Source organism: Manihot esculenta, chromosome 10 (genome assembly GCF_001659605.2).
Source record: "Manihot esculenta cultivar AM560-2 chromosome 10, M.esculenta_v8, whole genome shotgun sequence".
Taxonomy (NCBI): Eukaryota; Viridiplantae; Streptophyta; class Magnoliopsida; order Malpighiales; family Euphorbiaceae; genus Manihot; species Manihot esculenta.
The window spans coordinates 2819004-2891092 of record NC_035170.2 but is presented as its reverse complement, the minus strand read 5'-3'; the positions used below and the strand labels follow the sequence as shown (position 1 = coordinate 2891092).

At 40.1% G+C, this 72089-nt stretch overlaps 3 protein-coding genes across 3 annotated transcripts in view; 2 read left to right on the top strand and 1 right to left on the bottom strand.

Annotated features, from left to right (window-relative positions):
• Positions 1-6845, top strand: part of LOC122721222 — a 7748-nt gene extending 903 nt beyond the window's left edge. The window contains exons 1-6 of the mRNA XM_043960652.1: positions 1-2232; positions 3211-3705; positions 3898-4635; positions 4786-5601; positions 5700-6427; positions 6543-6845. The exon at positions 1-2232 is cut by the window's left edge and continues 903 nt beyond it. Of these exons, the coding sequence (XP_043816587.1) occupies positions 1-2232; positions 3211-3705; positions 3898-4635; positions 4786-5601; positions 5700-6380 (4962 nt within the window). The 3' untranslated portion in view covers positions 6381-6427; positions 6543-6845. The remainder of the gene's footprint in view (positions 2233-3210; positions 3706-3897; positions 4636-4785; positions 5602-5699; positions 6428-6542) is intronic.
• Positions 6846-49611: 42766 nt separating this feature from the next.
• LOC110624685 (putative disease resistance protein RGA3) lies at positions 49612-57412 on the top strand. Its single transcript, XM_021769925.2, has 5 exons — positions 49612-52755; positions 54646-55140; positions 55336-56073; positions 56224-57039; positions 57138-57412. The coding sequence occupies exons 1-5, from the start codon at positions 49960-49962 to the stop codon at positions 57372-57374; spliced, it is 5082 nt and encodes a 1693-aa protein (XP_021625617.1). The 5' UTR covers positions 49612-49959; the 3' UTR covers positions 57375-57412.
• A 7717-nt stretch (positions 57413-65129) lies between these two features.
• Positions 65130-66732, bottom strand: LOC110623999 (aspartic proteinase PCS1). The gene has a single exon (XM_021769042.2). The coding sequence runs from the start codon at positions 66569-66571 to the stop codon at positions 65258-65260; it is 1314 nt and encodes a 437-aa protein (XP_021624734.1). The 5' UTR covers positions 66572-66732; the 3' UTR covers positions 65130-65257.
• Positions 66733-72089: the final 5357 nt, after the last annotated feature.

The following is a 72089-nucleotide window of genomic DNA, read 5'->3' as shown; positions in this document are numbered from 1 at the left end:
ACCCTAGCGAACGAAGTCCACAGGAAAGCAATAGAAGACAAGTTGTTCGATGTTGTAGTTATGGCTACAGTATCTGAGACACCAGAGCTTAGAAAAATTCAAGGGACCATTGCTGATATGCTGGGTCTGAAATTCGAAGAGGAGACTGAAGAAGGAAGAGCATGTCGACTGCATCAACGGTTAGTAAATGAGAAGAAGATCCTCATTATTTTGGATGATATTTGGGAAAAACTTGAACCGAAGAAAGTAGGCATTCCTTTTGGAAGCGATCACAAAGGATGTAAATTATTACTGACCTCAAGAAGAGAAGATATACTGTCTAGAGAGATGGGCACCCAAGAAAGTTTTGAGCTTCGAGTTCTATCAGAAGCAGAGGCATGGAGTTTATTTCAGACAATGGTGGGTGACATTACAAATCAGGCCTTGCATTCTGTAGCTACTGAAGTAGCTAAAAAATGTGCAGGCTTGCCTGTTTTAATTGTCACAGTTGCAAGAGCTTTGAAGAATAAGGACTTACACGAATGGAAGCTTGCCTTGAAGGAATTATCTAGGGTTGATAATGAAGGAATTCAGGCAAAAGTGTACTCAGCTTTAGAGTTGAGTTATAACCATCTTGCGAGTCATGAGGCCAAGTCATTGTTCCTGCTTTGTGCGCAAATTGCTCAGGGTGATATTCAAATCAGAGACTTGTTGATTTACAGCATGGGTTTGGATTTGCTTAGAAGCAAATATACGGTGGAGGATGCAAGAAACAGAGTAGATAAATTGGTCAGTAACCTGAAAGCCTCTTGCTTGCTACTTGATTGTAACAAGAATGGGTATGTGAAAATGCATGACGTTGTTAGAGATGCTGCTCTCTCAATTGCATCTAAATCTCAACATTTGTTAACGTTCAGAGATATTGAATCAAAGATATGGCCAAACAGAGATCTCAAAAACTGCTCTAGAATTTATTTGCCTTACTGTGAAATTGATGAGCTTCCTGAAAGGTTGGAGTGCCCAGAATTAGAGTTACTTGTACTTGGAAGGGGAAATATTCATTCGAAATTTTTTGAGGGGATTACAAAGCTCAAAGTACTGCGTTTCACTGGGATGTGCTTATGGTCGCTTTCTCCATCTCTTGGTTACTTGACAAACCTTCTTACCTTGTGTTTAGATAGATGCGTATTGCGGGATGCATCTGTTATCGGTGAACTGAAAAGATTAGAGATCCTGAGTTTTCGTGAATCTAAGATAGAACAGCTGCCTAGAGAAATAGCGCAGCTGACAGGGCTGAAATTGTTAGATTTGAGCAACTGTTACAAACTCCAAGTGATTCCAGCAAATGTCATATCAAGGTTGTCCCTATTAGAGGAATTGTACATGCAAAATAGCTTTTGTCAATGGGAGCTTCAAAGTCTCAGCAATTCAAGCAAAGCAAGCCTTGCTGAGTTGAAACACCTGTCTCACTTGACAACATTGGAAATAGACATTCCAGACTCCAAGATGTTACCAAAGGACTTGTTCTCCAGTAAGTTGGAAAGGTATAGAATTGTCATTGGAAAAAGATGGTATTGGGCCGATAAGTATGAATCCTCCAGGATGCTAGAGCTTAATACAAGCGTTTACTTGGATCATGGAGTTGGTATTTTGTTGAAGGAAACGGAAGATTTATCTTTAAATGAAGTGAAGGGGATAAAGAGCATTTTGTATGACCTGAACTGGGAAGGCTTTCCACATTTAAAGCATCTACAAATCCGAAAAGGTTATGACATTCAGTATGTTATTAACTCAACAGCGCGGGTCCTTAATTCTGATGCCTTTCCCATCCTGGAGTCTCTGTATTTGGAGAATTTGGTGAGCCTGGAAATGCTTTTCCATGGCCAACTCACAGCAGGGTCTTTCACTAGATTAAGCATCTTAAAAGTCAATGAATGCAATAGATTGAAGAATCTCTTGTCAATCGCCATGATTAGAAGCCTTTCTCAACTTCGAGAAATGGAAGTAAGCAATTGCAAAAGCATGGAAGAAATTGTGCTTGATGATAGTAGAGTTGGAGATGACAAAATTGAAGTGGCTGAGTTTTCTCAATTACGCTCCCTGACACTATGTGGTCTGCCGATACTCAAAAGCTTTTGGTTCAAAGTGAAGGCAATGCCTGCATTGCAAATGCAAACGACAAATGAACAAGGATTCGAAGGAGTTGCATTACAAGATGAGTTCCACACTCCATTGCCTCTTTTTGACAAAATGGTATTTTTATGTGGCTTTTGGACTTGACTTTATTCATTTCATTGTTTCAATTAACAAAAAATCGACATAATAACATTATCTATTACAAATAAATTTTAAAACAATTGGATCTTATATTTTAGATGGCATAGAAAGCTAAATCTTTACATATTTTAGCAATTTAAATTTTATTAAAATCATCCATAATTTTTAAATTTAATATAATTTTATTTGAAATTAAAATTTACTTTAGGCTATGATATTGGACACCTTTTTATTCTTAACATAACAAAATGAAAAAAAAGTAAATTAACTCTTTGATTAACTAATTAATCAAAGGATAATTTTGTATCTTCACAATCAAAACTTGTAAAAAGTGAAATGTGTAAATTACAATAGTTTTTTAGGTTTAGGGAAATCTATAGTTTAGTTCTGTATTTTTAAAGTCACTTATTGAGTCTTTGAGTCTTTGATATTTTAGTAAAATAATCATGATATATTGAAATTGAAAATTTGTAAACATGTAAAATTTTTAGATATGTTATCATCAATTTATCATCAATTTTACAAAATTAACTATTAGTAAATTTTAATTTGAATTATTTTAAATTATATTTATTATCAATAATATAAAAAAAAGGATATGGGTGTTTGAATTTGAGCACATCAGGATCGTATTATTAAAAAATATTTATCAAAACACTAGCAGAACAGTTTAAAAGTATAGCTAAATTGTATTAAATATAAAGATTAAAGTATAATTTATTTATTTTTTATTTTTGGATTTTGATTGTGAGGTGGTTAATTAGTTTTTTTTTTTTTTTTTTGTAACATATCTATTGTGGCATATGAAACTCAATTTTAAGAATAAAAAAAATCCCAATTGTGATGCCACATGGGATAGGTATGCTCTGTTAAATTCAATTTTTAATTTTTTACATAAAATTCAATCAATTTTAAAATTAGAGTTGTTTATGAAATGAAACATTTTATCTGCAGGTTTCCTTCCCCAAATTAGAGGTCTTGAAAGTAAACTCAGTAGGATGTGAAAACAAGATTGATGAATTATTCTCTGGAGATTCTTCAAACTCAATGAGCTCATCATCTGTCTTGGCCTGCCAGGATTTGAAGTATTTATTTACTACTTCATTTGTCAAAACCCTTTTGCAACTGAAGAAACTTGAGATAGAAGATTGTGAGTTCATAGAAGGGATAATACTCACAGAAGAATTTGTTGAAGAAATGATGAATAAGATACTCTTCCCTAATCTAAATGAGCTGAAGCTCAAGAATCTTCCAAATCTCATAAGATTCTGTGATGGCCATTTAATTGACTTTTGCTGTTTGACCAAAATATCTATAGAGAAATGCCCTGCATTTAAGACTTTTGTCTCGAATCCTCTATGTGCAGATATTATGGTCAGTAAAAAACCCAAAGAAGTGGATTTGGACAGAACCCAAGACATCACATCTCCACCTCTATTTGATGAAAAGGTGAATTTTTCCCTTTATTACCCAATGTCATTGTCAGTATTCAATTATCCTCTTTCTCAAATGGTAAAGAGTAGATATAATATGTTTTATATATATTCTGCCTAAATTCTGTGGTTTTCCCAGTAAATATAATATGTTTTATATTTTACACCCCATAGTTAAGCCCATTATTAACTATTTGTAACATTGCAGGTTGCATTTCCTAGCTTGGAGGAAATGTACATTGTCAGCATGAGTAACTTGGAAAGGACATGGCACACCCAACTCCCTGAAGGTTCCTTTTGCAAACTAAATATATTGAGGATTCAGGATTGTAAAATCTTAAAAACTCTTTTTCCATCGAATAACTTGGCAAGATTCCAAAGATTGGAGCGGTTGGATTTATTTGATTGTCATTCACTGCAAGAGATATATCAACTTCAAGGGTTCAATGCTGAAGAAGCAAGTTCTGTACTGTCATTTGATTTGAAACAACTGTATATATCTGGCTTCCGAGGATTGAAGCACATATGGAGTAAAGATCCACAAGGAATTCTCACCTTCCAAAATCTGGAATCCATACATCTGCTAAATTGTAAGATTCTTAAAAATCTCTTTCCCTCCTCCATAGCTAAAGAACTTTTGAAACTTGGAAGTCTTGAATTGGATTCTTGTGGGATAGAGGAGATAGTTACAAAGGCAGATGGTGTAGAAGCAGCCCCTTGTTTTGTGTTCCCTAGACTAGTCTCCATGAGACTTAAAGGTCTACCGAAAATTAGGAATTTTTATCCAGGGACCTGCCATTTGGAATTCCCAAAATTAAAATATTTGACTCTGCTTCGATGCCGAAAAGGAATACAATTTGCTTCAGATTTCTTTAATCTCCAAGAAAAGTATGGAGAGGATCAATGCAACAACTCAATTCAACAACCCATGTCCTTGGCCGAAAAGGTACACAATTCCCTACATTCTCTGAAAGTTCACAATTCAATTCTTTCTTTTATGCATACTTCTTAGACTTCACCATGAAGTTGTCAGAAGTTTATCGCAAAATAATGATTTCCGTCATAAAACTTTCCCTTTTATTTCAATGTTTTCTAGATTTTCATCAGTTTGGAGCAGTTGTCATTAGATGGTCGAGTCATTGAGGCGATAATCCAATATCAATTCCAAAAGAAGTTCTTCAATGTAAAATCGATTAGCCTCCACCACATTCAAGATAAATCATCTATTGCTCTTTTTGGATTCCTTCAAAGATTATCCAATCTGGAAAGTCTATGTGTGAGGGATTCCTCTCTCGAAGAGTTATTCCGAAATGAAGGACTTGATGATGGCACTACAGTACCACTGATAAGAAAGTTAAATCTGTATCACCTTCGTGATCTGAAACATATGTGGAAGCCACACCCTAAACTGGATCTTGTTCTTGCATATGTGGAAGCTATGACTGTATGGGCTTGTTCTAATTTGATCAATCTAGCACCATCATCTGCATCTTTCCAAGATCTAACGACTTTAGAAGTTAGTTTTTGCAAAGCATTGAAGTATCTGGTAACATCATCAGCTGCCAAAAGTATGGTGCAACTCCTGACGATGAAGATTCGAACTTGCAAGATGTTGACAGAAATAGTAACAGATGAAGGAGATGGAACAGAAGAAATTGTGTTCTGCAAATTGAAAACTTTGGAACTCGTCCATTTGAAAAGCCTAACAGGCTTCTGCTTGGGGGGTCTAACTTTCAAATTCCCATGTTTGGAAGTAATAACCATAAGCGGATGCCCCAATATGAGGATCTTCTGTGGGGGAAGCTTAAGCACACCAAAGCTGCAGTGTGTAGATCTGCATGCAATACATTTTCAAAGTTGGCGTTGGGAGGGCAACCTTAATGCCACAGTACAGCAGTCGTATTTGGAAATGGTATACGTCCATCAAATTCTCTTACCAATTCGTTTTGTGATGCCTGTTTAGATAATGTTTTTTCTTCTTTAACTAATGCAACGTTTTGCCTTTTGCAGGAAGGATTTTATCACATTTGGAATATGAAACTCTCTAAATTTCCCCATTTAAGGGACAAATGGCAAAGCCAACTTCCCTTGAATTTTTTAGTCAACATAAGCAAATTGGCAGTGGACAAGTGTGAATTTTTGTCAAAAGCCTTATCATCAAATCAAATGCAGTTCTTGAAAAGATTGAAGGTGCTCATTGTAGAACAATGTGATTCACTAGAAAAAATATTTGATTTGGAAGGGATGAATGCAGATGAAGGGCATGCTGGGCTGATGCCATGGTTACAGGAATTGCATTTAATTGATCTACCGAAGCTGAGGCATATATGGAGCAAGGATCCTCAAGGGATTTTGACTTTTAAAAACCTGAAACTGCTGAAGTTGTATAACTGCAGCAGCTTGAGAAATATATTTACTCTTCCCATGGCATTGGAGCTTGTGCGATTAGGGAGTATGGAAGTAAAGAGATGTACTATGTTGGAGCAAATCATCAATAAAGAAGGGGAAAGAGAAGATGAAGAAGTGTGGGATAAGACCATATTCCCTTCATTACAATCCATCAGTCTTGAGAGTTTGCCTAGCTTAGCAAGTTTTTATTCTGGAAGTGACGTTTTGAGATGTCTGTCCTTAAAACAAGTTGATATAGTCGACTGCCCGAAGATGATGAATCCCTTTCCACAGTTTCAGTAGAAAATGACCCCAGCAGCCCAGCATGATTGTTAAGGGCGCCTTTCAAGGTCATATCATGAAGCTATATCTATATAAATCTTTTTGTTTCTTGTGATTATCCTTGTTTCTTAAATATAATTTCGTAACATTCCCACTTTAACTGATAATGTTTTCTTCTGACAGGGCAAATTCTGTCAAGATCAGCAATAGCAAAAGGAAAACTGAAGGTATCCTTCATTTGCACTTTTGGGCAAAGCCGGAGTAATGCAGATGTTCCTTAGTAGCACTCCTCAAACACAGGTTTTTTTCGCAGGTGAAGTTATATGGGAGGTCTTTTAGTTCATGATGTCAAGCTTTTTCATTCTCTCTCTTTTTGTTGAATACAACTATTTGGCAAGCTTCTGAATTTGTGCTCAACTTGTATTCTCTGTGTTACCTCTATTTTGAATTTATGGACCTCAATTTGTGCTATATGTAATCATTTATAAGAAAAAATAAAAGCAATTGAATTTTTATATAATGATGAATGGTTTCTATGTCTTTTAAATTGAAATTTTTTAAGCTAAAAATGCTTTAATTATTTCATTGCAAACGAGAGAATTAAATATAAAATAAATCAAATTGAAATGAATTCTTATAAATTTATTTTAAATACAGAGTTGAGAGTTGATGATATTGAAATTTCTTACACAGATAGGACACAAAATAACATAATATTTTTATAAATTATAAAATTAAGATCATCAATCAAGTCTATATCCAATTTATAGATGCATGGTTAGACCGACCTTATTCATCATATGGAATAATGATGCTTTGCGGGACGGAAGAATTATATTCTCAGAAATGAAATTCTGAAAGATTGGATGAATAACTCTATCCATGGGACATTTGTGCATGGAAGCCAATGGCCTTTTTTTTAACACTGTCTCTCTCTTTCTTTGAAAAGAATGGCATAATTGGTCCCACTGCTTTAAACACAATGGCTGGCCTGGAATGCAACCCTTGATTTCGAGGTGTTTTTTTTTTTAGGATACACTATTTATATCTATTGTAACGACCCGAAAATCGGACCGCTACCGGCGCTAGGATCCAGATCGACTTAAGGTCGTCGGGACCCGTAGCAAGCCTGCTATACTCTTTGTGTACCTGTAAAATCCCCATACATGATCAAACATACTCTGTAAAAACTATAAAACTCTGTTTAATACCATGGTTCAACCTGTGCATGCACTAACTCTGTACACAGACCCCTTACCAGAGCACTCATCAAAACTCTAGCTGAGTCCACACAGTATATGTTAAACCTGGTCATCCATGCTCATCAACTAGACATATACATAAACAGACCATGTATATACAAGGGATTTACATTACATATGGGTCAAGCACAATACTATACAAACTATTACATCTCTTTATAACATTACATGTCCACACTATACTATTACACATCTCTTTACTCTTTCTCTTCCTGTACCCTGCTGAATTTCCCGTGTACACTGAGCCTGCAAAATTGGGTTAGGGGAGAGGGGTGAGCTAAAAAGCCCAGTGAGTAGAAACAATGAAAACAGTTCATTAATTACATGCTCTCATGAAATGCGTCACAGCACAAACATTTCACATCACGGATGGACATGACCACCAAAACTCCCTCATAATGCCCGACCCACAGAGAGCTCACACAGGACTTTCACATACAGGTGCCCGGCCCACAAAGGAGCTCACACAGGTCTTTCGCATACAGTTGCCCGGCTCTCAAATGGCTTACACAGGACTTTCAATATGCCCGGCCCGGCCAGGTCTTATAAAATCTCTAGGGCTATTGGAGTCGCCTTGGTCCATCCACATCAACAACATATTATGCAAATGCGCCATATTCGTGGAACTAGTGCAATCAACCTACTACATATCATCATGATGCATGAACATGCTTTAGGCATTTAATTCCTTAAAATAAAAGATTAAGTTTAGTTCTACTCACCTCTGGCTGACTCTGAACTGACTCTGTAAACTCTGAAGCAGTACTCACTGCTGATCTCTGCGGTTCCTCTGGTCCGTACCTACACAGGTGGACTCAAATGAGGGACCAAACTAGCTCAAGAACATCTCTATAAAACTCTCCAAAAGCCCCCCTAAACATCCTAAAACAATCACATAAAGCATGCAAAAGAAGGCTGGACAGGGCACTTTCGGCGGCAGGTTCGGCGACCGAAAGTCCTCTCCAGAGTTGAAACTCATGCACTCTTGACGAAAGTCTCTTCCAGATCCGAAAGTCCAACTTTCGGGGGCAAGGTTCGGGGGCTGGAAGGCACTCCAGAGCCAAAAGTCCGAACCTTCGGTGGCACTTTCGGCGGCCGAAACTCCCCTCCAGAGCCGAAAGTCCAAACTTTCGGGGGTGAGCTTAGGCAGCCGAAACCACCTCCTCAACATGTTCGGCAGCCGAACCCTCTTTCGGCGGCCGAAACTGGGTTCCCCAGTAAGGCAGAACCCTGCTCCAACTCATGCACAACTCCCCCAAACCACTCTCAAACATGCACCTCAACACTCCACAACAAGCATATACTCAAGTACATGCACAAAGGGGTCCAAAACTAACTTAAAACCCCAAGCAACAACATCAACACAACACATAACATGCTTTTGCACCAAAACATACAAAAACCTACTTAACCTAAACATGCATATCTACCCATAAAACCTTCATAAAACCTTTATAAAACATACAAGAAGCTAAGGATCTACACTTACCTCTTGAAGGTCTTGAGGATAAGCGATCCTAACGTGGAGATATGGAGGAACAAGCTCTCAAAGTCTCCAAGCTTCAAAACTTTGCTCTTTTGCACAAAACCTTCAAAACAACATAAAAACCTCTCAAAACCATGAAAGATTTGAAGAAAACATGAAGATCACCCAAGGAAGATCATGATCTCACCTCTGTGAGTGGGAAAGGAAAGAAAATCTTATCTTTCCACCGACCTTTGGCCTTTTATAGGTGGCTGGCCAGACCACCTTCGGCGGCCAAACGTGATCCCGAAAGCAATGCATGTTCGGCGGCCGAACTTCACCTTCGGCGGCCGAACCTGGCTTTTCTCCCTTAAATCTTTTCCTTCAAAAACTCATTTTCCTTTATACTTAAAACATTAAAACATATAAAAATACTTTAGAAAAACATACCCATTACCCTTCTAGAGGGTTCCGACACCCTAAATTCCACTGGACGGTAGGAATTCCGATGCTGGACTCTAGCCGAGTATTACATTCTCTCCCCCTTAAGAACATTCGTCCTCGAATGTTCCTCAAACAAACAAACACATAAAAAGAGGAAGAACTAACCTTAAAACAGATATGGGTATTGCTGGAGCATAGACTCCCGTGTCTCCCAGGTACACTCTTCTATATTATGGTGGTTCCAAAGGACTTTCACCATCAAAATTTTCTTGTTCCTCAGCTTTCTGATCTGTGTGTCTATGATCCGTACTGGTTGCTCCACATAGGTGAGATCTCCTAGGATCTCTACATCAGGCTCACTAAGAACCTTACTCGGATCTGACACGAATTTTCTCAACATAGAAACATGGAATACCGGGTGAATTCTCTCCATAGATGCAGGTAAGTCCAGCTTATACGACACATTCCCGATCTTCTGCAAGATCTCAAAGGGACCAATGTACCGTGGAGCTAGCTTACCCTTCTTTCCAAACCGAACCACCCCTTTCATTGGAGACATCTTCAGCAATATCATATCCCCCTCCTGAAACTCTAGCTGCTTTCTGCGGACATCTGCATAGCTTTTCTGTCTGCTCACAGCAGTTCTGATTCTCTCTCTGATAAGGGGCACTAGCCTGCTGGTAATCTCTACTAACTCAGGCCCTGCAAGAGCCTTTTCCCCTACTTCTTCCCAGCAAACCGGTGATCTGCACTTCCTCCCATATAGAGCTTCATAAGGAGCCATCCTGATGCTAGCATGATGGCTATTGTTGTAGGCAAACTCCACCAAAGGTAGATGCTGCTTCCAAGAACCGCCAAAGTCTAACACACACATTCTGAGCATATCTTCTATAGTCTGGATGGTCCTCTCTGACTGTCCGTCAGTCTGTGGATGGAAAGCAGTGCTAAAATCCAACCTCGTGCCCATAGCATCTTGCAGACTCCGCCAAAACCTGGAGGTGAACTGAGGTCCTCTGTCTGACACTATAGACACGGGAACCCCATGCAACCTTACTATCTCTTCCACATAGACCTGTGCTAACTTGTCCACAGAGTAATTACTCCTGACAGGAATGAAGTGAGTAGATTTAGTCAGTCTGTCCACAATCACCCATATAGAGTCTAGTCTGTTGGACACTGCCGGTAACCCCACCACAAAATCTATAGCTATGTTCTCCCATTTCCACTCTGGAATCGGTAGTGGGTTAAGCATTCCAACCGGCTTCTGATGTTCCAGTTTCACCCTCTGACAAACTTCATAGGCAGACACAAACTGTGCCACTTCTCTCTTCATAGCTGGCCACCAATACACTCTTTTCAGATCCTGATACATCTTGGTGGCTCCAGGGTGAATACTGTACCTAGCATTATGAGCTTCCCTCATAATGTCTTCCTTCAAACTGCTCAAACTCTACAACTTTCATCTCCCTGGAACTGTCAGGAAAATCCCATCCTGCAAACTCATTGGCGAACTCTTCCCAAGACATGCTATCCAACCTGGGGTTCACATAATTCTTATACCACTCTTGAGCTTTCTTACATCTCAGAGTGAACCCTGCCATCTCAATGGCTCTGCTATCATCAGGTCCTAACTCGTCGGTTATCATCTTAACCAACCTGAGGTACTCAAAAGGGTCGTCTCCCGTGTTGAACTTGGGAGCATCCAACTTTAGGTACTTTATCATCTTTACCCTACTTCCCCCAGATGAGCTAGGCTGAGGTACTTAGACAACAGGGACTACTGGTTCTGGTGGTGAAGGTGGAGGTATTGTATCTCTTGATTCAGGGTGTGCTGAAATTGAATGGAAAGGCGTGGGTGGATACATGGGATATGGTGGGTAAAAAGGAGGATAAGGCATATAAGGCATGTAGGTGGGATATGGGATAAAACTAGGGTAATCCGACGTACCTCCCATCGGATACCCCGGGCCCTGTGGAAAGGGTGGGTAACCAAACCCTGAGGCCTGAGCGCCTCCCTGAGACTCTCCCATACCCTGACTGTCTTCTCTTTCTTGATCAACATCCGCAGCCTCCCTCGCTTCCTCTGACCTCCCTCCTCTGTCTGATCCTCTTCTGCTCTCGTTAAAGGACCTTCTAGGGTCCCTTGACGCACCCTCCCTGCTTGATCTCTGAGACATTGCCCTTGGCAACGCAGGAGGACGAGCATCCATACCCTCATTCTCTGGTGGGACTCCAGTCAATCGAGTTGATCGACGAGTTCCTCTCATCTTACTCTGGAAAATAGCACATAACATAGCACATTAGCATACATCACATATCAATAATGCACATGCATAGAAGCATAGCATCTCACATCATCATGTAGACAGGACTCAACATCCTATCCTAGTGGACATGTTTTCCTATTGTGCTTGACCATCTATAATCTCTATGAGCCCGACACTCTCTCTAAAGGTCCGACCATATGAATCTAGGGCTCTGATACCAATCTGTAACGATCCGAAAATTGGACCGCTACCGGCGCTAGGATCCAGATCGACTTAAGGTCGCCGGGACCCGTAGCAAGCCTGCTATACTCTTTGTGTACCTGTAAAATCCCCAAACATGATCAAACATACTCTGTAAAAACTATAAAACTCTACTCAATACCATGGTTCAACCTGTGCATGCACTAACTCTGTACGCAGACCCCTTACCAGAGCACTCATCAAAGCTCTAGCTGAGTCCACACAGTATATGTTAAACCTGGTCATCCATGCTCATCAACTAGACATATACATAAACAGACCATGTATATACAAGGGATTTACATTACATATGGGTCAAGCACAATACTATACAAACTATTACATCTCTTTATAACATTACATGTCCACACTATACTATTACACATCTCTTTACTCTTTCTCTTCCTGTACCCTGCTGAACTTCCCCTGTACACTGAGCCTGCAAAACTGGGTTAGGGGAGAGGGGTGAGCTAAAAAGTGCAGTGAGTAGAAACAATGAAAACAGTTCATTAATTACATGCTCTCATGAAATGCGTCACAGTACAAACATTTCATATCACGGATGGACATGACCACCAAAACTCCCTCATAATGCCCGACCCACAGAGAGCTCACACAGGACTTTCACATACAGGTGCCCGGCCCACAAAGGAGCTCACACAGGTCTTACGCATATAGTTGCCCGGCTCTCAAATGGCTCACACAGGACTTTCAATATGCCTGGCCCGGCCAGGTCTTATAAAATCTCTAGGGCTATTGGGGTCGCCTTGGTCCATCCACATCAACAACATATTATGCAAATGCGCCATATTCGTGGAACTAGTGCAATCAACCTACTACATATCATCATGATGCATGAACATGCTTTAGGCATTTAATTCCTTAAAATAAAAGATTAAGTTTAGTTCTACTCACCTCTGGCTGACTCTAAACTGACTCTGTAAACTCTGAAGCAGTACTCACTGCTGATCTCTGCGGTTCCTCTGGTCCGTACCTACACAGGTGGACTCAAATGAGGGACCAAACTAGCTCAAGAATGTAACAGCCCGGAAATCCGAACCGCTACCGGCGCTAGGATCCAGATCGGCATAAGGCAGCCGGGAACCGTAGCAAGCCTGACATAACCTGTAATCCTGTTTAATCCCATACATGATCAACAATACTCGTAAACCTGTAAACATTCTCATATAACAACCAAGCTCATCCTGTACATAAACATAAACATAACATAAACCTCCACTGGAGCCCTCATCAAATGCTCCAATGGGGTATCTCATCATACATAAGCTTGGTTGAAACATAACCTCATATCTCATATCATAAGGACCATGTACATACAAGTGGGATTAACAATCTGTATTGGTCAAGCACAACTCTATCCTCAATATTCAAATTACATAACATAACTTTAAAACACTTTACATTACATCATAATACAATTGTCATGTCCACAATCTAACTATTACATTAACATAGCTTCCATACTCTGGCTAACCTCCTGATCTACCCTGTACCTGCACATCTGGGGTTAGGGGAGAGGGGTGAGCTATAAAGCCCAGTGAGCAGAATAGAGAAAATATATATTAAATATTTCATGCTTCCATGAAATGCAACACATCACAAACATATCACATAAGGATGGTATTGTCACCTATAGTCCTCAACATAGTCCAATCGTGCCAGGGGCGTAGAATGGGCCTCACTGGTCTTTCTCTTACATACATAACATAACATAACATTCCAATATGCCAGGTGTAACGCCCCGAAAATCGGACCGCTACCGGCGCTAGGATCCGGGTCGACTTAAGGCCGCCGGGACCCGTAGCAAGCCTGACATATAACCTGTAAACCTGTATAATCCCATACATGATCAAGAAATACATAAAAATTTAAAACCTTTCCTTCAAATATCCAACTCAACCTGAACATATACTGTGCATAGTCATAATCATAATCATGATCCCTCTGTGGGATCTCAACAATGCCTAAAAAGGCAATACAACATGAGATGAGTTGGCTTCCATAACATTATAAAACATTTTGATCATGAAATAAAAAGGGATACCTCAAAACATGATGTCAAGCACAATATCTAATCCTCAACATCATTACACATAACATAACTATTGTATACTGAAAACTCTTACATTACATCATAATACAACTGTCATGTCCACAACTAACTATTACATACACTCTTCATATCTCTGGCTAACCTCCTGGTCTACCCTGTACCTGCACATCTGGGGTTAGGGGAGAGGGGTGAGCTACAAAGCCCAGTGAGCAGAATAGTGGAAACAATATATTAAAAATTTCATGCTTTCATGGAATGCAACACATCACAACTAATCACATCTCGGATGGTATTGTCACCAATAGTCCTCTACATAGTCCAACTGTGCCGGGACGTAGAATGGGTACAACCGGTCTTTCCCTTAACATAACATATCATACAGTCCAACTGTGCCAGGGACGTAGAATGGGTACAACCTGGACTTTCTCTTACATCGTGCCAGGGACGTAGAATGGGTACAACCTGGACTTCCATACCATATCATGCCGTAGCATCATCATGCCATATGAGGACTAAAGGATCATCCAATAACCAATCCACATCAACATCATAAATGCAATGCAACATATTCGTGAATACTAATGCAACAACCTATTATAACTCATGGCATTCATGATGCATGGATCATGCTCAAAATTCATATTTCATTTAATTTAAAACTTAAGGTTTATTCCACTCACCTCTGGCTAGCTCTGACAAACTCTGTAGCAGCTGGCTCACTGCTGGGGTCCTCGGTTCCTCGGGTCCGAACCTACACAGGTGGACTCCAATGAGGGACCAAACATGCATAAACATAACTCTAATATATTCCCCAAAAACCCCCTATAACATCACATAAAAACATGCAAGAAAAGGTTGAACAGTGCACTTTCGGCGGCACCTTCGGCGGCCGAAAGTCCTGGACAGAGACGAAACTCAGGTAGGTTCGGCGGCACCTTCGGCGGCCGAAAGTCCCAGACAGAGACGAAAGTCTCTTTTCGGGGGCAACTTCGGCAGCCGAAAGGCCTGCCTCCCCAGCCATGTTCGGCGGCCGAAAGTACCTTCGGCTGCCGAACCTGGTTTCTGCCAAAGGGCAGAAACTTGGCTCCCTTTGCACATTCCGCCTCCAAACCTTCCAAACATGCATATTTCTCAACCAAAGCATGCATACAAGTTCCTAGGGGCCTCAAACATGCATATACCCCATCTACAACACTTTAATCATACACAATCAAGCTACATTATTCAAAAAGTCATCAAAAACCCATAGGTTCAACATATACCCTAACATGCATTCTACCCCTTAAAACTTCATAAAACTTGTTTAAATCATACATTGAGCTTAAGATCGGCTCTTACCTCTTGAAGATCGAGGGTTGAGGAGATCTAAACTTGGAGATGGGAGAAGTTCCAACTTTTGGTCTCCAAGCTCCAAAACTCGTTCTAAGCTCAAAGATCTTCAAAACCAAAGTTATAAACTTGTAAAGATCATGGAAAAAGGAAGGAAAAACTCAAGATTGGGGAAGGATGGCGGAATGCTCACCTTGGCCGAAATGGGGAGAAAAAGCTCGCCCATTTTCGGCTAAGGGACCCTTTTATAGGTGGCTGGCCAGGCCACGTTCGGGGGCCGAATGTGCCTCCGCATCCATGCAAATGTTCGGCGGCCGAACTTGACTTTCGGCGGCCGAACCTGGAATGCCCTCACTCATGCTTTCGGGGGCCTAACGTGCCTCCAAAACGCATGCATGTTCGGCGGCCGAACTTGACTTTCGGCGGCCGAACCTGGGTTTTCCTCCAAAGACTTTTCATGCAAAAACTCATTTAATTTCATACTTAAAACCATAAAAAAACATGAAAACATCTTATGAAAGCATGGTTCCACCCTTCTAGAGGTCTCCGACATCCGGGATTCCACCGGACGGTAGGAATTCCGATACCGGAGTCTAGCCGGGTATTACATTCTCCCCCCCTTAAGAACATGCGTCCCCGAATGTTCCTCACTAGCACACATAGCATGGCAAAGAACATAACACATATACAAGGCACATAAACACATAGGGATCTAACCTTAAAAGAGATGGGGGTACTGCTGGAGCATAGACTCCCGTGTCTCCCAAGTGCATTCCTCTAAATTATGGTGGTTCCACAGGACTTTCACCATCGGGATTTCCTTGTTTCTTAACTTTCTGATCTGGGTGTCTATGATCCGTACTGGCTGTTCAACATAGGTGAGATCCTCTTGGACCTCCACATCAGGCTCACTAAGAACCTTGCTTGGATCTGACACAAACTTCCTCAACATTGAAACATGGAAAACCGGATGGATTCTTTCCATTGAAGCAGGTAAATCCAGCTTGTACGACACATTCCCAATCTTTTGCAAGATTTCAAAGGGTCCGATGTATCGTGGGGCTAGTTTACCTTTCTTCCCGAAGCGAACCACTCCCTTCATTGGAGACACCTTAAGCAATACCAGATCCCCCTCCTGAAACTCTAACTGTCTCCTGCGGACGTCTGCATAGCTCTTCTGTCTGCTTGCAGCAGTCTTGATCCTTTCTCTGATTATGGGTACCACCCTGCTGGTGATCTCTACTAACTCAGGCCCTGCCAAGGCCTTTTCTCCAACTTCCTCCCAGCAAACAGGTGACCTGCACTTCCTCCCATATAAAGCTTCATATGGAGCCATCCCGATGCTAGCATGATGGCTGTTGTTGTAGGCAAACTCCACCAAAGGTAGATGCTACCTCCAAGAACCGCCAAAGTCCAGCACACACATTCTGAGCATATCTTCTATGGTCTGGATGGTCCTTTCTGACTGTCCATCAGTCTGGGGGTGGAAGGCAGTACTGAAATCCAACCTAGTACCCATGGCATTCTGCAGACTCCGCCAAAATCTGGAGGTGAACTGGGGCCCTCTATCTGACACTATCGAAACGGGAACCCCATGCAGCCTGACGATTTCATTCACATATACCTGCGCCAACTTGTCCACAGAATAGCCACTCCTAACAGGGATGAAGTGAGCAGATTTGGTGAGTCTGTCCACAATCACCCATATGGAGTCCACTCTGTTGGACGCCGCCGGTAACCCCACTACAAAGTCCATAGCTATATTTTCCCATTTCCATTCTGGAATAGGTAGCGGGTTAAGCATTCCAGCTGGCTTCTGATGTTCCAGCTTCACCCTCTGACACACTTCGCAGGCTGACACGAACTGTGCCACTTCTTTCTTCATAGCTGGCCACCAATAAACCTTCTGTTGTCCCTTGAGGCAACCCAAGAGGGGGGGTGAATTGGGTTTATAAAAAATTTAATGGCAAAGACAAGAAATTAGAAGAGAATAGGGAAGAGAAAAATCAACACAAAGATTTATAGAGGTTCAGCTATCCAAGCCTACGTCCTCTCCTCAAGCTCCACTTGAGAGTTCAACTCCACTATCAAATCTTCTTTGGGTGAAGATCAAAACCCTTACAATCTTAGAGCAAGCCTTTGCTCTTTACAAATCTCTTTTTCCACTCAAGAGCAATTCTTTGCTCAATGCCACACTCACAACAACAGAATCTCTCAATCAACCTTTACTCACTCAGAAAAGCCAATCAATTACAACTCAAAACAAGCTTTCAAGAAATCAATGCTTTGGCTCAAGGTTTTGAGAGAGAGAGAGAATGAAAAATGCTGTAATCTCAATAAATATTTACTTAGATGGTTGTTGTAACCTCACAACAACAAAAACAAGTTGTATTTATAGTTCATTCATAAATATGGCCGTTGGGGGTGCATTAAATGCAAATAGAGCCGTTTATGTTCAGAAATAACCGTTATACCGTACCCAGAAAAACTCAGGTTCGGCGGCCTAAGCTTAGAGTTCGGCGGCCGAACCATTTGGGGCGAAGAAACTATTCCTTTAAAACTGAACTTTCGGCGGCCTAAACTCAATGTTCGGCGGCCGAACATGGTGGACTTTCGTTTCTGTTCCTCACTTTCGGAAGCCAAACTTTAGGCTTCGGAGGCAGACCCAAAACACACTTTCGGCGGCCGAAGGTTAAATGTTCGGCGGCCGAAGGTGTGGGACTTTCGTCTCTGTCCCTCACTTTCGGAAGCCGAAGGTTACACTTAGGGGGCTGGTTGAAAACCCACCTTCGGCGGCCGAAAGTCAATGTTCGGCGGCCGAACATAGGGGACTTTCGTTTCTGTCCCTCACTTTCGGAAGCCGAAGGTTACACTTAGGGGGCTGGTTGAAAACCCACCTTCGGCGGCCGAAAGTCAATGTTCGGCGGCCGAACATAGGGGACTTTCGTTTCTGTCCCTGACTTTCGGAAGCCGAAAGATGACTTTAGGGGGGCAAAAAAATAATTCTTTAAATCTTTGAAAAATCATAACTTAGGCTGTAAAAATCCTTTTTTCAAACCGTTTGAACTTTTGCAACCTATATTTTTAGATCTTTCATTTTGATGAAAAATAATTTCAAAATCACTTCTTTTGGAAAATTTCATTTTGGTCCCTGAAAGTCAAGTACTTTTTAAAAAGTGGCCATATCTAAAAGAACTTTTAGAAATGAAAGAACCCTTGAGCCATCACAATCAATTACTTGAAATTCACAATGAATAGAATTTAACAAGGCATAAACAAAAATAATTTCTTATCCCTTTCTTGTGGTATGCTTCCATAATTGGCACTTTTCACTTTTGTGATTGAAGCAATTTCATTTATTTCAATAGGGAACCTGCAAGCTCAATACAAACACCTTTGAAGATAATTAGTAGCACACCAATTGTTTATTAATCATCAAAACAAGGATTAGGACATTTAGGTCCAACACCTTCTTTAGATCTTGATACATCTTGGTGGCTCCTGGGTGAATGCTGTATCTTGCATTATGAGCCTCTCTCATAATGTCTCCTTTTAGCCCAATGTCATCTGGTACACATAGTCTGCTCCCATAGCGGAGGATCCCCTTGCTGTCAAATCTGAACTCACTGTCATTGCCTGACTGAACAGTCCTGGCAATCTTCACTAACTCCGGGTCCTCATGCTGTTTCTGAGCCACCTGCTCCAGAAACACGGGTGCCACTCTCATCTGGGCCACCAAGGCACCTGTACCAGACAACTCCATCTGTAGACCTTCCTCAATAAGCTCGTAGAACTCCTTCACCACTGGCCTCCTCTCTGCCGTGATGTGGGATAGACTGCCTAGTGACTTCCGGCTTAGGGCGTCTGCCACGACATTCGCCTTACCCGGATGATACTGAATCTTGCAATCATAGTCACTCAGCAACTCTACCCATCTCCTCTTTCTCAAGTTCAAATCTCTTTGACTCAGGATGTACTGCAGGCTTTTATGATCTGTGAAGATCTCACATTTTACCCCATAGAGGTAGTGCCTCCACATCTTGAGTGCAAAGATTACTGCTGCCATCTCCAGGTCATGTGTGGGGTAATTCAACTCATGCTTCTTCAGCTGCCTAGAAGCATAAGCGATCACCCTCTCATTCTGCATCAGTACACAACCCAGTCCCACACGGGATGCATCACAAAAGACCGTAAAGTCCTCATCACTAGATGGCAGAGCTAACATTGGTGCTGAAGTTAACCTCTTCTTAAGCTCTTCAAAACTCTCTTCGCACTGGTCGGTCCACAGAAACTTCTGATTCTTCCTGGTCAGTCTGGTCAGAGGAGCTGCTATCTTCGAGAAGTCCTGAACGAACCTCCTGTAGTAATCTGCCAAACCCAAGAAACTTCTAATCTCTGTCACTGAAGTGGGTCTAGGCCAGTTAGCCACAGTTTCTGTCTTCTTGGGGTCTACCTCAATCCCATTCTCTGACACTACATGCCCCAAGAACGCAATGCTCCTCAGCCAGAACTCACATTTAGAGAACTTGGCATACAAGCCATGTTCCCTCAAGGTCTGCAAGACCAACCGCAGATGATGGGCATGCTCCTCTGCATTCCTGGAATACACCAAGATATCATCTATGAAGACAATAACGAAGTGATCCAGGAATTGGCTAAATACTCTGTTCATGAGATCCATGAATGCTGCAGGGGCGTTGGTTAACCCGAACGGCATTACAAGGAACTCAAAATGCCCATATCTGGTCCTGAAAGCTGTCTTCGGCACATCTTCATCCCTTATCCTTAGCTGATGGTACCCCGATCTCAGATCTATTTTGGAGAAACAACCCGCTCCTGCTAGCTGGTCGAATAGATCATCGATCCTTGGCAATGGGTACCTATTCTTGGTAGTGACTTTGTTCAACTGTCTGTAGTCGATACAAAGTCTAAGGGATCCATCCTTCTTTCTTACGAATAACACTGGTGCACCCCAAGGTGAAGTGCTCGGTCGGATGAAACCCTTTTCTACCAACTCTTGCAACTGTTCTTTCAACTCCTTCAACTCGGCTGGGGCCATCCTGTAGGGAGGGATAGAGATCGGTCTAGCTCCGGGTACCAACTCTATCTCAAACTCTGTCTCCCTAGCAGGTGGTAAACCTGGAAGCTCATCAGGAAAGACATCCTAAAACTCTCTGACAACTGGCACCGAGGCTGGCTCCCTGACCTGGCTGTCTAGCTCTCTCACATGAGCTAAGTACCCCTGACATCCCTTCCTAAGCAACCTACGAGCCTGAAGAGCTGATATCAGACCTCTAGGTGTGCCCCTCTTGTCTCCTCTGAAGACGACCTCTGACCCGTTCTGATCTCTGAACCTGACTACCTTGTCCCTGCAGTCCAAGGTAGCACCATGGGTAGATAGCCAATCCATCCCTAGAATGACGTCAAAGTCTGTCAAATCTAGAACCACAAGGTCGGCGGAGAGGCATCTTCCCTCAATAAAAATTGGACTGTACTGGCAAACTGACACTGCCACTGACGGGTCACACTTGGGTCCACTGACCCATAGGGGACACTCTAACCCAGAGACTATCAGACCTAACCTCTCAACGGCTCTCGGAGCAATAAATGAATGAGATGCACCCGGGTCCATTAATGCATACACATCAGAACACCCAATGACGAGATTACCTGACACCACGGTGTTGGATGTGTTAGCCTCCTGCTGTGTCATGGTGAAGATCCTGGCTGGAGCTGATGGACCTTCACCTCGGGAACCATAAGAAGAGGCTGCCCCTCTCCCTCTACCTCTGCCACTGCCCTGAGTTGTGGCTGGAACTGCTGGCTGTGCCACACTACCAGAAGCTGTCTGCTGGGGCTGGCCCATAAAAGGTGCTCTAGGACAATCCCGAGCCATGTGTCCCTCCTGTCCACATCTGAAACATGTGTTAGTCCCAGCTCGACACACTCCCCTGTGCGGTCTTCCACATCTCTGGCATTCTGTACCATCTGAGCCTGAGCTCGAGCCACCGCCAAATCCCAGACCGGATTTCAACTTGTTCCAAAACTTATTCTTCTTCGGCTTCCTGGTGGTGTTATCCCACCTCTTCTTACCTGAACTCTGAGAAGAGAACCCTGGTCCTCCTCTGCCTGGGGTCTTAACCCCTGAAGGCTGGGTCACTGACTGCCTCACTGACCCCTCAACTATAGCACTTGCTTCCATTCTTCGGGCCATATCCACCACAGTGTGAAAACTTTCTCTCTCAGCTGACTGAACCAACGAGGAGTACCTGGAATGCAGCTTCATAACATATTTCTTGGCTTTCTTCGTATCTGAATCTAGAGCTTGCCCTGAAAAAGGCAACAGCTCCAAGAATTTGTCCGTGAACTCCTCTACACCCATATGCTCTGACTGTCTCAGTTGCTCAAACTCAATCATCTTCAATTCTCTAGAACTGTCTGGAAAAGCCCATCCAGCGAACTCATTCGCAAATTCTTCCCATGTCATACCGTCTAGTCTCGGGTCCACATAACACTTGAACCATTCCCGTGCCTTCTTGCACTTTAAAGTGAACCCTGCCATCTGAATGGCCCTGCTGTCACTTGCCCCTAGCTCATCAGTTATTGTCTTCACTACTCTCAGATACTCAAAGGGGTCATCCCCTGACTTGTATTTGGGAGCATCTAGCTTGAGGTAATCTGTCATCTTCACCTTGCTCCCATCAGCTGAGCTAGGTCTAGGAGGTTGAGTAACTGGGGCTGCTGTTTCTGTAGGTGGTGGAGGTGGAGGTGCAGCATTCCCCGAGGTGGGGTTTGCCGGGTTTGGATAGAAGGGTGAGGGTGGATAAGCTGGGTACGGTGTGTAAGGTGTATAGAAAGGTGGATAAGGCATGTAGGTAGGGTAGGGGTGAAAGCTGGAGTAATCCGATGTACCTCCCATCGGATACCCTGAACCCTGTGGAAAGGGTGGATAATGGGGTGGAAAACCATACCCCGAGGCCTGAACGCCTCCCTGAGACTCCCCTGTCCCTTCTTCCTGCATGCTCACATCCAGGTTCCCATCCCTCCTCTGATCCTCTTCCATAACCTCCCTCACGTCTGAAGAACTTCCTCCTCTATCTGTCCCCCTTCTGCTAGCATCAAAAGACCTTCTAGGGTCCCTTGACACTCTTTCTCTGTTGGCTCGACAAGACATTGCCCTAGGCAATGTGGGAGGACGGGCGCTCGTGCCCTCATCCTCAGGTGGCACTCCAGTCAATCGTGCAGATCGACGAGTTCCTCTCATCCTGTTTTCTGAAAAACAGTACACATCATACAAGCATTAGCATCATATGGTTCATGTGGGCACACATGAACCCTCATCACATACATCACATAGCATAGCATATCATTAATGCACATGTACAAAAGCATGGCATTTCACATCATCATACAAGACAGGACTCCACATCCTATCCTAGTGGACATGACCTTTCCTATTGTGCTTGACCTTCTATAACATCTATGAGCCCTAGGTTCGCGTAGAATGGGCCTCACTGGTCTTTCTCTTAACATAGTCCAGGGGCGTAGAATGGGCCTCACTGGCGATCCATACCGTATCATCAGCATATCATACCATAGGAGGACTAGAGGATCATCCAATAGCCAATCCGCATCCACATCATATTATGCAATGCAACATATTCGTGAATACTAATGCAAACAACCTAAAATATCACATGGCATATATGATGCATGAACATGCTCCAAAAGTTATATTTCATTTATTTAAAAACTTAAGGTTTATTCCACTCACCTCTGGCTGAAGCTCTACAGACTCTGAAGCAGCTATCTCACTGCTGAGGTCCTCGGGTCCGAACCTACACAGGTGGACTCCAATGAGGGACCAATCAAACATAAACATAACTCTAATAAATTCCCCAAAAACCCCCTAGAACATCAGGAAAACATTACATAGAAATATGCATGAAATGGCTGAACAGGGCACCTTCGGCGGCACCTTCGGCGGCCGAAAGTCCTGGACAGATCCGAAAGTCAGACACTTTCGGCGGCACCTTCGGCGGCCGAAAGTCCCAGACAGAGACGAAAGTCTCTTTTCGGGGGCAACTTCGGCAGCCGAATGCTGCCTCCACAAAAGGGGGTTCGGCGGCCGAAACTCCCTTCGGCTGCCGAACCTGGTTTTTGCCAAAGGGCAGAAACTTGGTTCAAACGAACCTCTTACCTCCCAAAACCTCTAATCATGCATAATCTTGCTCTACAACATGCATACTTCACATACATTACACCTAGGGGTCTCAAACTATCATATACCCCATCTACAACACTTCCAACAACACATAAACAAGCTACATTGTTCATCAAAGCATCAAAACCCATAAACTCATCAATAAGCCTAAACATGCATTTCTACCCATAGATCTTGCATAAAACTTATTTAAAACACATAAGGAGCTTAAGATCGGCTCTTACCTCTTGAAGATCGAGAGAGAGACGACCCAAACTCGGAGATCCAAGAAAATGAGCTCCTGAGTTCCCAAAGCTCCAAAACTTGGTTTAAATGCTCAAAACTTGCAATGTGAGTTTAAAACTCAAGAAAAATGGAAGAGATTTGGAGGAAGAACACAAGATTTGCAAAGGGAAGGTCGGAAGCTCACTGTGGCCGAAAATGGGAGAAAGCTCGCCCTATTTCGGCTAAGTGCCCCTTTTATAGGTGGCTGGCCAGGCCACGTTCGGGGGCCGAACTTGACTTTCGGCGGCCAAACCTGGACTTCCCTAACTCATGCTTTCGGGGGCCTAACGTGCCTCCAGAACGCATGCATGTTCAGCGGCCGAACTTGGCTTTCGGCGGCCGAACCTGGGTTTTCCTCCAAAGACTTTTCATGTAAAAACTCATTTCTTTAATACTTAAAAATCATAAAACACATTAAAACATTTTTATAAAACATGATTCTACCCTTCTAGAGGTCTCCGACATCCGAGATTCCACCGGACGGTAGGAATTCCGATACCGGAGTCTAGCCGGGTATTACAAAGAACATCTCTATAAAACTCCCCCAAAGCCCCCCTAAACATCCTAAAACAATCACATAAAGCATGCAAAAGAAGGCTGGACAGGGCACTTTCGGCGGCAGGTTCGGCGGCCGAAAGTCCTCTCCAGAGCCAAAACTCATGCACTTTCGGCGAAAGTCTCTTCCAGATCCGAAAGTCCAACTTTCGAGGGCAAGGTTCGGGGGCTGGAAGGCACTCCAGAGCCGAAAGTCCTACACCTTTGGCGGCACTTTCGGCGGCCGAAACTCCCCTCCAGAGACGAAAGTCCAAACTTTCGGGGGTGAGCTTAGGCAACCGAAACCACCTCCTCAACATGTTCGGCGGCCGAACCCTCTTTCGGCGGCCGAAACTGGGTTTCCCAGTAAGGCAGAACCCTGCTCCAACTCATGCACAACTCCCTCAAACCACTCTCAAACATGCACCTCAACACTCCACAATAAGCATATACTCAAGTACATGCACAAAGGGGTCCAAAACTAACTTAAAACCCCAAGCAACAACATCAACACAACACATAACATGTTTTTGCACCAAAACATACAAAATCCTACTTAACCTAAACATGCATATCTACCCATAAAACCTTCATAAAACCTTTATAAAACATACAAGAAGCTAAGGATCTACACTTACCTCTTGAAGGTCTTGAGGATAAGCGATCCTAACGTGGAGATATGGAGGAACAAGCTCTCAAAGTCTCCAAGCTTCAAAACTTTGCTCTTTTCCACAAAATCTTCAAAACAACATAAAAACCTCTCAAAACCATGAAAGATTTGAAGAAAACATGAAGATCACCCATGGAAGATCATGATCTCACCTCTGTGAGTGGGAAAGGAAAGAAAATCTTATCTTTCCATCGACCTTTGGCCTTTTATAGGTGGCTGGCCAGACCACCTTCAGCGGCCAAACGTGATCCCGAAAGCCATGCATGTTCGGCGGCCAAACTTAACCTTCGGCGGCCGAACCTGGCTTTTCTCCCTTGGTTCTTTTCCTTCAAAAACCCATTTTCCTTTATACTTAAAACATTAAAACATATAAAAATTGTAACGACCCGGAAATCGGACCGCTACCGGAGCTAGGATCCAGATCGGCATAAGGCCGCTGGGACCCGTAGCAAGCCTAACATACCTCCTGTAAGCCTGTTAAATCCCATACATGATCATATATACTCATAAACCTGTAAAACTTTTTCTTCCCTTTACCAAGCTCAACCTGTGCATGCACATATCTATAACATAAACCACACACTGGAGCCCTCATCAAATGCTCCAATGGGGTATCAACTCATACATTAAGCTTGGTGAGACATAAACATCATAAAACTTATAATAAAATCATGTATCAAGGGGATAACAAAACTCATATGGTCAAGCACAATCTCTAATCCTCCATAACATTATTACATAACATGACTATACATTACATTACATTTTCATTTATCATGTCCACTATCTATCTAGTACATAAACCTTGACTTTACTCTTCTCGACCGTCTGATCTATCCCGTACCTGCAAACCTGGGGGTTAAGGGAAAGGGGTGAGCTACTAGAGCCCAGTGAGCAGAATAGTAAAAACATTATAATTAAATTCATGCTTTCATGAAATGCGTCACATCACAAACATATCATATCACGGATGACATTGTCACCAGTAGTCCTCTACATTCCAATGTGCCGAGACGTAGAATGGGTACAACCGGACTTTCTCTTACATAACATAACATAACATTTCCAATATGCCGGGACATAGAATGGGTACAACCGGACTTTCTCTTACATCGTGCCGGGACGTAGAATGGGTACAACCGGACTTTCATATCATAACATATCATATCATATCTCATCATAACATATCGAGGACTATAGGATCATCCAACGACCATCCACATCATCATCAAATTATGCAATGCACATATTCGTGAATTCTAATGCAAACAACCTAAAAATCACATGGCATTCGTGATGCATGGTTCATGCTCAAACTTTTCATATTTATTTGCTTTAAAACATAAAAGTTTATCCCACTCACCTCTGGCTAGCTCTTACCAGACACTGGGGCAGCTGACTCACTGCTCGGGTCCTCGGTTCCTCGGGTCCGAACCTACACAGGTGGACTCAAATGAGGGACCAAACAAATATGAACATAACTCTAAACTACTCCCCAAAAACCCCCTAGAACATCATGAAACAATCATAGAAAAACATGCAAAGGAAGGCTGGACAGGGCACTTTCGGCGGCAGGTTCGGCGGTCGAAAGTCCCTCCAGAGCCGAAAGTCAGGCAGGTTCGGCGGCACCTTCGGCGGCCGAAACTCCAGACAGATCCGAAACTCATGCATGTTCGGGGGCACCTTCGGCGGCCGAAACTCCCAGACAGAGGCGAAAGTCCTCTTTCGGGGGCAAGTTTCGGCAGCCGAATGCTGCCTCCACAAGAGGGTTCGGCGGCCGAAAGTCCCCTTCGGCGGCCGAACCTGAGTTTCTCCAAAGTGGCAGAAACTTGATTCAACATGCACAAAGCCTCCCAAACTTACCTAATCATGCATAAACCTTATTCTACAACATGCATATACAAGCATACAAGCTCCTAGGGGTCTCAAACTACCTTAAACCCCAACTACAACACTTCAAACTCACACAATCATCATACATTGCTCAAAACATCAACATGAACCCATAAACTCAACATATATCCTAACATGCATTTCTACCCAAAACTTGCATAAAACTTACTTAAAACATACTATAGGCTAGAGATCGACTCTTACCTCTTGAAGATCGAGAGTAGAGGCGATCTAACTTGGAGTTGGGAGAGATTTAGCTCCTTGGATCTCCAAGCTCTAAAACTTGCTCTATATGCTCAAAACCTTCAAATCGACATAAAACTCATTAAAACGTGAAAGATTGGAGAAAAAACATCAAAAACGAACCATGGGAGGGCAAGAACTCACCGTGGTCGAAAATGGGGAGAAAACTCGCCCGTTTCGGCCATGGAGCTCTTATATAGGGGCTGGCCAAACCACCTTCGGAGGCCTAAAGTGCCTCCTAAACTCATGCAAGTTCGGCGGCCGAACATTGAGGTTCGGCGGCTGAACCTGAGCCAACTTTCGGGAGCCTAACTTCCCTCCTAAACTCTCAAATGTTCGGCGGCCGAACTTTGGGTTTCGGTGGCCGAACCTGGGGAAGCCTCCATGGTCTTTTTCATTTAAAACTCAATTTCCTTTTTATTTAAAAACATTAAATACATGAAAACATTTTGTGAAAACATGATTTTACCCTTCTAGAGGTCTCCGACATCCAAATTCCACCGGACGGTAGGAATTTCGATACCGGAGTCTAGCCGGGTATTACATTCTCCCCCCTTAAGAACATTCATCCCCGAATGTTCCTCAACTAACACATGCATAACATACGACACATAAAGCACATAAAACACATAGGTACTAACCTTAAAAGCGGTGGAGATATTGCTGGAGTATAGACTCCCGTGTCTCCCAGGTACATTCCTCAATATTGTGGTGATTCCAAAGGACTTTCACCATCGGGATTTCCTTGTTCCTTAGCTTTCTGATCTGGGTGTCTAGGATCCGTACTGGCTGCTCAATATAAGTGAGATCCTCTTGGATCTCCACATCAGGCTCACTAAGAACCTTGCCCGGATCTGACACAAACTTCCTCAACATGGAAACATGGAAAACCGGATGGATTCTTCCCATTGAAGCAGGCAAGTCCAGCTTGTACGATACATTCTCAATCTTTTGCAAGACTTCAAAGGGTCCGATGTACCGTGGAGCTAGCTTCCCTTTCTTTCCGAACCGAATCACCCCTTTCATTGGAGACACCTTGAGCAATACCAAATCCCCCTCCTGAAACTCTACTTGTCTTCTGCGGACATCTGCATAGCTCTTCTGTCGACTCATGGCCGTTCTAATCCTCTCTCTGATCATGGGCACCACTCTGCTGGTGATCTCTACTAACTCGGGCCCTGCTAAGGACCTCTCTCCTACTTCTTCCCAACAGATGGGTGACCTGCACTTTCTTCCATACAAAGCTTCATATGGAGCCATCCCGATGCTAGCATGATAGCTATTATTGTAGGCAAACTCCACCAAAGGTAGATGCTGCCTCCAAGAACCGCCAAAATCTAGTACACACATTCTGAGCATATCCTCTATAGTCTGGATGGTCCTCTCTGACTGTCCATCAGTCTGAGGATGGAAAGCAGTGCTGAAGTCTAGCCTAGTACCCATAGCTTCCTGCAGACTCTGCCAAAACCTGGAGGTGAACTGGGGCCCTCTATCAGACACTATAGAAACAGGGACCCCATGCAGCCTGACAACCTCATCAACATATACCTGCGCCAACTTGTCCACAGAATAGCTACTCCTGACAGGGATGAAGTGAGCAGATTTGGTGAGTCTGTCCACAATCACCCATATGGAGTCCAATCTGTTGGACGTCGCCGGTAACCCCACTACGAAGTCCATAGCGATATTCTCCCATTTCCACTCTGGAATCGGCAGTGGGTTCAACATTCCAGCCGGCTTCTGATGCTCTAGCTTCACCCTCTGACACACTTCGCAGGCTGACACGAACTGTGCCACTTCTCTCTTTATAGCTGGCCACCAATAAACTTTCTTTAAATCTTGATACATTTTGGTGGCTCCGGGGTGAACGCTGTATCTTGTATTATGAGCCTCTCTCATAATGTCTCCCTTTAGTCCTATGTCATCTGGTACACATAGTCTGCTCCCATATCGGAGGATCCCCTTGCTGTCAAATTTGAACTCACTATCCTTGCCTAACTGAACAGTCCTGGCAATCTTCACTAACTTTGGGTCCTCATGCTGTTTCTGAGCCACCTGCTCCAGAAACACGGGCGCCACTCTCATCTGGGCAATCAAAGCACCTGTACCAGACAACTCCAACTGTAGACCTTCATTAACGAGCTTGTAAAACTCCTTCACCACCGGCCTCCTCTCTGCTGATATGTGGGACAAACTGCCAAGTGATTTCCGGCTTAAGGCGTCCGCCACAACATTCGCCTTACCCGGATGGTACTGTATCTTGCAATCATAGTCACTAAGAAGTTCAACCCATCTCCTCTGCCTCAGATTCAGTTCTCTCTGACTCAGGATGTACTGCAGGCTCTTATGATCTGTGAAGATCTCACATTTTACCCCATAAAGGTAATGCCTCCACATCTTGAGTGCAAAGATTACTGCTGCCATCTCAAGATCGTGTGTAGGATAGTTCAGCTCGTGCTTCTTGAGCTGCCTAGAAGCATAAGCTATCACTCTGTCATTCTGCATCAACACACAACCCAATCCCACTCGGGATGCATCACAGAACACTGTGAAGTCCTCATTGCTAGTCGGCAGAGCTAACACCGGTGCTGAAGTCAACCTTTTCTTTAGCTCCTCAAAGCTTTCCTCACATTGGTCCGACCACACGAACCTCTGGTTCTTCTTAGTTAACCTGGTCATGGGAGCTGCAATCTTGGAGAAGTCCTGAATGAACCTCCTGTAGTAACCTGCCAAACCCAAGAAGCTCTTGATCTCTATTACTGTGGTGGGTCTAGGCCAGTTAGCTACAGCTTCCACTTTCTTGGGGTCTACCTCTATACCATTTTCTGACACCACATGCCCCAAGAAAGAAATGCTCCTCAGCCAGAACTCACACTTGGAGAACTTAGCATACAAGCCATGTTCCCTCAAGGTCTGTAGAACTATCCTCAGATGATGGGCATGCTCCTCTGCATTCCTGGAATACACTAAGATATCATCTATGAAGACAATAACAAAGTGATCCAGGTACTGGCTAAACACTCTGTTCATGAGATCCATGAATGCTGCAGGGGCATTGGTCAACCCGAACGGCATTACAAGGAACTCATAGTGCCCATATCTGGTCCTGAACGCGGTCTTTGGTACATCCTCTTCTCTGATTCTCAGCTGATGGTACCCCGATCTCAGATCTATCTTGGAAAAACAACCTGCTCCTGCTAGCTGGTCAAATAGATCGTCGATCCTTGGCAACGGGTACTTATTCTTGGTAGTGACCTTGTTCAACTGCCTGTAGTCGATACAAAGTCTGAGGGATCCATCCTTCTTTCTCACAAAAAGCACTGGAGCACCCCAAGGTGAGGCACTCGGTCGGATGAAGCCCTTATCTACCAGATCTTGCAACTGTTCTTTCAGCTCTTTTAACTCAGCAGGTGCCATCCTGTAGGGAGGGATAGAGATCGGTCTGGTTCCTGGCACCAACTCTATCTCGAACTCTATCTCCCTGGAAGGTGGCAAACCTGGCAGCTCGTCTGGGAAAACATCTAAGAACTCTCTGACCATTGGCACTGAGGTGGGCTCTCTGACATGACTATTCAGCTCTCTCACATGAGCCAAAAACCCCTGACATCCCCTCCTAAGCAACCTACGAGCCTGAAGAGCTGATATCAGACCTCTAGGTGTACCCCTCTTGTCTCCTCTGAAGACGACCTCTGACCCGTTCTGATCTCTGAACCTGACTACCTTGTCTCTGCAGTCCAAGGTAGCACCATGGGTAGATAGCCAATCCATCCCTAGAATGACGTCAAAGTCTGTCAAATCTAGAACCACTAGGTCGGCAGATAGGCATCTTCCCTCAACAAAAACTGGACTACATTGGCAGACTGACTCTGCCACTGACGGGTCACACTTGGGTCCACTGACCCATAGGGGACACTCTAACCCAGAGACCATCAGACCCAACCTCTCGACGGCTCTCGGTGCAATAAAAGAATGAGATGCACCTGGGTCCATTAATGCATACACATCAGAACACCTAATGATGAGATTACCTAACACCACGGTGTTTGATGTGTTAGCCTCCTGCTGTGTCATGGTGAAGATCCGTGCTGGAGCTGATGGACCTTCACCTCTATAACCCGCTGAAGAAGAGGCTGACCCTCTCCCTCTACCTCTGCCACTGGCCTGTGTCGTGGCTGGAGCTACTGGCTGTGCCACACTACCTGAAGCTGTCTGCTGGGGCTGTGTCATAACAGGTGCTCTAGGACACTCCCGTGCTATGTGCCCCTCCTGCCCACATCTGAAGCAGGCTGTCGTCCCAACCAGACATACTCCCCTGTGCAGCTTCCCACATTTCTTGCATACTGCATTATCTGCTCCTAAGCTCGAGCCACTGTCCAATCCCAGACTTGACTTAACCTTGCTCCAGAACTTGTTCTTCTTTGACTTCCTGGTGGTATTACTCCACTTCTTACTGCCTGAACTCAAGGATGAAGGGTCCACTCTTCCCCCACCTGGGGTCTTGGAACTAGAAGGCTGTGCCACTGATTGCTTAACTTTTCCCTCGATGATAGCACTAGCCTCCATCCTCCGAGCCATATCTACTATGGCATGGAAACTCTCCCTTTCAGCTGACTGGATTAAGGAGGAATACCTGGAATGGAGCCTCATGATATACCTCCTTGACTTCTTCTGATCTGTATCCAAATTCTGCCCTGCAAAAGGCAATAACTCCATGAACCTGTCAGTATACTCATCTACACTCAACTGCTCAAATTCAATCATCTTCAGCTCCCTAGAGCTCTCAGGGAAAGCCCATCCTGCAAACTCGTTTGCAAACTCCTCCCAAGACATGCTATCCACTCTCGGGTTCACATAGTTCTTAAACCATTCACATGCCTTCTTACATTTTAGTGTGAACCCAACCATATGAATGGCTCTGCTGTCATCAGCCCCTATCTCATCTGTAATTACCTTGACCCTCTCAAGGTACACAAACGGGTCATCGCCGGTTTCAAACTGTGGAGCACCCAACTTCATATAGTCGGTCATCTTGACCTTGCTCCCTCCAGATGAGCTAGGTTGAGGTATTTGGGTTTCTGGGACAGTAGGTGCTGCTAGTGGTGGAGGAGGTGCAGCATCCCCTGGGGTAGGGTGTGATGTACCTGGATAGAAAGATGGGGGTGGGTACTGTGGGTACTGTGAGTAGAAAGGTGGGTATGGCATCTGAGAGTGATAAGGGTTAAAACTGGGGTAATCTGATGTACCTCCCATCGAATACCCGGGATTATGTGAAAAGGGTGGGTAGTAAGGTTGCTGAACAAATCCCGAGGCCTGAGTGCCTCCTTGGGACTCTCCCATTCCCTCTTCCGACATACTTACTCCCAAACTGCCATCCCTCTTTTGATCCATATCCATCTGATCCCCCATATCCTCTGACATACCACCTTGCACTGTTCCCCTAACTGATCTGCTTCTTCCCAGATCTAAAGACCTTCTAGGGTCTTTAGCTGCTCTGTCCCTGCTGGACCTACTGGACATTGCCCTAGGCAATGCTGGAGGACGGGCATCAGTGCCCTCGTCCTGAGGTGGTACTCCAGTCAATCGTGCAGATCGACGAGTTCCTCGCATCCTGTTGTAACAGCCCGGAAATCCGGACCGCTACCGGCGCTAGGATCCAGATCGGCGTAAGGCCGCCGGGACCCGTAGCAAGCCTAACATAACCTGTAATCCTGTTTAATCCCATACATGATCAACAATACTCATAAACCTGTAAACATTCTCATATAACAACCAAGCTCAACCTGTACATAAACATAAACATGACATAAACCTCCACTGGAGCCCTCATCAAAATGTTCCAATGGGGTATCTCATCATACATAAGCTTGGCTGAAACATAACCTCATATCTCATATCATAAAGACCATGTACATACAAGTGGGATTAACAATCTGTATTGGTCAAGCACAACTCTATCCTCAATATTCAAATTACATAACATAACTTAAAACACTTTTACATTACATCATAATACAATTGTCATGTCCACAATCTAACTATTACATAAACATATCTTCCATACTCTGGCTAACCTTCTGATCTACCCTGCACCTGCACATCTGGGGTTAGGGGAGAGGGGTGAGCTATAAAGCCCAGTGAGCAGAATAGAGAAAACATATATTAAATATTTCATGCTTTCATGAAATGCAACACATCACAAACATATCACATAAGGATGGCATTGTCACCTATAGTCCTCAACATAGTCTAATCGTGCCAGGGGCGTAGAATGGGCCTCACTGGTCTTTCTCTTACATACATATCATAACATAACATTCCAATATGCCAGGGGCGTAGAATGGGCCTCACTGGTCTTTCTCTTAACATAGTCCAGGGGCGTAGAATGGGCCTCACTGGCAATCCATACCGTATCATCATCATATCATACCATAGGAGGACTAGAGGATCCTCCAATAGCCAATCCGCATCCACATCATATTATGCAATGCAACATATTCGTGAATACTAATGCAAACAACCTAAAATATCACATGGCATATATGATGCATGAACATGCTCCAAAAAAAGTTATATTTCATTTATTTAAAAACTTAAGGTTCATTCCACTCACCTCTGGCTGAAGCTCTACAGACTCGGAAGCAGCTATCTCACTGCTGAGGTCCTCGGCTCCTCGGGTCCGAACCTACACAGGTGGACTCCAATGAGGGACCAATCATACATAAACATAACTCTAATAAACTCCCCAAAAACCCCCTAAAACATCAGGAAAACATCACATAGAAATATGCATGAAATGGCTGAACAGGGCACTTTCGGCGGCACCTTCGGCGGCCGAAAGTCCTGGACAGATCCGAAAGTCGGGCACTTTCGGCGGCCGAAAGTCCCAGACAGAGACGAAAGTCTCTTTTCGGGGGCTACTTCGGCAGCCGAATGCAGCCTCCACAAAGGGGGTTCGGCTGCCGAACCTGGTTTCTGCCAAAGGGCAGAAACTTGGTTCAAACGAACCTCTTGCCTCCCAAAACCTCTAATCATGCATAATCTTGCTCTACAACATGCATACCTCACATACATTACACCTAGGGGTCTCAAACCATCATATACCCCATCTACAACACTTCCAACAACACATAAACAAGCTACATTGTTCATCAAAGCATCAAAACCCATAAACTCATCAATAAGCCTAAACATGCATTTCTACCCATAGATCTTGCATAAAACTTATTTAAAACACATAAGGAGCTTAAGATCGGCTCTTACCTCTTGAAGATCGAGAGAGAGACGACCTAAACTCGGAGATCCAAGAAAATGAGCTCCTGAGTTCCTAAAGCTCCAAAACTTGGTTTAAATGCTCAAAACTTGCAATGTGAGTTTAAAACTCAAGAAAAATGGAAGAGATTTGGAGGAAGAATACAAGATTTGCAAAGGGAAGGTCGGAAGCTCACTGTGGCTGAAAATGGGAGAAAGCTCGCCCATTTCGGCTAAGTGCCCCTTTTATAGGTGGCTGGCCAGGCCACGTTCGGGGGCCGAATGTGCCTCCGCATCCATGCAATGTTCGGCGGCCGAACTTGACTTTCGGTGGCCGAACCTGGACTTCCCTAACTCATGCTTTCGGGGGCCTAACGTGCCTCCAAAATGCATGCATGTTCGGCGGCCAAACTTAACTTTCGGCGGCCGAACCTGGGTTTTCCTCCTATGACTTTTCATGCAAAAACTCATTTAATTTCATACTTCAAACCATTAAAAACATGAAAACATTTTATAAAAACCTGGTTTTTCCCTTCTAGAGGTTTCCGACATCCGAGATTCCACCGGACGGTAGAAATTCCGATACCGGAGTCTAGCCGGGTATTACATTCTCCCCCCCTTAAGAACATTCGTCCCCGAATGTTCCTCAACTAGTACATGCATAACATAAAACATAACATACATACTAGACACATAGAACACATAGATACTAACCTCTAAAAGAGATGGGGATACTGTTGGAGCATGGACTCCCGTGTCTCCCAGGTACACTCCTCAATATTGTGGTGGTTCCAAAGGACTTTCACCATTGGGATTTCCTTGTTTCTCAACTTTCTGATCTGAGTGTCTATGATCCATATTGGCTGTTCTACATAGGTGAGATCCTCTTGGATCTCTACATCAGGCTCACTAAGAACCTTGCTCGGATCTGACACGTACTTTCTTAACATGGAAACATGGAAAACCGGATGGATTCTTTCCATAGATGCAGGCAAGTCCAGCTTGTACGATACACTCCCAATCTTTTGCAAGACTTCAAAGGGTCCGATGTACCGTGGAGCTAGCTTACCCTTTTTACCAAACCGAACCACCCCTTTCATTGGAGACACCTTGAGCAATACTAGATCCCCCTCCTGAAAGTCTACCTGTTTCCTGTGGAGGTCTGCATAACTCTTCTGCCTGCTTGTAGCAGTTTTGATTCTCTCTCTGATGATGGGTACCACCCTGCTGGTGATCTCTACTAACTCAGGCCCTGCCAAGGCCTTCTCTCCTACTTCCTCCCAACAGACGGGTGATCTGCACTTCCTCCCATACAAAGCTTCATATGGAGCCATCCCGATGCTAGCATGATGGCTGTTATTGTAGGCAAACTCCACCAAAGGTAGATGCTGCCTCCAAGAACCGCCAAAATCCAGCACACACATTCTGAGCATATCTTCTATTGTCTGGATGGTCCTTTCTGACTGTCCATCGGTCTGGGGATGGAAGGCAGTACTGAAATCCAACCTGGTACCCATGGCATTCTACAGACTCCGCCAAAATCTGGAGGTGAACTGGGGCCCTCTATCTGACACTATAGATACCGGGACCCCATGCAGTCTGACAATCTCATCAACATACACCTGCGCTAACTTATCCACAGAGTAGTTGCTCCTAACTGGGATGAAGTGAGCAGATTTAGTAAGTCTGTCCACAATCACCCATATGGAGTCTAATCTGTTGGACGCCGCCGGTAGCCCCACTACGAAATCCATAGCTGTATTTTCCCATTTCCATTCTAGAATAGGTAGCGGGTTAAGCATTCCAGCCGGCTTCTGATGTTCCAGCTTCACCCTCTGACATACCTCGCAGGCTGACACAAACTGTGCCACTTCCCTCTTCATAGCTGGCCACCAATATACTCTTTTCAGATCCTGATACATTTTGGTGGCTCCAGGGTGAACGCTGTATCTTGCATTATGAGCTTCTCTCATAATGTCTCCCTTAAGCCTTATGTCATCTGGTACACATAATCTGTTCCCATAGCGGAGGATCCCCTTACTGTCAAATCTGAACTCACTGTCCTTGCCTGACTGGACAGTCCTGGCAATCTTCACTAACTCTGGGTCCTCATGCTGTTTCTGAGCCACCTGCTCCAGAAACACGGGTGTCACTCTCATCTGTGCAATCAAAGCACCTGTACCAGACAACTCTAACTGTAGACCTTCATTCATGAGCTTGTAAAACTCCTTCACCACTGGTCTCCTCTCTACCGTGATGTGGGATAGACTGCCTAGTGACTTCCGGCTTAGGGCGTCTGCCACAACATTCGCCTTACCCGGATGGTACTGAATCTTGCAATCATAGTCACTCAACAGTTCTACCCACCTCCTCTGTCTCAAATTCAGTTCTCTCTGGCTCAAGATGTGCTGCAGGCTCTTATGATCTGTAAAGATCTCACATTTCACCCCATAGAGGTAGTGCCTCCACATCTTGAGTGCAAAGATGACTGCTGCCATCTCAAGATCGTGTGTGGGGTAATTCAACTCATGCCTCTTCAGTTGTCTAGAGGCGTAAGCGATCACCCTGTCATTCTGCATCAACACACAACCCTAGCCTACTCTGGATGCATCACAGAACACTGTGAAGTCATCATTACTAGTCGGCAGAGCTAACACTGGTGCTGAAGTTAACCTCTTCTTGAGCTCCTCAAAACTTTCTTCACACTGATCGGTCCATACGAACCTCTGGTTCTTTCTGGTCAATCTGGTTAGAGGAGCTGCAATCTTTGAGAAGTCCTGAACGAACCTTCTGTAATAACCAGCCAAACCCAAGAAATTTCTAATCTCTGTCACTGAGGTGGGTCTAGGCCAGTTAGTCACAACCTCTATCTTCTTGGGGTCTACTTCAATTCCGTTCTCTGACACTATATGCCCCAAGAACGAGATGCTCCTCAACCAGAACTCACACTTGGAGAACTTGGCATACAAGCCATGCTCCCTCAAGGTCTGCAGAACTGTCCTCAGATGATGGGCATGCTCCTCTGCATTCCTGGAATACACTAAGATATCATCTATGAAGACAATAACAAAGTGATCCAGGTACTGTCTAAACACTCTGTTCATGAGGTCCATGAATGCTGCAGGGGCGTTGGTCAGCCCGAACGGCATCACAAGGAACTCATAGTGCCCATATCTGGTCCTGAAAGCTGTCTTTGGCACATCCTCTTCTCTGATCCTCAGCTGATGATACCCAGATCTCAGATCTATTTTGGAGAAACAACCCGTTCCTGCTAGCTGGTCGAATAGATCGTCGATCCTTGGCAATTGGTACTTATTCTTGGTAGTGACTTTGTTCAACTGCCTGTAGTCGATACAAAGTCTAAGGGATCCATCCTTCTTTCTTACAAACAGCACTGGAGCACCCCAAGGTGAGGTACTCGGTCGGATGAAACCCTTGTCTACCAACTCTTGTAACTGCTCTTTCAATTCCTTCAACTCGGCTGGAGCCATCCTGTAGGGAGGGATAGAGATCGGTCTAGTTCCAGGCATCAATTCAATCTCGAACTCTATCTCCCTAACAGGTGGTAAACCTGGCAACTCGTCTGGGAACACATCTAAAAACTCATTGACCACTGGCACTGCGGCGGGCTCTCTAATCTGACTGTCTAGCTCTCTCACATGAGCCAAATACCCCTGACATCCCCTCCTAAGCAACCTACGAGCCTGAAGAGATGAGATCAAACCTCTAGGTGTACCCCTCCTGTCTCCTCTGAAGACGACCTCTGATCCATCCTGACCTCTGAACCTGACTACCTTGTCCCTGCAGTCTAAGGTAGCGCCATGGGTAGATAACCAGTCCATCCCTAGAATGACGTCAAAATCTGTCAACTCTAGAACCACAAGGTCGGCGGACATGCATCTCCCCTCAACAAAAACTGGACTACACTGACAGACTGACTCTGCCACTGATGGATCACACTTGGGTCCACTGACCCAGAGAGGACACTCTAACCCAGAGACCATTAATCCCAACCTCTCTACGGCCCTCGGAGCAATAAAAGAATGAGATGCACCAGGGTCCATTAATGCATACACATCAGAACACCCAATGACTAAATTACCTGCCACCACGGTGTTAGATGCATCTGCCTCCTGCTGTGTCATGGTGAAGATCCTTGCTGGAGCTGACGGACCCTCACCTCTGAACCCTGCTGAAGAAGAGGCTGACCCTCTCCCTCTGCCTCTACCGCTGGCCTGTGTCATGGCTGGAGCTACTGGCTGTGCCACACTACCAGAAGCTGTCTGCTGATACTGTGTCACAAAAGCTGCTCTAGGACACTCTCGTGCCATGTGTCCCTCCTGCCCACATCTGAAGCAGGCTGACGTCCCAACCAGACATACTCCTCTGTGCAGTCTCCCACATTTCTTACATACTGCATTATCTGCTCCTGAGCTCGAGCCACTTCCTAATCCCAGACCTGACTTGATCTTGTTCCAGAACTTGTTCTTCTTAAACTTCTTGGTGGTACTGCCCCACCTCTTACTACCTGAGCTTAAGGAAGAAGGATCCACTTTTCCCTTACCTGGGGTTCTGGAACCAGAAGGCTGTGCTGCTGACTGTTTGACTTTTCCCTCAATGATAGCACTAGCCTCCATCCTCCTAGCCATGTCTACTATGGCATGAAAACTCTCTCTATCTGCTGACTGTATCAAGGAGGAATATCTGGAATGGAGCTTCATGATATACCTCCTTGACTTCTTCTGGTCTGTATTAAGGTCCTGCCCAGCAAATGGCAGCAACTCCATAAACCTGTCAGTATATTCGTCTACACTCATGTCATCAGTTTGCCTCAACTGCTCGAATTCTATCATCTTCAATTCCCTTGAACTATCAGGGAAAGCCCACCCTGCAAATTCATTAGCAAACTCCTCCCATGATAGACTATCCACCCTCGATTTCACATAGCTCTTGAACCACTCACGGGCCTTCTTGCATTTTAGCGTGAACCCAGCCATCTGAATGGCTCTACTGTCATTCGCCCCTATCTCATCTGTTATCGCCTTGACCCTCTCGAGGTACACAAACGGGTCATCACCGGTTTCAAACTGGGGAGCACCCAACTTCATATAATCAGTCATTCTGACCTTGCTCCCTCCAGATGAGCTAGGTTGAGGTATTTGGGCTTCTGGGACAGTAGGTGCTGCTGGTGGTGGAGGAGGTGCAGCATCCCCTGAGATAGGGTTTGCTGGATTTGGGTGATAGGGTGGGGGTGGATACATAGGGTACTGTGGGTATGGTGGGTAATATGGTGGGTATGGCATCTGTGTGGGGTAAGGGCTAAAACTAGGGTAATCTGATGTACCTCCCATCGAATACCCGGGATTCTGTGAGAAAGGTGGGTAATGAGGTGGCTGAACAAAACCCGAGGCCTGAGTGCCTCCTTGGGACTCTCCCATGCCTTCCTCTGACATACTCATCCCCAAACTGCCATCCCTCCTCTGGTCCACATCCATGTCATCTCCCACATCTTCTGACATACCACCTTGAACTGTTCCTCGTACTGATCTGCTTCTTCCCAGATCTAAAGACCTTCTAGGGTCTCTCACTGCTTGGTCCCTGTTGGACCTGCTAGACATTGCCCTAGGCAATGCTGGAGGACGGGCGCTCATGCCCTCATCCTCAGGTGGCACTCCAGTCAATCGTGCAGATCGACGAGTTCCTCTCATCCTGTCTTCGAGAAAAAAACCACACATAGCACAAACATCAGCATCATATGGTTCATGTGGGCACACATGAACCCTCATCACATACATAGCATACATAACATATCATTTATGCACATGCATATAATCATGGCATATCACATCATCATGCAAGACAGGACTCCATATCCTATCCTAGTGGACATGACCTTTCCTATTGTGCTTGACCTGCTATAACATCTATGAGCCCGACACTCTAAGTCCGACCATATGAACCTAGGGCTCTGATACCACTCTGTAACAGCCCGGAAATCCGGACCGCTACCGGCGCTAGGATCCAGATCGGCGTAAGGCCGCCGGGACCCGTAGCAAGCCTAACATAACCTGTAATCCTGTTTAATCCCATACATGATCAACAATACTCATAAACCTGTAAACATTCTCATATAACAACCAAGCTCAACCTGTACATAAACATAAACATGACATAAACCTCCACTGGAGCCCTCATCAAAATGTTCTAATGGGGTATCTCACCATACATAAGCTTGGCTGAAACATAACCTCATATCTCATATCATAAAGACCATGTACATACAAGTGGGATTAACAATCTGTATTGGTCAAGCACAACTCTATCCTCAATATTCAAATTACATAACATAACTTAAAACACTTTTACATTACATCATAATACAATTGTCATGTCCACAATCTAACTATTACATAAACATATCTTCCATACTCTGGCTAACCTTCTGATCTACCCTGCACCTGCACATCTGGGGTTAGGGGAGAGGGGTGAGCTATAAAGCCCAGTGAGCAGAATAGAGAAAACATATATTAAATATTTCATGCTTTCATGAAATGCAACACATCACAAACATATCACATAAGGATGGCATTGTCACCTATAGTCCTCAACATAGTCTAATCGTGCCAGGGGCGTAGAATGGGCCTCACTGGTCTTTCTCTTACATACATATCATAACATAACATTCCAATATGCCAGGGGCGTAGAATGGGCCTCACTGGTCTTTCTCTTAACATAGTCCAGGGGCGTAGAATGGGCCTCACTGGCAATCCATACCGTATCATCATCATATCATACCATAGGAGGACTAGAGGATCCTCCAATAGCCAATCCGCATCCACATCATATTATGCAATGCAACATATTCGTGAATACTAATGCAAACAACCTAAAATATCACATGGCATATATGATGCATGAACATGCTCCAAAAAAAGTTATATTTCATTTATTTAAAAACTTAAGGTTCATTCCACTCACCTCTGGCTGAAGCTCTACAGACTCGGAAGCAGCTATCTCACTGCTGAGGTCCTCGGCTCCTCGGGTCCGAACCTACACAAGTAGACTCCAATGAGGGACCAATCATACATAAACATAACTCTAATAAACTCCCCAAAAACCCCCTAAAACATCAGGAAAACATCACATAGAAATATGCATGAAATGGCTGAACAGGGCACTTTCGGCGGCACCTTCGGCGGCCGAAAGTCCTGGACAGATCCGAAAGTCGGGCACTTTCGGCGGCACCTTCGGCGGCCGAAAGTCCCAGACAGAGACGAAAGTCTCTTTTCGGGGGCTACTTCGGCAGCCGAATGCTGCCTCCACAAAGGGGGTTCGGCGGCCGAAACTCCCTTCGGCTGCCGAACCTGGTTTCTGCCAAAGGGCAGAAACTTGGTTCAAACGAACCTCTTGCCTCCCAAAACCTCTAATCATGCATAATCTTGCTCTACAACATGCATACCTCACATACATTACACCTAGGGGTCTCAAACCATCATATACCCCATCTACAACACTTCCAACAACACATAAACAAGCTACATTGTTCATCAAAGCATCAAAACCCATAAACTCATCAATAAGCCTAAACATGCATTTCTACCCATAGATCTTGCATAAAACTTATTTAAAACACATAAGGAGCTTAAGATCGGCTCTTACCTCTTGAAGATCGAGAGAGAGACGACCTAAACTCGGAGATCCAAGAAAATGAGCTCCTGAGTTCCCAAAGCTCCAAAACTTGGTTTAAATGCTCAAAACTTGCAATGTGAGTTTAAAACTCAAGAAAAATGGAAGAGATTTGGAGGAAGAATACAAGATTTGCAAAGGGAAGGTCGGAAGCTCACTGTGGCCGAAAATGGGAGAAAGCTCGCCCATTTCGGCTAAGTGCCCCTTTTATAGGTGGCTGGCCAGGCCACGTTCGGGGGCCGAATGTGCCTCCGCATCCATGCAATGTTCGGCGGCCGAACTTGACTTTCGGTGGCCGAACCTGGACTTCCCTAACTCATGCTTTCGGGGGCCTAACGTGCCTCCAAAATGCATGCATGTTCGGCGGCCGAACTTGACTTTCGGCGGCCGAACCTGGGTTTTCCTCCTATGACTTTTCATGCAAAAACTCATTTAATTTCATACTTCAAACCATTAAAAACATGAAAACATTTTATAAAAACCTGGTTTTTCCCTTCTAGAGGTTTCCGACATCCGAGATTCCACCGGACGGTAGGAATTCCGATACCGGAGTCTAGCCGGGTATTACACCTGTTTTTTGAAAAACAGCACATAACACATAGAACATCAGCATCATATGGTTCATGTGGAAACACATGAACCTGCATCACAAACATAGCATACATCTCATAGCATTAATGCACATGCCTATAATCATGGCATTTCACATCATCATACAAGACAGGACTCAACATCCTATCCTAGTGGACATGATCTTTCCTATTGTGCTTGACCTTCTAGAACATCTATGAGCCCGACACTCTAGGTCCGACCATATGAACCTAGGGCTCTGATACCACTCTATAACGACCCGAAAACCGGACCGCTACCGGCGCTAGGATCCAGATCGGCATAAGGCCGCCGAGACCCGTAGCAAGCCTAACATACCTCCTGTAAGCCTGTTAAATCCCATACATGATCATACATACTCATAAACCTGTAAAACTTTTTCTTCCCTTTACCAAGCTCAACCTGTGCATGCACATATCTATAACATAAACCACACACTGGAGCCCTCATCAAATGCTCCAATGGGGTATCAACTCATACATTAAGCTTGGTGAGACATAAACATCATAAAACTTATAATAAAATCATGTATCAAGGGGATAACAAAACTCATATGGTCAAGCACAATCTCTAATCCTCCATAACATTATTACATAACATGACTATACATTACATTACATTTTCATTTATCATGTCCACTATCTATCTAGTACATAAACCTTGACTTTACTCTTCTCAACCGTCTGATCTATCCCGTACCTGCAAACCTGGGGGTTAAGGGAAAGGGGTGAGCTACTAGAGCCCAGTGAGCAGAATAGTAAAAACATTATAATTAAATTCATGCTTTCATGAAATGCGTCACATCACAAACATATCACATCATGGATGGCATTGTCACCAGTAGTCCTCTACATTCCAATGTGCCGGGACGTAGAATGGGTACAACCGGACTTTCTCTTACATAACATAACATAACATTTCCAATATGCCGGGATGTAGAATGGGTATAACCGGACTTTCTCTTACATCGTGCCGGGACGTAGAATGGGTACAACCGGACTTTCATATCATAACATATCATATCATATCTCATCATAACATATCGAGGACTATAGGATCATCCAACGACCATCCACATCATCATCAAATTATGCAATGCACATATTCGTGAATTCTAATGTAAACAACCTAAAAATCACATGGCGTTCGTGATGCATGGTTCATGCTCAAACTTTTCATATTTATTTGCTTTAAAACATAAAAGTTTATCCCACTCACCTCTGGCTAGCTCTGACCAGATACTGGGGCAGCTGACTCACTGCTGGGGTCCTCGGTTCCTCGGGTCCGAACCTACACAGGTGGACTCAAATGAGGGACCAAACAAACATGAACATAACTCTAAACTACTCCCCAAAAATCCCCTAGAACATCATGAAACAATCATAGAAAAACATGCAAAGGAAGGCTGGACAGGGCACTTTCGGCGGCAGGTTCGGCGGCCGAAAGTCCCTCCAGAGCCGAAAGTCAGGCAGGTTCGGCGGCACCTTCGGCGGCCGAAACTCCAGACAGATCCGAAACTCATGCATGTTCGGGGGCACCTTCGGCGGCCGAAACTCCCAGACAGAGGCGAAAGTCCTCTTTCGGGGACAAGCTTTGGCAACCGAATGCTGCCTCCACAAGAGGGTTCGGCGGCCGAACCTGAGTTTCTCCAAAGTGGCAGAAACTTGATTCAACATGCATAAAGCCTCCCAAACTTACCTAATCATGCATAAACCTTATTCTACAACATGCATATACAAGCATACAAGCTCCTAGGGGTCTCAAACTACCTTAAACCCCAACTACAACACTTCAAACTCACACAATCATCATACATTGCTCAAAACATCAACATGAACCCATAAACTCAACATATATCCTAACATGCATTTCTACCCAAAACTTGCATAAAACTTACTTAAAACATACTATAGGCTAGAGATCGACTCTTACCTCTTGAAGATCGAGAGTAGAGGCGATCTAACTTGGAGTTGGGAGAGATTTAGCTCCTTGGATCTCCAAGCTCTAAAACTTGCTCTATATGCTCAAAACCTTCAAATCGACATAAAACTCATTAAAACGTGAAAGATTGGAGAAAAAACATCAAAAATGAACCATGGGAGGGCAAGAACTCACCGTGGTCGAAAATGGGGAGAAAACTCGCCCGTTTCGGCCATGGAGCTCTTATATAGGGGCTGGCCAAACCACCTTCGGAGGCCTAAAGTGCCTCCTAAACTCATGCAAGTTCAGCGGCCGAAAATTGAGGTTCGGCGGCCGAACCTGAGCCAACTTTCGGGAGCCTAACTTCCCTCCTAAACTCTCAAATGTTCGGCGGCCGAACTTTGGGTTTCGGTGGCCGAACCTTGGGAAGCCTCCATGGTCTTTTTCATTTAAAACTCAATTTTCTTTTTATTTAAAAACATTAAATACATGAAAACATTTTGTGAAAACATGATTTTACCCTTCTAGAGGTCTCCGACATCCAAATTCCACCAGACGGTAGGAATTTTGATATCGGAGTCTAGCCGGGTATTACATTAACAAGCTCTCAAAGTCTCCAAGCTTCAAAACTTTGCTCTTTTGCACAAAATCTTCAAAACAACATAAAAACCTCTCAAAACCATGAAAGATTTGAAGAAAACATGAAGATCACCCAAGGAAGATCATGATCTCACCTCTGTGAGTGGGAAAGGAAAGAAAATCTTATCTTTCCACCGACCTTTGGCCTTTTATAGGTGGCTGGCCAGACCACCTTCGGCGGCCAAACGTGATCCCGAAAGCCATGCATGTTCGGCGGCCGAACTTCACTTTCGGCGGCCAAACCTGGCTTTTCTCCCTTGGTTCTTTTCCTTCAAAAACCCATTTTCCTTTATATTTAAAACATTAAAACATATAAAAATACTTTAGAAAAACATACCTATTATCCTTCTAGAGGGTTCCGACACCCTAAATTTCACCGGACGGTAGGAATTCCGATGCCGGACTCTAGCCGGGTATTACATCTATTGAATACGAATATGACAACTTTGATAAAGTTACACATTCATATCAAAATTATGACAATTTTGATAAAGTTACACATTCATTCGCAATTGATTTGAGATTCTAAAAAACTAGTAGCTTGTAATTCAAGAAAATTAAAACTCTTGTGAGCAGTGATTTAAAAGAAAGGGCTAAGGTTGAGTAAGCAACTTATGTCACATCTCTATTTTTAATTCTTTAATACTAAAAAATTATTATCCTAGAGCTAAAAAATATTAAAATTAATTTAAAGTTAAATTTATATAATATATTTTATTTATTAAAAAATCATAACAATTAAATACAATATTATTTTTTTATGGAGTCTTAATATAATATATATGAATAATAAGAATAAATTAGTATCGGTTATAAGTTTCTTTTGATCCGATTTTAAAATAAGATCAGAATTTAAAAATGTCCTATAAGTTGATTTTGTTCCGATTTTGAAATAAAATTAGAATTTAGAAATGACTTAAATGAAATTGTATATGTCCGGTTTCATATCTGCAAAAAAAACAACAATCACTTATACACATCCAATCCATAAGGGGAAGTTGTTACTAGATGAAAAATCAAAGAAGCAACTCTACATCTTTAAGAGAGCAGGGGAAGCCAAAATAAAAAGTACTTTGGCCATATGGAGAGATGAGAAATAAAGCCATAAAATTTTAAGAGAAAATTTCTTACAGCTAAACTAAACATAGATCTCTACTTCTAGTTCTTCCCTGCTTGCTCGGATGTAAGTTGTTTTCCTTCTTTTCGAATGAGGTTTTAGATAATTTTTAAGTTTTATTCTTAGTTTTGGTGAACCGGACTTTAAGTGAGGGAGATATGTTTTTTCTTACATTGGTTCTATCGTAATTTCTATTTTCCTTCTGTTATATAGTGAAAGTGTATAACTCTAAATTTTTGTATGAAGAAATCTTGGAGAAAGAGAGTGGAGATTTTCCCTCGCGGGAGGCATTAACTCGATGTAATTGTGGAAGAGTAATTTTCTCTTCCTCAAGCATCTAGTTTCTTCATTTCCATCCAGTCGGCTTTTGCATGTGTGCTATTTGTCTAATGCTTTCATTTTTCTTCATTCTACAAGATTTCGGATCATGCTTCTTTATCTTGTTTGTATTTTACTTTTTAGTATTCTAATTTAGGTATTATGCTATTTTTGAAAGAGTAATTAATTTTGTTAAAGACTTGTCAATTGCCGTTTTGAAAGTTTCAGAGAAGGGAAGTGACATTACATTTTTGCTAGCCGAATCAAAGAGTTTGGTCACTGAATTTAAGTATTCGTAAATTATGAGAGTTTTTTTTTTCTCTTTGACCCTTTAAGCCCTTTTCTATTTGAATTATGAACTTTATTAATTATTCTTGATTTCAAAATTTATTGTTTAGAAGAGAAATAAAATTATATTCAAATCGTTGATAATTTTTATATATATATTTTTTATTATTTTATAATTATTGGGCCTGGTGTATTATTGGGCCTTAGTGCCTTAATCAACATATCATTCAATTTCTCTGACTGAAAAAAAAAAATCCACAGCTCTAAAAAAAATTATAGAAAAAAAAATCCAAAACCTATTGAAATATGTATAGTCCATGCTTCGATAAAAAAAAGTAACGAGAGACTGAAGAAAGGAGTTAAAACTGAATGATGCACGCCATGGAGTTGAATCTGCATGAATTACCGGAAAGAAAGTGTTCTCTTTTAACTCTCAAAAACCTAATGTTTGTTTGGATGGAGGGAATTGGAGAGAAAGGAAGAAAAAAAGAAATTCAATTTCCTAAAATTCTCTTGTTTCCATAACCAACAGAAGAGAGAAAAGGAGAGAAGTTGTATTTTTCTTCCCCTTCAAATGAGCCCAAAACATTTCCCACCAAATTGGTGGGAAATGAAGAGAAATGGAGAAAATTAACATGATTTGTGTTGAAAATTTTTTAATGCCCTTGAGTTTAAAGTTCTCCTTTTAAGAGTGCCGATCTTGCAATCCTAGTAGCAAAATGGTTTCATTTCCAGAGAAATCAACTGCTGCTCTGTTTGGATTCCCTCAAAGATTACCCAATTTTGAAACTGTATCTGTGCAAGATTCTTCTTTATTTTTATTTTTTGCTTTGTGTAATTCAGGAGTTTTTATTGCAATGCGAAGAAATGATCACACTCAAAATCCCATCATTGGAACTACTAACTGTTCATAGATGCCCTAATATGGGGACATTTTCTGCTGGAGGAATAAGCACACCAAAGCTTCAGTATATTCAACTGATGCATGGACATTTTGAGAATTGGATTTGGCAGCGCAACCTCAATGCGAAATAACGGTGACAGTTTGAGAGTAATTTTTTTTATTCTTCAAGTAATGCGGTGTGTTTGTTTAGCAGGATGGATTTTATTTACTCTTCCCTTGGCTGTGGAGCTTGTGCAACTTGAGTGCATGGAAATAAAGAGATGTAGTTTATTGGAGGACATCATCTATAATGAACCGGGAAGAGGAAGGAGTAAGGGATAAAACCATATTCTCTTTATTACAGTCCATTAGTCTTGAGAGTCGTAGTTTGATAATTTTTTACTCAGGAAGTGATGTTCTGAAATGTCCATGCTTTAAAAAAAAAGTGAAATTACTGAATCCCAAGATGGAGATGTTTGTTCCACAATTTCAAGTAAAAATTACTCAAGCATGACTGCTGAGGGAAAAAAAGAACCTTGCAAGGGATATCTTGATGCTCCTATTACACCCATTTTCAGTGGCAAGGTCAGTTTATAAAATTCAATGGACTTTTTTTTTTTTTTTTTACATATCATGTGAGATTCATTTATTTGTGATGTGAACATTTTCACATTGTAAATTCTTAGTGATTGTATTTGATAATTTGACTAGTTTGTGACAGACTACCAAATTAAGTCAAAGGAGTTTGTGACTAGTTTTCATATGTAGTTTTATCTAATATAAAAAATTCAATTGAATTCTATTATATTTAAATTAATTTTAAATAAATAAATACTTTTATGAATAGAAATGAATTGAATTTTATTGATAGATAAAAACAAAAGCATAATTAATAAATTTCATATTGTTTGTAATATTTATTATCTAAACTCCTTTCTATTAATTTTTTTTAATCAGGTGATTGTCATTACAGGGTGTGAGCCTAAACAAAAAGATAAAGGGTGAAAGCTCATATGAAAACTACATCTACCACAGAGTGATAACAATGGAAACCACCAAATAAATTTAAAACTAAAACAAATGAAAAAATAAAGGATAAAAGAAAAAGAAAATAAAAAGAGTTCTAAGAGCTAATTAAGTAATTTTAATGTAAATAACCTTAAGTGAAATCATTTTTTGTAAAATTCTAATAATTTTGGCAAAATTTACTTTTAATTCAAAATCAATTCTCATATAGAATTGAAATTTTATACTATTGGTCTTGTCAAACACAAAAATTAGAAAACAAGATTTCATTTCTTTTGAATTTTTTTTAAAATTTAACATTTCAAATAAGGGTTATGAGAAGATATGGTATTGATTTGTTTGTTTGGTATTTCAAAATTTGGCATTTCAAAATTATATGACTCGTCCAACGAATATTAGTTAGTGACTTTGATAGTGAAAGGCAATGAAGTGTCTTTTGTAAAAGGTAGAAGGAATACAAGTATGCAATAATTCCACTAATGCTATGAGTCGTCCATGATGTGATACTTTGATGGTCCAAAAGCTATGTCTTTTTATAATAAATAATAATAAAAAAAAGTAAAAGAGGATTCCATAATTGAGTCTCCTTTTGATAAAGAAGATTACAAATGCAATAATTCCACTAATGCTAATCAACATATTGATTTGATGTACTGGTTTTTTTAGTACAGCTCAGTGTGCTAAAGCTAATTGTATAAACAGTATTCTCTATTAAACATCTCTTCACTTTGCCATTGTTTTCTGCTACCATCCGTAAAGCTCTTCACTTTGCTCTCAGTCTTGAGTCTCAAATTCACATGGACTACTTTTGCTCTGCCATCTGTGTTTTGAACTAGACAAATAGCTCTGTCCTGTTGCCAATTAAAATTCATCTTCCCTTCTTCCTGAGTTTATTTTTCATTTTGTTCTTTTCATTGTTTCCTTTCTGTTTGCATCTGTTATCCCAAAGGAAGGAAAATGGCTTTGGATACCATTCTTGCCATTGTGCCCACCATTATTGAGTTCACTGTTGTCCCTATTAAACGACATCTCTGTTACGCTTTCAACTACAAAAGCAAAGTGGAAAAACTCAAGAATCAGCTCCAAAAGTTGACGAGACAAAGAGATGATTTGCGGCAGTCTGTTGATCAGGCAACAAGACAAGGAGACAGGATCAACAATAGTGTTCAAGAGTGGCTGACTTGTGTGAACAAAGCCATCGAAGAAGCTGAGGAAATTCTCATCGGTGAACAACAAGCAAAGGGAAAGTGTTTATTCGGAGTGATTCCTGATTTGAAGAAGCGCTACCAGCTTAGCAAGAAAGCAGACAAGGAAGCTTTAGCAGTCGTTGAGCTCCAGGATGAAGGCAGATTTGATCGGATTTCCTACCGTCCCCTCCTAGAGCCTATAGTGGTTCCATCTATATATGATAATGAGGCCTTGCATTCAAGAGTGTCTATTTTGAAGAAAGTTATGGATGCACTGATGGATCCTGCTGTTGACATGATAGGAGTGTATGGAATGGGTGGTATTGGAAAAACCACCCTAGCGAACGAAGTCCACAGGAAAGCAATAGAAGACAAGTTGTTCGATGTTGTAGTTATGGCTACAGTATCTGAGACACCAGAGCTTAGAAAAATTCAAGGGACCATTGCTGATATGCTGGGTCTGAAATTCGAAGAGGAGACTGAAGAAGGAAGAGCATGTCGACTGCATCAACGGTTAGTAAATGAGAAGAAGATCCTCATTATTTTGGATGATATTTGGGAAAAACTTGAACCGAAGAAAGTAGGCATTCCTTTTGGAAGCGATCACAAAGGATGTAAATTATTACTGACCTCAAGAAGAGAAGATATACTGTCTAGAGAGATGGGCACCCAAGAAAGTTTTGAGCTTCGAGTTCTATCAGAAGCAGAGGCATGGAGTTTATTTCAGACAATGGTGGGTGACATTACAAATCAGGCCTTGCATTCTGTAGCTACTGAAGTAGCTAAAAAATGTGCAGGCTTGCCTGTTTTAATTGTCACAGTTGCAAGAGCTTTGAAGAATAAGGACTTACACGAATGGAAGCTTGCCTTGAAGGAATTATCTAGGGTTGATAATGAAGGAATTCAGGCAAAAGTGTACTCAGCTTTAGAGTTGAGTTATAACCATCTTGCGAGTCATGAGGCCAAGTCATTGTTCCTGCTTTGTGCGCAAATTGCTCAGGGTGATATTCAAATCAGAGACTTGTTGATTTACAGCATGGGTTTGGATTTGCTTAGAAGCAAATATACGGTGGAGGATGCAAGAAACAGAGTAGATAAATTGGTCAGTAACCTGAAAGCCTCTTGCTTGCTACTTGATTGTAACAAGAATGGGTATGTGAAAATGCATGACGTTGTTAGAGATGCTGCTCTCTCAATTGCATCTAAATCTCAACATTTGTTAACGTTCAGAGATATTGAATCAAAGATATGGCCAAACAGAGATCTCAAAAACTGCTCTAGAATTTATTTGCCTTACTGTGAAATTGATGAGCTTCCTGAAAGGTTGGAGTGCCCAGAATTAGAGTTACTTGTACTTGGAAGGGGAAATATTCATTCGAAATTTTTTGAGGGGATTACAAAGCTCAAAGTACTGCGTTTCACTGGGATGTGCTTATGGTCGCTTTCTCCATCTCTTGGTTACTTGACAAACCTTCTTACCTTGTGTTTAGATAGATGCGTATTGCGGGATGCATCTGTTATCGGTGAACTGAAAAGATTAGAGATCCTGAGTTTTCGTGAATCTAAGATAGAACAGCTGCCTAGAGAAATAGCGCAGCTGACAGGGCTGAAATTGTTAGATTTGAGCAACTGTTACAAACTCCAAGTGATTCCAGCAAATGTCATATCAAGGTTGTCCCTATTAGAGGAATTGTACATGCAAAATAGCTTTTGTCAATGGGAGCTTCAAAGTCTCAGCAATTCAAGCAAAGCAAGCCTTGCTGAGTTGAAATACCTGTCTCACTTGACAACATTGGAAATATACATTCCAGACTCCAAGATGTTACCAAAGGACTTGTTCTCCAGTAAGTTGGAAAGGTATAGAATTGTCATTGGAAAAAGATGGTATTGGGCCGATGAGTATGAATCCTCCAGGATGCTAGAGCTTAATACAAGCGTTTACTTGGATCATGGAGTTGGTATTTTGTTGAAGGAAACGGAAGATTTATCTTTAAATGAAGTGAAGGGGATAAAGAGCATTTTGTATGACCTGAACTGGGAAGGCTTTCCACATTTAAAGCATCTACAAATCCGAAAAGGTTATGACATTCAGTATGTTATTAACTCAACAGCGCGGATCCTTAATTCTGATGCCTTTCCCATCCTGGAGTCTCTGCATTTGGAGAATTTGGTGAGCCTGGAGAAGCTTTACCATGGCCAACTCACAGCAGGGTCTTTCACTAGATTAAGCATCTTAAAAGTCAATAAATGCAATAGATTGAAGAATCTCTTGTCAATCTCCATGATTAGAAGCCTTTCTCAACTTCGAGAAATGGAAGTATGCAATTGCAAAAGCATGGAAGAAATAGTGCTTGATGATAGTGGAGTTGGAGATGACAAAATTGAAGTGGCTGAGTTTGCTCAATTGCGCTCCATGACACTACGTCGTCTGCCGATACTCAAAAGCTTTTGGTTCAAAGTGAAGGAAATGCCTGCATTGCAAATGCAAACGACAAATGAACAAGGATTCGAAGGAGTTGCATTACAAGATGAGTTCCACACTCCATTGCCTCTTTTCCACAAAATGGTATGTGGCTTTTGGACTTGACTTTATTCATTTCATTGTTTCAATAAACAAAAAATCGACATAATAACATTATCAATCACAAATAAATTTTAAAACAATTGGATCTTATATTTTAGATGGCATAGAAAGCTAAATTTTTACATATTTTAGCAATTTAAGTTTTATTAAAATCATCCATTATTTTTAAATTTAATATAATTTTATTTGAAATTAAAATTTAATTCAGGCTATGATATTGGACACCTTTTTATTCTTAACATAACAAAATTAAAAAAAAAATGTAAATTAACTCTTTGATTAACTTATTAATCAAAGGATAATTTTGTATCTTCACAATCAAAACTTGTAAAGTGAAAATGTGTAAATTACAATAGTTTTTAGGTTTAGGGAAATCTATAGTTTAGTTCTATACTTTTAAAGTCACTTATTGAGTCTTGGATATTAATAGTCATGATATATTGAAATTAAAAATTTGTAGACATGTAAAATTTTTAAATATATTATCATCAATTTTTCAAAACTAACTATAATTAAATTTTAATTTGAATTATTTTAAATTATATTTATTATCATTAATATAAAAACAAAGGATACGGGTGTTTGAATTTGAGCACATCAGGATTTTATTATAAAAAAACATTTATCAAAACACTAGCAGAACAGTTTCAAAAGTATAGCTAAATTGTATTAAATATAAAGATTAAAGTATAATTTATTTATTTTTAATTTTTGGATTTTGATTGTGAGGTGGTTAATTAGTTAATTTTTTTTGTAACATATCTATTGTGTTGAGGACATTGCTCTGCTAACTTATTTTTGTGTTTGGTTGATTTTGTACATGTAAAATTTTATAAGGAATAGAATTCTATTATATGACTTTGAATTCTATTTATTCTTTCTACTTGTATATAAATAAATAATGTATATAAATAAATAAATTTATTAGTCTTATTATTATTCATAACTAATGTGTGTGAATTTTTAATTTATTAATATTAAACTAATTTTAAATAAATTAATATATATAAATGTATGAATTATAATTAAAAAAATAATTTAAAACAAATAATCCCGAAAACTTAAAAATACAATAACATAGGATCACTAGTCTTGAATTTTACAGCAGATTTAAACTGAGTCTAATTTTTTATGTCGAGCTCTGATGGAAATCCATAATAATTTTTTGAAAATGAAATTTCGAGACGCACGACTTTCACAAGTGTGACGAGAACGGCAACTCTGTTATAAAGTTTAATATGAAAATTTCATCATTTAAAAACTTAATTTTGTATTTTAATTATTTTTATAGATATTTTTATAATTTTAAATATTAGAAATTTTTTCTATTATAAATAACCTTTTATTAGTTATTTGAAATTCACTTTCTAATTTTTGAAAAATTTCAATAAAATTTTTTGCCATTTAGATTATTGTTTCGTCTTAACCAAATGATATTAATTTAAAACTCTTTATAGAGTTTAATCGGTCATTTATCATACAATCAAGAACTAAGTGATTGTGATGATTTTAATGCATCTTACTCTACTTTGGATGTGTCTATAGAATGAATTTAACAATCTATAGAATGAATTTAACAACCAGATTAAATAATTTTGTATTTAAATTCTTAAATTTATTATATGCATTTCAATTAATTCTGCACAAATTTAAAAATAAATATTTGATTAAACTATTACTAAGCTGGTTCTCATACGATGTTAAGCTTAGATGCACTCATTTTACAATTATTTTGTAGCTATATTTTATCATTAATTATTAATATATAATATAAAATAAAATTTATTGTGGTTACTAAAATTATGCTAATATGTATGATCTTCACTAATCATTCATAAGAGTTGTTTATGAAAGTAAACATTTTATCTGCAGGTTTCTTTTCCCAAATTGGAGATCTTGAATGTATGCTCAGTAGGATGTGAAAACAAGCAGGATGATTTATTCTTTGCAGATTCTTCAAACTCAATGAGCTCATCATCTGTTTTGCCCTGCCAGGATTTGAAGTATTTATTTACAACTTCATTTGTCAAAACCCTTTTGCAACTGAAGAAACTTGAGATAAAAGATTGTGAGTTCATGGAAGGGATAATACTCACAGAAGAATTTGTTGAAGAAAGGATGAATAAGATACTCTTCCCTAATCTAAATGAGCTGAATCTCAAGAATCTTCCAAATCTCACAAGATTCTGTGATGGGCATTTAATTGACTTTTGCTGTTTGACCAAACTATCTATAGAGAAATGCCCTGCATTTAAGACTTTTGTCTCGAATTCTCTTTGTGCAGATATTATGGTTAGTAAAAAACCCAAAGAAGTGGACTTGGACAGAAGCCAAGACATCACATCTCCACCTGTATTTGATGAAAAGGTGAATTTTCCCCTTTATTCCACAATGTCATTGTCAGTATTCAATTATCCTCTTTCTCAAATGGTAAAGAGTAGATATAATATGTTTTATATCTATTCTGCCTAAATTCTGTGGTTTTCCCAGTAAATATAATATGTTTTATATTTTACACCCAATAATTAAGCCCATTATTAACTATTTGGAATAACATTGCAGGTTGCATTTCCTAGCTTGGAGGAAATGTACATTACCAGCATGAGTAACTTGGAAAGGACATGGCACACCCAACTCCCTGAAGGTTCCTTTTGCAAACTAAATTCATTGAGGATTCAGGATTGTAAAAACTTAAAAACTCTTTTTCCATCAAATAACTGGGCAAGATTCCAAAGATTGGAGTGGTTGTCTTTATTTGATTGTCATTCACTGCAAGAGATATATCAACTTCAAGGGTTCAATGCTGAAGAAGCAAGTTCTGTACTGTCATTTGATTTGAAACAACTGTATATATCTGGCTTCCGAGGATTGAAGCACATATGGAGTAAAGATCCACAAGGAATTCTCACCTTCCAAAATCTGGAATCCATACGTCTTCTAAATTGTAAGATTCTTAAAAATCTCTTTCCCTCCTCCATAGCTAAAGAACTTTTGAAACTTGGAAGTCTTGAATTGGATTCTTGTGGGATAGAGGAGATAGTTACAAACGCAGATGGTGTAGAAGCAGCCCCTTGTTTTGTGTTCCCTAGACTAGTCTCCATGAGACTTGAAGGTCTACCGAAAATTAGGAATTTTTATCCAGGGACCTGCCATTTGGAATTCCCAAAATTAAAATATTTGACTCTGCTTCGATGCGGAAAAGGAATACAATTTGCTTCAGAATTCTTTAGTCTCCAAGAAAAGTATGGAGAGGATCAATGCAACAACTCAATTCAACAACCCATGTCCTTGGCCGAAAAGGTACACAATTCCCTACATTCTCTGAAAGTTCACAATTCAATTCTTTCTTTCATGCATACTTCTTAGACTTCACCATGAAGTTGTCAGAAGTTTATCGCAAAATAATGATTTCCGTCATAAAACTTTCCCTTTTATTTCAATGTTTTCTAGATTTTCATCAGTTTGGAGCACTTGTCATTAGATGGTCGAGTCATTGAGGCGATAATCCAATATCAATTCCAAAAGAAGTTCTTCAATGTAAAATCGATTGGCCTCCACCACATTCAAGAGAAATCATCTATTGCTCTTTTTGGATTCCTTCAAAGATTATCCAATCTGGAAAGTCTATGTGTGAGGGATTCCTCTCTCAAAGAGTTATTCCGAAATGAAGGACTTGATGATGGCACTACAGTACCACTGATAAGAAAGTTATATCTGTATCACCTTCGTGATCTGAAGCATATGTGGAAGCCACACCCTAAACTGGATCTTGTTCTTGCATATGTGGAAGCTATGACTGTATGGGTTTGTTCTAATTTGATCAATCTAGCACCATCATCTGCATCTTTCCAAGATCTAACGACTTTAGACGTTGGTTTTTGCAAAGCATTGAAGTATCTGGTAACATCATCAGCTGCCAAAAGTATGGTGCAACTCCTGACGATGAAGATTCGAACTTGCAAGATGTTGACAGAAATAGTAACAGATGAAGGAGATGGAACAGAAGAAATTGTGTTCTGCAAATTGAAAACTTTGAAACTCGTCCATTTGAAAAGCCTAACAGGCTTCTGCTTGGGGGGTCTAACTTTCAAATTCCCATGTTTGGAAGTAATAACCATAAGCGGATGCCCCAATATGAGAATCTTCTGTGGGGGAATCTTAAGCACACCAAAGCTGCAGTGTGTAGGTCTGCAAGAAATACATTTTGAACGTTGGCGTTGGGAGGGCAACCTTAATGCCACAGTACAGCAGTCGTATTTGGAAATGGTATGCGTCCATCAAATTCTCTTACCAATTCGCTTTGTGATGCCTGTTTAGATAATGTTTTTTCTTCTTTAACTAATGCAACGTTTTGCCTTTTGCAGGAAGGATTTTATCACTTTTGGAATATGAAACTCTCTAAATTTCCCCATTTAAGGGAGAAATGGCAAAGCCAACTTCCCTTGAATTTTTTAGTCAACATAAGCAAATTGGCAGTGGACAAGTGTGAATTTTTGTCAAAAGCCTTATCATCAAATCAAATGCAGTTCTTGAAAAGATTGAGTGTGCTGTATAGAAGATTTATGATATTGAGAATTCTATGTATTTGTATTTCTGTATAGAATACATTTATATAGTATATACCAGTGGTTGAGTTTGATACAGATTATATGAATAACAAATATTATCTCAACCAACTATAAACCTTATCATAACTCTAAATCTTATCATAACTCTAACCTTATCATGACTCTAAACCTTATCACAACTCTAACCCTTATCACTAACTAAATACAAGATAAGTATACAGCTATAACTCAAGTTACAAATAGATAAAACTGTTATAGTTAGTTTTTATCTTTAATACGCCCCCGCAAGATTGAGGCGCCATCGGAGACTCCAATCTTGGTTCTAAAGTAACAAAACTGAGTTCTTCCCAAAGCCTTTGTAAGCACATCAGCAACTTGATCTTTTGAACTTATGTGAAGAACCCTTAACTGTCCAGCATTAATTTTCTCGCGAACAAAATGGTAATCCAGTGCAAGATGCTTCATCCTAGTATGATAGATTGGATTGGCGCAGAAGTAAGTCGCACCAAGATTATCACAATGAAGGACTGGTGGTTGTGATATTGGTACTCCCAAATCTTGTAATAAACTTTGAACCCAAAATACCTCTGCTGCAGCATTGGCTAAGGCTTTGTACTCAGCCTCTGTAGAAGATCGGGAGACAGTCTTTTGGCGACTAGATTTCCAGGATATAATATTAGAACCAAGATATAGAACATAAGCTGTTGTAGACCGCCCATTATCAAGGACACCACCCCAATCAGAATCAGAGAAGGCAGACAGAGTATGAGTGGAATTTCGATTGAGAAATAAGCCATAATGTATGGTTCCTTTAAGATATCGCAAAACACGTTTCAGTGCTTGAAGATGAGTTTGCGTCGGTGCATGCATAAATTGTGACAGCCGATTCACTGCAAAAGAAACATCAGGACGCGTAATTGCCAAATATTGAAGAGATCCAACAATTTGGCGATATACGGTGGAATCAGTCGAACTAGAACCATCATTTAAGATGAGCTTGTCTCCTGTAGACATAGGAGTATTCACCTCTTTAGCTCCAGCCATATCAAATCGGTCTAACAAATCAGCAATATGTCGATGTTGCGAAAGAAATAATCCTGCAGCTGTAGAAATCACTTCAACCCCCAAAAAATGATTTAATATTCCCAAATCTTTGACAGAGAACTGAGCAGATAGCTTCTGTACACAGGTATGCAGAAAATGATTGTTATTACCTGTAAGTACAATATCGTCAACATATACTAGAAAATATGCAATAATCCCATTGGAGGAAAAAATAAACAAGGACGCATCAGCATTTGATTTGCGAAAACCAAGTTTGAGCAAAAAAGAAGTAAGTTCAAGATACCAAGCTCGTGGAGCCTGTTTCAAACCATAAAGAGACTTCTTCAGTTTGCAAACATAATCAGGAAACTCAGGTTGCACATATCTTGGAGGTTGCTGCATGTAGACATCTTCATAAAGTGTGCCATGTAAAAAGGCATTATTTACATCCAATTGCCTTAACTGCCATCCTTTAGAAATTGCAAGAGTAAGAACTACCCGAATTGTAACCGGTTTTGTAACCGGACTAAATGTCTCAAAATAATCACGCCCAGGTTCCTGAAGAAATCTTTTAGCAACCAAACGTGCCTTGTACTTATCAATAGTACCATCCGGTTTACGCTTAATCCGAAACACCCATTTGCAACTAATAAGATGATGTTTGTCTCTCGGAACCAGCTCCCAAGTTTTATTTTTCAAAAGAGCATTGTACTCTGAATCCATCGCCTGCCGCCAAAGTGAACTGGCCAGAGCTTGTTTCACTGTTCTTGGCTCGAGTGTATCCGGTAAAAGATATTTAGTTGTAAGATTAACAAAAGAAGAATTAAAATACTTTGAGTTAGGCTTCCTTTGTCGCTGCTGCTGTTGTACAGGAGCTGGAACTGAGTCTTGTGAAACAATCGGTAGTGGCAAATCTAAATCAGTAGTAGAAGATTCAGTCATCAAAGGGTCAACTTGTTGAGTCTCAGTACTAATTAATGGCATGGTAGATTGATCAGATTCTGCTGATAATGCTGTAATAGATTCGGAACCAGTATTTGAAACCAACAAATCAGAATCACTTGGAATAGAAATTGCCAATGGAACCGAAGCAACTGCAGTTGGTGCAACAGGTGATGGATTTGGTTGTTGTGCCGAACCTGTACAAGAAGCATCTCGAAAATAATCTGTAAATTGATGAGAACTAGTGCAAGTTTCAGATGGAAAAATATGCTCAACAAATTGAACATGACGAGACAAATACAAACGATTAGCCTTTGGATCGTAACATTTGTATGCAGATTGAGTTGGAGAATATCCAAGAAAAATACAAGGCAATGAACGACACTGAAGTTTAGAATTATTATATGGCCTTAGCCATGGAAAACAAAGGCAACCAAAAGATTTCAATCTCTTAAAACTATGAGGCATACCAAACAATCTAGAGAAAGGTGTTTGAAACGAAATAGCGGACGAAGGCAACCGATTGAGCAAATAAACAGCAGCCTGAAAAGCATAAGACCAATATTTAGAAGGTAAAGACGAAAATTGTAACATAGCAAGACCTGTTTCAACTATTGAGCGATGACGACGTTCAGCAGTACCATTATGCTCTGGCGTATGTGGAGGTGTTGTATAATGTGAAATACCACAAGACAAAAAATGATTCTTAAGCTTTTGATACTCCCCACCATTATCAGTGAACACAGAAACAATTCTAGTGTGAAAATAATTTTCAACCAATTTCTGAAAGTGGATAAACAAATCATGAGTATCAGATTTCTGCTTCATGGGATATAGCCAAACATACTTAGAATAGTGATCAATAAATGTAACGTAATATGCATAGCCATCAATAGATTTTTGTGTAGGACCCCAAACATCGGAATAAACAAGTTGCAAAGGCTTATTACTAACAAGAGAATTCTCAGAAAACGGTAATTTATGACTCTTGCTCATAGAGCAGGAAGTACAATGAAAACTAGAAACATATTTAGACATAGACTGAAGACCAATATTTCGAAGTACTAACAAAAGGACTTTATTGTTGGGATGACCAAGCTTGTGATGCCATTCAGAAAGCAAAGACAGACACCGAGTAGTAACATTCAGCTGAGAACGTTGAGAATTAACTCTGGAAAAACTTGCACAGTAGATATCATCAATGTTCTCTCCCCGTAGTAGAGACGCCCCCGTGTACAGATCCTTCACAACAAAATAAGATGGAAAAAATTCCACAGAAACATGATTAGTGCGACACAACTTAGCAATTGAGACCAAATTCTTGCGCAGATTAGGCACGCATAACACATTAGGCAATGATAAATTCTTACAGTAAGTAGGAATTTGCACAAAACCAGTATGTGATACAGCAAGCGTTTTACCATCACCAAGTTGTACTTCCTCAGGACCTCCATAGTCAGAATAGCTTTGCAAAGAAGCTGGATTCGACACAACATGATGAGAAGCTCTGCTATCAAACAACCATTGTTGTGGAGAAGAAGCAGCCATAGAAGAAGTAACATTAACTGCAGGTATCGGTGCTGAAGAATGCGAGGTATCAGTCTTCAAAGACATATTATTCTCCTTAAGAAAGCGAGCCAATTTGCGACATTCAGCAGTAGTATGCCCAGTATATTCACAAAATTGACATACCACATCAGGTCGATAAGAACCTCGACCTCGACCACCAGAGTAAGAACCACGACCACCACGTCGATTTCCAGAATAATTGGAGTTTTGTGGAGATCGATTATAATTGCCATTCTGATTGTGTGAACGCCCTCCAGAACGTTGAGTGTAATTGACAGTAGTAATCACTTGTGACGTAGCTGAAACAGTTGTGGAATCTTTTTCTTGTAGGGATCGTTCATGATCAGTAAGTTTTTCAAAGAGATCAGAAAAGGTTATTGGGGTTTCACGAACTTTTAACGCAGCAACTATGGGACTGTAATCATCTCTCAATCGCGTGATAATATAAACAATTAAGTCATCATCACTCACCGGATTCTGAGTAAGAGCAAGCTCATCTGCAATAGCCCTCATCTCATTGAGAAAAATAGCAATCGGTTTGGTTCCCTTAGAGTTCTGTGCTAATTTAGTTTTTAAGGATAGAATTCTAGAACGAGAAACATTAGCAAAACTCTGGTGAAGCCGATCCCATGCTTCTTTGGCAGTATTGGCTGAAGAAATCAAGGGTTGAATAGTATCGGAACAACTTCCTAAAAGAGCACTGATCAAAATTTGATCTTGTCGAAACCATAAGGCGAAAGCTGGGTTGGCTGTTTTGTCTTTTTCAGCAAGAAATTGTGATGGTGCAACCCGTGAACCATCAATAAAATCAAGTAAATCAAGACCAATTAAGGTTGATTGGATCTGTTTTCTCCAAACAGGAAAATTCTCCGGAGTAAGTTTAATTGGAAAATGCGTTGGAGCATTTAATTGAATGACGGTATTGGATGACGAAGCCATTAATTAAAAGAAAATTGGATCAGAAAACTCGTGAGAGCAGATTGCGGCTCTGATACCATATAGAAAATTTATGATATTGAGAATTCTATGTATTTGTATTTCTGTATAGAATACATTTATATAGTATATACCAGTGGTTGAGTTTGATACAGATTATATGAATAACAAATATTATCTCAACCAACTATAAACCTTATCATAACTTTAAATCTTATCATAACTCTAACCTTATCATGACTCTAAACCTTATCACAACTCTAACCCTTATCACTAATTAAATACAAGATAAGTATACAGCTATAACTCAAGTTACAAATAGATAAAACTGTTATAGTTAGTCTTTTATCTTTAATATGCTGATTGTAGAACAATGTGATTCACTAGAAAAAATATTCGATTTGGAAGGGATGAATGCAGATGAAGGGCATGCTGGGCTAATGCCATGGTTACAGGAATTGCATGCAATTGATCTACCAAAGCTGAGGCATATTTGGAGTAAGGATCCTCAAGGAATTTTGAGTTTTAAAAACCTGAAACTGCTAAAGTTTTGTAACTGTAGCAGCTTGAGAAACATATTAACTCTTCCCATGGCATTAGAGCTTGTGCGACTAGAGCGTATGGAAGTAAAGAGATGTAATATGTTGGAGCAGATCATCAACAAAGAAGGGGAAAGGGAAGATGAAGGAGTGTGGGATAAGAGGATATTCCCTTCATTACAATCCATCAGTCTTGAGTGTTTGCCTAGTTTAACAAGCTTTTATTCTGGAAGTGACGTTTTGAGATGTCTGTCCTTAAAACAAGTTGATATAGTCGACTGCCCGAAGATGATGAATCCCTTTCCACAGTTTCAGTAGAAAATGACCTCAGCATGATTGTTGAGGGCGCCTTTCAAGGTCATATCATGAAGCTATATCTATATAAATCTTTTTGTTTCTTGTGATTATCCTTGTTTCTTAAATATAATTTCCTAACATTCCCACTTTAACTGATAATGTTTTCTTCTGACAGTGCAAATTCTGCCAAGATCAGCAATAGCCAAAGGAAAATTGAAGTCATCCTTCATTTGCACAAGCAGGAGTAATGCAGATGTTCATTAGTAGCACTCGTCAAACACAGGTTTTTTTCGCAGTTGAAGTTATATGGGAGGTCTTTTGGTTCATGGTGTCAAGCTTATTCATTCTCTCTCTTTTTGTTGAATGCAACTATTTGGCAAGCTTCTGAATTTGTGCTCAACTTGTATTCTCTGTGTTACCTCTATTTTGAATGTCTGTTACAGTTGTGTTGCATGTGTTTATCTTTTTTTTTTTATTTCTCTCTTTGGAATAAATCATTTATGAGAAAAAAAAATCAAATTGCATTTTTATATAATGATGTATGGTTTTTATGTCTTTCCAATTGAAATTTTTTAAGCTAAAAATACTTTAATTATTTCATTACAAACAACAGTATTAAATATAAAATAAATCAAATTGAAATAAATTCTCATAAAATTTTTTGATTTGAAATCGAGAGTTGATGATATTTAAATTTCTCACTCAGATAGGACACAAAATAACATAATATTTCTATAAATTATAAAAATTAAGATCATCAATCAAGTCTATATCCAATTTAGAGATGCATAGGTAGACTGACCTTATTCATCACGTCGAATCATGATGCTTTGCTGGACCGAAAGAATTAAATTTTCAGAAGTAAAATTCTGAAAGATTGGATGAATAATTCTATCCATGGGACATTTGTGCATTGAAGCCAATGGCCTTCTTTTCTCTCTCTCCCTTTCTTTCTTTGGAAACAATGGCATTATTGGTCCGAATGCTTAAAACACAATGGCTAGCCTGCAATGCAACCCTTTATTTCGAGGTGGTCTTTTTTTTTCTTTTATCGGAACTAGAATATATACGGACCGCTCATTCCATTTTGATTAGCTTGCAATTTTGACAAGATTTATAGGTGGTATATAAACATAATCACTCATTCACGATCAACGTGAAATTCTGAAAAACTGGTAGCCTACAAACCAAGAAAGTTAAAACTCTGAACAGTATTTTATTTACCAAAAAAATCATAACAATTAGATGCAATGTTATTTTTTAATAGAGTTTTAATATAACATACTTACATGAACAATAAGAACACATTAATATTGGTTATACGTTGCTTTTGATTCGATTTTGAAATAAGATCAAAATTTAGAAATGTCATAAATGAGATTGTATATGTCCGATTTCATATCTGAAACCAAAAGAACAATCACTGATGCACACCCAATCCATAATAACGAGGGGAAGTCATTACTAGATAAAAGATCAAAGAAGCAAACTCTACATCTTTAGAGAGAGCAGGGGAAGCCAAAACAAAAATTACTTGGCTACATGAAGAGACGAGAAATAAAGCCATAAAATTTTGAGAGAAAATTTCTTTCAACTAAACTAGACATAGATCTTTACCTCTAGCTCCTCTCTGCTTGCTCGGATGTGAGTTGTTTTCCTTCTCTCCTGAGATTTTAGAGAGTTTTTGAATTTTGTTCTTAGTTTTGGTGAGCTGGACTTCAAGTGAGGGAGATTTTTTTTTTTTTTTTTTTTTTTTTGCCTTGATTCTACTATAGTTTCTATTTTCTTTTTGTTATATAAGTGAAGGTTTGCGAATCTAAATTCTTGCATAAAGGAATCCTGGAGAAAGAGAGTGGGATTTTCCTTTCTCAAAAGGCATTAACTCGATGTGATTGTGGTCTCTTCATCTCCACCCATTCGGCTTTTGCATGTGTGCTATCTGTCTAATGGTTTCATTTTTCTTTATTCTATAAGACTTCAAATCATACTTGTTATCTTATTTATATCTTACCCTTTTCAATAGCAATTATCGAAAATTTTAGAGAAGGAAACGACACTATCTATTTGCTAGCCCGAATCAGAGAGTTGGGTCACCGAATTTGAGTTCTGTGGTTTGTAGGATTTTTTTTTCTTTTTTTTTTTTTTTAGCCTTTAAAACCTTTTTTATTTGAATTATGAACTTTATTAATTGTTCTCAAATTTCAACTCTTCCTTCTGATGAATCAAATTCAACGTTTTAAAAAAAAATTATTATTTTTCTTTTTTATTAAATAATAATAAAAACAATCTTATTGTATGTCAGCTTTCATGCAACAATCTCTTTTGTAACAATGCCTTAAAACAACTTCAAATTTCAAGATCAAAAAGTCCCAGTCCATTAATACTTTTACATGGTAATGTGTCCACAGCCTAATGCATTTATGATTTGTGGGTAATATTCTACACATGAAAACTTTTAGGCTGTGGATAATACTTTACACACCAAAAAACAATTCTCATCTGTTCTTTACATGAAAAAAATTCACTTATCCATATCTTAGTTCCTAAAAAACTGAATCTAGATAAATATTTTTCCATTGCATGTATGTATTACTTGTACAAGCGAAGCTTTTTACCAGCAACATCACACCTAACCTCAGCAAGTCCAATCCTAGATTTTTCAAGATCAAACTCCATCCACACATCTTGTTGATGATGATTTCCAATCACAAATGCCTCAATCCCCATCAAATCTGAATTCCCAAATGTAAAGCACCACACTGAATCATTCCCCCTTATCTCACCGGGTACCCGATACAACAACCTCTCCCCTGATACACTCATCTCCGCGCCCTGAAATATCAATCTTACGACCGGTAGCACGGGCAAGCCGTGCCTAGTGGATTCTATCAAATAGCACAAGTCCATTGCTCCTTGGAATACAAAATTCCGATCATTTAAAACTCTCAGAATCCCCCTCGTCTGTGACGAAAACTCATTTTTCAAAGCCGTGTACACTGGACCCAGTAAAAATGTGAACTGGGTGCCGGAGTCGACCATAGTCTGCCCTGCTCCGGTGTGGTCCGGTTCAAACACAGATTTCGGCAGCGATAGAATTTTGCTGTTTACCTTTATACCTTCGAGTTGAACCGAGTAGGCGACTCGGTCGAAGTACGGTAATGGGGTTGAGATTTGAACCAAAGGAGTGTAACTTAACGGTTTAAGCCAGGGCAATGTTGCATCTCCGAGAAGCAAAACACCGGACGAGTCGAGACTCGCTATACAATATGAAAATTTCCGATATCCCATTTGGTTAACGAATGATAATGAGCCACGGTTCATGCCCATTAACCCGGTTGTCTTGCCGTCTTCCTCCGTATTAGAACTGAAACCCATGTCCATGCATCCGAAGATTGTGGCTGGCCGAATAGAGGACCCGATTCTGAATGTTTCAAACGCGAGATTGCCTTCAATGGAGGAAGCATCGGCATAGGAGATGGTAACATGGCAGAGCTTAGCAGCGTCACAGGAAACGGGTATAATAAGGTCACGGGTTCGGGTCCTGCAGGTCGGAGAAAAGCAGGGGACTTTAGCATAAGTTTTAGAAGCGAGAGAGTTGAAGATGGAGTTCAAGCCTTGCGCTTTCTTGCAATGAAGCCAAGAGAGCTCGCTGCCCGTGTCAAGGACCATGGTAACATTCTGCGGAGGAGAACCAACCGTGAGAGATACAGTGAGGGAGACATTGTGGTGGAAGAAGAGCTTGTTGGTGGCGGAGGAGAAGTGTGTTGCGGTGAAGAAATGAGAATGTTTCTGGGTTTTGAGAGGCAATATCAAAGATTCTTGCTTTAAAGACACACAGCATTCAGATTGCAATAAAAAGAAGAAGAGAAATAATTTAACAAGAAAATGATGAAGAGAGGGCATGAGAGCTTTCTGGGTGTTCTCTATAGAGAGGAAGATAAACACATAGAAGAGAGAGAGCGAGAGAGGATGAAGAAGGTGTACGTTAGATAATATATGAGTGGGTTTGCATTGTGTTTAGATTTGCTTAAATGCATTGAAAGGGTTTTTTTTTTTTTTTTTCCTTCTTTGAACAATTAGAAAATTTTAGTGGTAATTAAGAAAAAATAAAAGATTTAGAGGTGGTTTGATGGTTGGAGAAATGTTGCTCTCCTTCTATAAAAATGACAAATTCCTATATGGTAAATTCAATCACGGCACTCATAAGATTAATTAAGACAATGAAAGGCTAGTCAATCCACATTATTGAAAACATAATAAATAAAAAAATCAAACATTTAGAATGCATTATTACTTGATAAATAAAAAATTTCCCATGACATATATAGTTAGAAAATGAAATTTTATCTCATGGCCTCTTCCTAAACCAAGGTCATTTTTTTAAAAAAATTATTATTTGGTTGATGCTTACACTTGCCTGGATTAATGTCTGTTGTCCGCTACACATTCATATTGTTTTGTGTAAGATGGTGACTTTATGGTTGTATAATTCTATGTGGTCATAAGAGTGAAAGTACTTTGAAGGAATTTTCTTTATGGACAAAAACATGAAACCCAAACAAAGAAGAAAAAGAAACTTTTCCATGTTCAACTTTGGCAGGTAAATTTTCTACTCCCCTTGGAAAATGCAACCACTAACTCATCATGTGGGTCTGTCATTTCAAGGACAAACCCAAATTTGGTTCTAAGATTTGCCCTTCCAAGCACTTTCTTATTTGCTCGTGGAGACACACATATAAATCAGTGCTTGATCCTAACACTTTAATTTTATTATTATTATTATTATCAAGCTCTCCAAAAGAGAGAAGTTTTCTCTTAGTAACATTGTTCTCTTCTTTTTGAGAATAGCTGGTTCTTGTCAAAACTTTGTTTGCTTGGATATGGAAACTCTTAATTAAAACCTCGACTCTTGAGCAATTGTAATTAATTAATTAATTAATTATTAATTAATCAAATTAATTACCTATTTCATTAGTGTTGTTATGTCAAGGCATTAAAATAAATAAATAAATAAATAAATTATTGGTGATTGTGACACAATTAAATTAAAGTTTGGAAGCAGCTAAGCCAACTCTAATATTCCAATCAGTCAATTTTATCATAATAGATTAATTTTTTTTATTAAAATTAATTATATTCTTTTATTAATTAGATTCCTCAATCATGATAATTTAATTAATTAAAAAATATGTACTCATAAATTTTATATTTAGAAAATTACTGTTTAAACTTTTCAAATAATAATTTTATTTTTAATTAAATATCTTTATCTACCAAAATAATGTAAGATTTTAAAAAATAATAATAATATAAATATTCAAATCTAAAAATTAGTAGCTAGCTTCCACCCAATGACATGGTAAGCTGAGTCAGAGAGCTTTCGTTCTCAATCACACGTCAAATAATTATGAGTAATTGGATTTTGTTTAATTTATTTAACACAAAGGACATGCAATTTGACGGCAAAAGCATATAATTTTTATTAATGTACTTTGAAAATTTTGAGAATCTTACAACTATCATTATTAATTTGAGTGTCCATTGCTTGATACCATCGTTCTTCTATATGCTAAGGCATGATCACTTGTTCACACACACGCGTCTTCTTCCAATTCATCCATTCATTTTCTGTAATTCTCTATTACTGCCTATCATGTAGATTACGATAGAGACCGTCCATGACACACGGTGGGGACATGCCCCTTTTAATTTATTTTTTTTTTTCTAGATCCATTAGACTGTACATATTTTCAAAACCATGAAAATACTTCCATAAACTCTCACTGCCGTAGTATAAACAACTGGGGTCAGCATTTGATTTCATCGGTCCGTTCTGAACCAAGTGGAAATTGAAAGTCTAAAAAAATGGCCCAACAATAAATTTACAAAAATCAGAGCACGTGTATGTTGCCACTGTATCCTCACGCCCAGGCTCTCAATTGAAATACATACTTTATACGGACTCTAATATAAATATCTAAATTTATAATTTAGTCTCTAAATATTATAATTATTAATAAGTTAATTTTTATATTTTAAAAAATTATTAAAATATTTTTATATTTTATTTCTCTCAACAAAATATTTATTTTGTTCTTGTTAAAATTAGTTAAAGAAGAAAAAATAAAATTTTTAAAATCTAATTTTACATTCAAATAAAACCTTTTATTTAATTCTTAAATATTATTATTAACAAGTTAGTCCTTACATTTTTAAAAATATATTAAAACGTTTTTATTTTTTTTATATCTATTAAAACGTTCTTATCGTTTCTTTTCGTCAATGAAATAGTTCATATCTTTTCTTATATCTATTAAAACGTCATTATCATTTCTTTTCATGAACGAAATAGTTCATTTCTTATCGTTTTTTTCCGTCAACGAAATAGTCTTTTTCTATATTTTTAAAAATATATTAAAACGTTCTTATCGTTTCTTTTTATCAACGAAATAGTCCCTATCTTTTCTCACATCTATTAAAACGTCTTTATCATTTCTTTTTGTCAACGAAATAGTCCCTATCTTTTCTTTTCTCCTTCTTCTCCTCCTCCAAAGAAGAAGAGAAATAAATAAAAAAAGGAAAAAAAAAAGAAAAAGAAAAAGAAGAAGAATGAGAAGAAAAAGAAGCAAAAGAAGAAGAAGAAGAAGAAGAAGTAGAAGCAGAAAAAGGAGGAAAAATAGATGATGAAAAAAAGGAAGGAGGAGGAGGAGGAAAATAATAGAGAGTAATTTAGTTTTTTACTATATTTTTAACGGTAAAAATAGATGGAATGACTATTTCGTTGATGGAGAGAAAAGATAATAATGTTTTAATAGATTTATAAAAATACAAGAACTGACTTATTAATAATGGCAATATTTAAAAACTAAATTGTAAATCTCTCATATCTCAATTATCACGAAGAATTTGGAATTCCTTTTAACTTTTTAACTCTATTCAACTCAAACCTTAATGCAGTGACAGATGCACAGAAATATAAATTAGAGGCTCAATTTTACTTTTTTAATAATAATTTTAATTTCATTTAATTTATAAAAAATATTTATTTATATACATAAAATTTTTAAGATAAAATTTAATTTTTATTTAAAAATAAAAAAAAACACATGTAGAAAATTTTATAAATTAAGTTAATTTACTCGTATTAAATATTTAATATGAGTCGTATAAATTATTATATTTTAAAAAATATTATTTAATTTTAATATTTTTATTTATATCTAAAATTTTTTATATTTAAAATATAATCATGAACTATTAAATTTTATTTAGATAATAATGTAATAATTTTTAAATAAAAATATATTAAAATACATTTATTTATTTCTTAAAATCAAATCTAAATAAGAATTGTCTTTAAGATCTATGTAACTGGTTAGTCCAAACTTCAATTATATTAAACTTTCTAGTCTCCACAAAGGCTGCCATAATAGAAAGCCACAATTCAAAACAATTATAGCTAATCTAATGGTCCACAAGTCATTATTTCCTCAAAGTGATCAATCTTTCAACCTTCCAGCAAAAAAATATTTGTAATTGCATGCTTTCGTGATATGAGATCCAGAAAATAGAATTTATAAATAGTTCTACAAGTTTGGTCCGAAAGAAGAGTATTTCTCCCCTTTTATCCTTTTTTTTTGTCTGTCAGTGACGTGTAATGGTTTTACCGTCATTAGGCCACCTGTCCATGCCATTCTGATACGGTCGTACGAGAATATCAGATATTCTATTTCGTGCGTAACAGCCATTTAATTCTCCTCTGGCACGCATGCGGAGGGTCCCACCAGATGGATGGGTTGACTACCTTCCTTCTTCTGAACTGGACCGGAATATGAGATTAAGACTAAACTTAGAGGAAATCTGATCATCAGGCTGGAAAAGGCAGGGCCGACCTGATTGAGAAATTTAAATGGGTTCGGTCTTAAGACTGAGTGGGCTGGACTTGACTCACACAGGAGACTTAGAAGCTTTCAGGTCATGGGCTGTCATCGTAGGTCTGGTCTTAGTCCGGAGTAGTAAAATCCAGCGATCATCACCTAAAAGAAAAAAGAAAGAAAATACATGCTTTTACTTTTACAGTCTCTCATAAGGACACCGAGAAAAAAATCCCTTTGAAGCTATGAGACAATCCACACCATTTCACTTTCAAGTTTATATGTTTTTGGAAGTTTTTGTTAGGCAATTAATTATTTAAAACAAACCAAAGTAAATATTGAATTCTCTCATAAGGGGACCATCTAATTTCTTTGCCTTGTAACAAATTAACAATCCTCTACTCTCTTCTCCATCATAACTTCTAATAAGAGAAATTGATCATAAATCTGCCAATTTTATGAAATGGATTTTAATTCAATAGTTATAATTCTTTCATTTGAAATAATTTGTATCATCTGATTTGATAATATCATTAGTCAATTATAATTTTTATTCGATTCTATTATCCTTCACCTACTGCTCTTTTAAAAACAGAAAAAACAAAAAAATAAAATAAAAAAAGCTATGAGTCTAATCAACATTATCTCTTAAATTAAACAAATAAGAAGAAAGTAAAATAAAGAAGTCAAACAGAAGGAAACAATATAATTTGGTGAGGTTTCAGCATCAAAGTCACCCACAAATATGAACAAGAGACTTCATGATTCATGCAATGTTTGACACCACCTTGTTTGATTTTTAGGGACAATAATGCATTTTTTTTTATTAATTAGCATCCGTTTATATACAGAAAATAATTTATATTTAAAAAATAATTTTTATAAAAAGTAAAGCATGTGTTCATATGAATATTACTTTCTTAATTATTAATTATGCATAAAAATAAATGTATTTATAATTAAAAAAGAAATAGGGATGTAACAAGTTAAAAATGAAAGATCAAGGTGCAATCAGGTTTCTTAATATTGTCCCTCCATGTGGATCAAGATTGAAGTAACAATTTAAATGTTTTAAGCAAAGGAAGAAATGGGCTTTGCTAAAATGTAGTAGGACTTAGCATTGATGATTGAATCCTTTTTTTATTATTATTGGATTGGACTTGAAGTAAAACTCATGGGCCTTATTGAACCACAACACTCTTGGGAAAGGCTACTGCTCATCTCCTCCACGCGGACGCAAGTCGGAGAATGAATTTTTTTATTATTATTATTATTTACAGCTGTAATGCTTGAGCTTCTTACATCCACCCAAGGAAAGTCTCACCGCAAAAGTAAATTCAAAGGTCAGGCTCTAAACAGACGCATAGAATACTAAGGGTTGCAACAGAAGATTAATATTTTCTTTTACCTTGCAAAGCGATTTATATAACAAGCCCACTAAAACTATCCGCCAAAAAGATTCAACCCTGAGCCATCAACGCAAAGCACGGCTCTAATCTTAGAAAGGGTGGTGTCAGAAATTTACCACAATCAATGAAAACATGTCC

Coding starts and splice junctions, on each gene's coding strand:
- LOC110624685 (XM_021769925.2), top strand. CDS start 49,960: ATGGCTTTGGATACCATTCTTGCCATTGTGCCCACCATTATTGAGTTC. Junction 52,756..54,645: donor TGCCTCTTTTCCACAAAATG/GTATGTGGCTTT, acceptor TTTTATCTGCAG/GTTTCTTTTCCCAAATTGGA. Junction 56,074..56,223: donor CCATGTCCTTGGCCGAAAAG/GTACACAATTCC, acceptor AATGTTTTCTAG/ATTTTCATCAGTTTGGAGCA.
- LOC110623999 (XM_021769042.2), bottom strand. CDS start 66,571: ATGCCCTCTCTTCATCATTTTCTTGTTAAATTATTTCTCTTCTTCTTT.